Source organism: Fundulus heteroclitus, unplaced genomic scaffold, assembly GCF_011125445.2.
Source record: "Fundulus heteroclitus isolate FHET01 unplaced genomic scaffold, MU-UCD_Fhet_4.1 scaffold_39, whole genome shotgun sequence".
NCBI lineage: Eukaryota > Metazoa > Chordata > Actinopteri > Cyprinodontiformes > Fundulidae > Fundulus > Fundulus heteroclitus.
The window spans coordinates 964,665-1,036,753 of NW_023396803.1; the positions used below are offsets into that span (position 1 = coordinate 964,665).

The following is a 72,089-nucleotide window of genomic DNA, read 5'->3' on the forward strand; positions in this document are numbered from 1 at the left end:
TCAGTTATTGTAAGCTTTAAAAGAGTCACATCAAGTAAAATCCATGTTTTTAGCCCTTAAATACATTTTGTTGTATACTTGGAGTCTTTACGACACTGAATTCTCCATTTTCCGTTTGGCTCCTGTTTTTCAAGCCGTTCAGTTTTTTTTTTCTATTCTCTAATTAGTGAAGTGCCCCGTTTATATTGAAAGAGACCGGCATTAAAACGAGTTGCTCTCTTCGCACCTCAGATCAGGGGTAAAATAGGAGGTGTGGCGCAACAATAATGAGGAACTCAGACCAAATACCAGACCACAACTGAATGATTTAAATATGAAAAGGTTTTGAAAGCATCACATGTTCAATTGAATTTGGAACGAGAAAGCAAGCAAAACCACAAACGGAACAGGTCTTAGCTCTGTTCCCCTTTGACTGACCAGCTTTTCTATCCCTGCTAAAGAATATATATATATATATATATATATATATATATATATATATATATATATATATATATATATATATATATAGACTCCTGATCAAAATCTTAAGACCAGTCAAAAAATTGCAAGAATTTGCATTTTGCACTATTGGATCTTAAGAAGGTTCTAAGTAGAGCTTCACAATGTTAAAAGGACAAATCAGTGCAAGAGACAAGAACATTTGAGCAGGGAATTGTCTGAAAACTGCATTTATACTCAAACATGATTTTTTCAGCTGATCAAAAGTTTAAGACCATAGCTCAAAAAAAACCGAAAACCCCCAAAACAGAAATGAAAATGTCAAAAAAAAAGGACTCAGTAATGAGTAGCTCCACCATTCTTGTTGATGAGTTCAAAGAATCGTTTAGGCATGCTCGATGCCAGTATTTCCAGGAGGCTAGTGGGAACGTTGCTCCAAGTGTTGAAGATGGCTTCACGAAGGGCATCCATTGTCTGGAACTGATGTCCATTTTTGTAAACTTCCCTTGCCATCCATCCCCAAATGTTCTCAATTGGGTTTAGATCCGGGGAACATGCAGGATGGTCCAAAAGAGTGATGTTATTCTCTTGGAAGAACTCCTTTGTCAGGCGGGCATTGTGAACTGCAGCATTGTCCTGTTGAAAAACCCAATCATTACCACACAGACGAGGGCCCTCAGTCATGAGGGATGCCCGCTGCAACATCTCCACATAGCCAGCTGCTGTTTGACGCCCCTGCACAACCTGAAGCTCCATTGTTCCATTGAAGGAAAACGCTTACCTGACTCCGCCAGATAGATTTGCTCCGCATATCCATCTGGAAACCTTCCGTTGAAGTAATTTTGGGAAGGGGCGAAAATACTGGTTAGCTGATTGGCCTATGTTGGTGATAGACGGGCCAAATAAACCAATCAGATTCGTCGTCGCTCGTAACAGCGACGACGAAAACACAACCACAAGCCAAGCTACTCTTGCTGCTGCAGGTAAAGGCTCGTTAGCTCAGCAGAGAAATACTCTGTAATTCCGATAAAACTTGCTCGATAGCCGCGCTAACGCTAGTTTCATCGGCTGAAGCCGCCATGCTGTTAAGACTGAACTGTCGCTCCTCGTTGCGTCACACCTCAACCCGCCTCAAAGCCAACGCTGATTGGACGTTCGTTTGGTGAACGGCTCCAAATTTTCTTTAACGGAGGGTAGCCAGACTGATCTGCGAGTGAAACCTTGAAAGCTCGCGAGATCAGGATGGTCTCACGAGGCTAGGAAAACGCACCCCAAATCATGATGGCGCCCCCACCACTGTGCCGTGTAGAAAACATCTCAGGTGGGATCTCCCTGTCATGCCAGTAACGTTGGAAGCCATCAGGACCATCAAGGTTAAATTTTTTCTCATCAGAGAAGACAACTTTCTTCCACCTTTCAATGTCCCATGTTTGGTGCATCCTTGCAAAGTCCAAACGGGCAATTCTGTGGCGTTGAAGAAGACGTGGCCTTTGAAGACGTTTTTTGTTTCTGAAGCCCTTCTCTCGCAGATGCCGTCTGATGGTTATTGGGCTGCAGTCAGCACCAGTAATGGCCTTTATTTGGGTAGAGGATGGTCCCGTGTCTTGACGGACAGCCAATCGGATCCTGCGGCTCAGAGCTGGTGAAATTGTTTGGGGTCTACCACTTGACTTTTTTGTTCCATAACCCTCAGGATCATTTAAAAAATGCAAAATGACTGTCTTACTGCGTCCAACCTCAGCAGCGATGGCACGTTGTGAGAGGCCTTGCTTATGCAGCTCAACAATCCTACCACGTTCAAAGTCAGTGAGCTTTTTTGCTTTTGCCATCAGGAGGTCTTGACAGTGTAAAGACTTCACAGAAAATGACATGGAATCCAGATGTTTGCACAGCTTTTGGCTTTTAAAGACTATGGTCTTAAACTTTTGATCAGCTGAAAAAAATCATGTTTGAGTGTAAATGCAGTTTTCAGACAATTCCCTGTTCAAATGTTCTTGTCTCTTGCACTGATTTGTCCTTTTAACATTGTGAAGCTCTACTTAGAACCTTCTTAAGATTCAGTGTTGCAAAATGCTAATTCTTGCAAATTTTTGACTGGTCTTAAGATTTTGATCAGGAGTGTATATATATATATATATATATATATAGTAATGACTTAACCAGCTGTTTTGCTCTCTTCACCCTGATCAATCACTCCATGTGATTGATGAGTGCAATGTGCTATGTCAAACCTTGCATGTTACTTATTTTTGGGTTTTGTAAAGTGTGACATGCTCCTTATCTTCTGAGAACTTGGTTCAAGTCCCTTTCTCTGTCATCATTTGTAGAATTTACTACAAAAAAGTGGTATTTGAAAATGCCGCCCCCATTTCTGCCTCGCTGTGTTTACATTGCTCTGCAGCCAGTCAGTCAGCAAGCACTGACGAACACCCGCATGTAAGGTACATGGGGGCATATCCCGACATACGACATACATACTGAAAGAACATGATGAGTGACGCATTAATCGCGAGACACAACAAATCTATAATGAAATTTGTTGCCAACGCTATTAATTATCAATTTTTATCGATTTGTTGTTGCAGCCCTAATTTTAACATAGAGCCAGGGAGTTTAACTAATGCTATATCTTAAAACCATTTCAACACACTTAAACACAATCACATCTCAAACAAACAAATGTCACAGTTTAAGTTTTATCACATTAACATTAAAATTGTTGTTGTGAACATTGCTATCGTGCTCAAGCACGTTGCTGAACAGAAACTGAACTAACATGTTAAGGTTTTAACAAATGACAGAACCTTATGTTCAAAGGAAACAAAATAAAAAAAAAGCAGAAAAGTGACTGCTGACTGTTACTTACTTTGCAATCACTGGGATTGAAACTGCCTGTGCGACAGCCTGAATGTAATCGCAGTGGACAGGATGTCTGGGACGCTCGTCTTTAAACCTGAGCAACAGAATCAGAATGACATGATCACCTGTAACTAACACTGCAGCTTTACATTCACTTAACCAGGTCATCTCTTCTAAAGGTCAGACAATTTGTTAATGTACAAAACATATTTCTTTAGTTTAAAAGCATTTAGTACTTTTTATCTTGACAAACAAATTACTATATTTAAGAAATGTGGAAGTTTGCAGCACAACCTCACCAGCTTTCAAGTTTCAGGAAGAGGGACAAAAATCTGATAAGTGGGGTCTCCAGGAATACTAGATGGTAAGAACAACTTAACAGACTAATGTGCTAAAGTGTAAAACTGAAAGAAGCAAAAACACTTCAATACTTTTATTTGAAGATTAAATGATAATGCATAATTACAACTATATGAAGGAGGCCTTTGGCTAATTGATCTTTGCAATAATTAATCCTGATTTTTTTCTGAACTAAGACAGCAAGACATAAGTTAGTCTGCTAGTGAGTTAAATATATGCTAGACACGTTTCTAACTAACATTTTCATTTTAGTTCTGCAGGCAGAATTAAATGATGCATGGTTTTAAACTTGAACAAATGCGGTAGGTTTAGGTACATAATTATGTGGTAACACTACATTCTTTCAAGCAACATTAAAAGAGACAACAGAAACAAAACGGACTCCCAGCTATTGCTAAACTATGCTATTTGCTGTTACATTAACGTTTCTCATGTAGCTAGAGTGATAATGGAGAAAGAAAGGTGCAGCATACCTGCCGTGAACAGCAATAGCAGTGATGCCAGACTTTTCGATCCGCTGGACCAGACTGACCGTCTCCTTCAGCTGTTAACCACAAACAGAAAATATCTGAATGTTGGTCATTCTCCCATTTACACTCTGCAATTTCATTTTTTACCAACTCACAAAATAACTTCAATATCTAATTACTGCATTGTTTCCTTTGTCCTGTCAGCATTTGTCATCAAATGCATGTTTAGACAATTTCAATTAAATGAATACTTCAATAACTTAATAATCCAATACAATGTATATTTTTTGCGTTTGAGACTTTTTGTGTGTGTGTCCTGTCTGGCAATGTGGAATAACAATTGCTGTCTTAATACCAAAAAGAGCTGGGACTATTTAATGTTCAATAGCCACTGAAATGGGAAGGTAAAAGAGGAAGGGAAAAGGAGATAAGCAAATGATATAAAAAAATACTAAAAGGGATGAAAGAAAGAGGAAAGAAAAGGGAGAGAGCAATATAACATCCTCTGAGTCTGCTTCTACACCTGCAAAGAGAGATATAAAAAGAACAGCAAAACCAACTGATAAAGTATTACAGGTACAAACAACCAACACCTTGATACCATCACTGAAGAATATAGAGTATGATTTAATAAGAAATGTATAAAGTGACAGCTAAAGATAATAATAGGGGTTTTCTGTATAGAAGTCAATCTGTAAGTACCTGGATCCAAGCAGGTTTATCCATAAGAAAAATACTCAACAGTGGTTGTGAGGAGCCAAAGCAGGATGGGGGGGGGGGATGGGCTCCACAAAATTTTTCCAACAGTAATTTTTCCAATTTCTAGAGCTAGTAGTGGTTACCTGAGATACTGTACCTCATGTCATTACTTATGTGCTTTTCTAGTTCCTTCACCTATTTGTCGCTGATATACAGTGTTGAGCTTTTCCTATAAACTACCAATCCTTTATACAATGTTGATAACACTTTACTACTTTTGTTTTCATATCCATCACTTAGTATTTTTGTAATTGCATTAATTTTACCTCGGAGGTTTGGCCTCATTTCTTTTAAATAGTAGTCCCGTACCTGAAGATACATGTAAAATCTTGTTATTTTAAATCAAACTCCCTCTGCAGTTTGGAAACTTGCAATTTGGCCTTTCTTAATACAATTATTTAGAATGTTTAATCCTTTATTTGCCCATTCCTTAAATTTAGAATTCATACTACCTGAATTTAGAATTTGTTTCATAGGCCAACCAGCTAAATAATTTAATTTCTTTCTCTAGCTTACATTTTCTTACAATCTTGTTAAGAGGTTTACCTCCAAGGTGAATCTAGTAATAGAGTCCAGTTTATTTTCACTTCCCTTAAATATCTAATTTGCAATCATAGATTGTACATGATCTACATTACCCATTTCTATTTGTTTCCACTTTGTCGTGGGACTTTGTCGTAAGCTTGAGCTGTGCTGTATAGCAATGCCAATCCGCCCTTATCTTTAGGAATTTGAAGTGTTGAGGATTTAATTCTAGGTTTAGGCCTACTCCAAATAAATCTAGAGATTACTTGTTACTGGGACTGACAAAGACTGAAATAAGTATATGATTCTAGGCCGTACATTCATCTTGATAGCTTCAATTCTAGATTGTAAATCCAGCAAAAGAACATTCCGTTTCTCCAAGTCTTGGTATCTTTGTATACTTAAAGATCTATACTTATATACAACTTAATGAGGTTATTTGTAATTTGGATTATTTGTAATTTGGATTATTCCCATTTATCCAGTTTGTATTCCACTTGAAGTTATATTAACGTATCATGAATGGAAAGGGGCTATAATTAAAGGGGAGCACCTGAGTTTTCTCAATATTCATAAATATATGCCTGGAATCTATTTGATATGATTGATGTGTATATTTTGTAGTCACAGTTTAATATTGATATTGGTCTAGAACTCTCACAATGCTCCCTGTCTTTGCCCTCCTTATAAATTACAGTAACCACAGCCTCTCTCCATGAAGGACGCAGGATACCTTTCTTGAGTGTTTGCTTAAAGGATGCTAACAACATGGGATAAAGCCATTTCTTAAACATTCTATACCATTTTATAGAATACCCATAAGCTCCTGCCGTTTTGTTCAAGTTCATTAGGGTTCCAAGCCCGCAGTGCAGAAAGTTCGTCTGCTCTGTGAGCAGAGAATCCTATTGTTTTTCGTCTGTTTTCCCATTACTCATTATTATTATTAGGGTTCCAAGCCCGCAGTGCAGGCGAACAGCTATGCCGTTCGTCTGCACTGTGTGCAGGCGAACAGCTATGCCGTTCGTCTGCACTGTGTGCAGGCGAACAGCTATGCCGTTCGTCTGCACTGTGTGCAGGCGAACAGCTATGCCGTTCGTCTGCACTGTGTGCAGGCGAACAGCTATGCCATTCGTCTGCACTGTGTGCAGGCGAACAGCTATGCCGTTCGTCTGCACTGTGTGCAGGCGAACAGCTATGCCGTTCGTCTGCACTGTGTGCAGAGAACAATATTGTTTTTCGTCTGTTTTTAAATTATTTATTAGGGTTCCAAGTCCGCGGTGCAGAAAGAACGGGCTATGCAACGCATAGCCGTTCGTCTGCACTGCAGTGCAGAAAACCTTATTGTTTTTCGTGTGTTTCAAAATTATTTATTATTAGGGTTCCAAGCCAGCAGCGCAGGCGAACAGCTATGCCGTTCGTATGCTCTGTGAGCATAGAACACTATTGTTTTTCGTGTGTATTTAAATCATTTATTCATTATTATTACGGAACTAAAACGCGTTGTGCGGTCCATGCGGACTTGTAACGAACCTATTGAATCAAGTATCCAAGTACAGAATGTGCACTGCTACTCAAACCCAGAAATTCAGAGCTCTCAACAACTAGGGGGCGCTATAACAAAGGACAATGCGTTTCGGCCTATAACCACCAAACTACTGGTCCCACACTCAAAAACTTTGTTTATTGGATGATTCTGCATCAAAAAGGTAATTGGCACACCTTTCGTTTCCCAGCTACTTTTCGCGCTACATGGCTACAAAGGTTAAACCTTTGTTAAACTCCTCCTACATTTTTTGTGTGATCCGTGCAAAACTCCATATATAACTATGTAATGGATAAATAAAAAAAGTTAATATGGCGGATTTTTTAAAAGAATGTTGGGGACGGATTTTTTAATTTTGACTTTTTTTAAAAGTAATGCTAAAATAAAGGATTGTTAGCTAGCTCTAAATGTAATTGCTGATTATTCTAAAACCATAACAGATTTTGACATGTCCTTCATAACCCATAGTCCAAATAAGATTTTGCACATGTGACCCCCGTTTGAGGATCGTCCATCACTAGGGGGCGCTGTGATGTCAAGAAATCTACTATGCAAGAATGGCTGATCGGATTTTTACAAAACCTTCATCCCCTTCCAGTCATAACCCTGAACTAAAGTAATAAATATGGTAATGATTGAAACAAGTGGGCGGGGCCTATTTCCAAAAGTGTGAAAAAAAACTTGAAAACTTCAAAAAATTACCAAAAATCCATTTTGTGGTGTAACAATCTTGGATTTTCAGGATGTATTCCTTGAATAAGGTGTAACAATTCTCTCACTGCATGTATTGAGGTTTTTGAAAGTTGCACACTCAATTGAGAAACCAATGTATTTTCGAAAAATATTGTTGTATGCTAATAGAAATGGCCTCTACTTGTAAAGCACACGCAGACTAAACATGGATTTCAGTTTGGTAAAAATCCAGGCGAATTTGACCAATTTACAAGAAATTTCAATTTACATGTATAGGACTATAAAGTTTAATGTTTTTTTTCTCTGAAACCGTTTCATTAATGACCATATTAAAAATCAAGTAGTTAGATAAAGCACTCTTGGACATACGTAAATATTTTCTGAATTTTAGAGCAAATTGTTGATTTTTAACAAATTTATGAATTTTGTGATCAGTTCATAACTCTCATCATCCAGAGCTCTGCCATCCAGAACTGTAAACACGGCCGCCATTATGCCCATATTTGGGAACATCACCGGAAGTGACGTCACATCTCGTGTTTTTTCTAAGCGGAGCAGAGAAGAGGGAGGATAGCTTTTAGAGTTTTGAAAAGAACACATAATTTTAAAAATGTAATTGAATATAAAAAAACAGGCAGAAGCAAGGAAAGTTATTTAGAAGGCAAAGAAGACAAAATGGAGAGATTTGTGTGATTCAATAGGCAGAACAACTCCTATAGCTAAGGTATGGGGAATGATTAAGAAAATGAAGGGAAATAGACCAGAGAGACCATAACCAGTTCTAAAACATGAAGAAGGAACAGCAGTAACAAATGAAGAAAAAGTAGAAGTAATGGCAAGAACATTTGCAAAGATCCATAGTTCAGATATGGATCAGACTTATTCAAAAAGTAACGCTATAATATAATATGGATAGATAGATAGACTTAGAGAGAATTAGAAAACTTTATTTGTCATTTTGTATGCACAGAGTGCGTACAGAACGAAATTCCGTTGCATCAGCTTGTAAATTGCAGTAAAATAAATTACAGTATAAGGTGCAGCAGTGATTTGAAGTAAACAATTGAAATGTAAACAAATCAGGAGAAGTCACAGTGTACAGGTGTGTATTTTTAAAAAAAACATTTGTATGTGCAGAATTGATTGTGCAGAGGGCAATTTGTGCAAGAATACAGCTTGTAAATTACTGTCAATTTAAATTACAGTATAAGGTGCAGCAGTGATTTAAAAGTAAACAATTGAAGTGCAAACAATGCATGAGAAAGTCACAGTGTACAGGTAAGTATTTTTAAAACCATTTGTATGTACTGAATTGATTGTGCAAAGGGCATTTGTGCGAGAATGCATTTAGAAACTGAGAGTTCGACAGCATTTGTAATGCTAGTTGGAGATGCAATGATGCAAAATGAGAAAATATGCGAATGTTGTGCAGAGTTTATGGGTTATAGTTATAGATAGCAGTGACATGCAGTCAGGAGAGGCAATCATGGAAAGAAAGAAAATATAGAATAATGATAACATAATATATATTGTGATTCACTCAGTCATTTGTAATAATTATTTTTTAAATCTAATTTCCTTATTTTTTATCATATTCTCTTTAAAATTGAAGACTTTTTGCTATTTTTAACGTAAATCCTTGATGGCGCTTGGTAGTGAAGCGCCACCAAGCCAGCGATCTTGGCCTCCCCTGGGATTGCGCAATCCCATGTTAACTGCGCTGACTTCCATTCCGTGAATGCATCTTCCTGTCTCTAGATCATAAATTCAATTGTTCAAACATTTATGAACTGATTTTCTACAATTTAATATATGCGGATTACGAATTGTGTTTTGGTCTTTAAACTGTGTGTTTTTGTGTGCTGCTGGGCGATCATAAAAGCCAAAGAGCTGGTTGTAGGTGAGGCCGGCAGTTCCTTGGCCTCTAGGCAGGGGGCGCTCAAGGGGCACGGCTCCTGATCCCCAAATAGTAGAGTCAAAGCAAGTTATGGATGTATTATTAGCGAGTTTGGCTAAACAAGTAAAGCACTAAAAAGACTTTAAACATACAGCCGGAACAGGACTGATCAAGGAAGGCTTTCCTCCCTGGCAGTGAGCTCCACTGAGACTGAGAGACTTTTAAAACTGAAGAAGATAAAAAGAACTTTTACCAGAAAGTGACCGATATTTTTGTTCAGAAAGAGCGGCGAATGGACTTCATTTATAAGTAGAGGTAAGACAGTGATAATTATTCATGTTTTGTTTTTGTAATGAAATGTGCATAATGTAGGTTATAGTTTTTGAATGTGTTACAAATGCAGAAATCCATCATAACTCATAAACTGTTACCAATCAAATGACAAATAATTTAGTTTTATTTTATTTTTTAACAAAGAATCAATATTTCTTCCATGTCTCTTGGTTAATTTATTTGGCTTAACCAGTCTCCTTCAGCACTTTGCAATGAGTCTACTCTGTAGAGTGTACATATTTGTAAATCTGACTGATGACGTCAGTGCTTCACCAGCTATGAACCCTACCGCATGTCACTGATAGATACATCTATCAACATCTGCATACCTTGATTCAAATGAAATTATTTTAGTCTTATTTAACACTACAAGCTACAAGGATAAGAAGAGAATATCTTGGTTGAACTTAGAATAAAAAGGAATAAGTTACGGGAAACATGTAATTCATATATTATGAGTTGTCTTGAAAGGGAGTAATAGCATTAATGGTTTAAAGGTCACTGTAAATGAAGAACATTCATTATATATTATATATATATATATATATATATATGGGAAACAGTTCATGGTGGGGGTTTGAGGGGCCTCTGATAAAATGGGCTCGGGACATGCAGCGCTGGGATGAAATGTCCTTAATGGAGGGAAGAGGAGCCCCGATGATCCCTTCTGCTGTCCCCACCACTCTCCTCATTTTCCACCAGTCGGAGGTGCTGCCGCCTCCACACCCCACAGAGAGACAGCTGGTCAGAATGCTCTCTATGGTACTTGTGTAGAGGGTTGTGAGGATGGGCGGTGGCAGGTGGGCTCTCCTCATCCTCCGTAGGAAGTACAAGCGCTTCTGTGCCCTCCTCACCAGATGTGGTGTTCACAGACCAGGTGAGGTTGTCCGTGATGTGCACCCCGAGGAATTTGGTGCTGCTAACCACCTCCACAGCTGAGCTGTTGATGAGTTTGTCATCTGCAAACTTCATGATGTGATTGGGGGTGAACCTGGGGGTGTAGTCGTGTGTCATCAGAGTGAACAGCAGGGGGCTGCGGACGCAGCCCTGAGGGGAGCCTGTGCTGAGGGTGATGACATCAGAGGTGGTCTGTCAGACCCGGACAGACAGTGGTCAGGAGGTGAGGAAGTGATGAGGGGTGTGCTGAAGCCCAGATGTTCCAGTTTTTCCACCAGATGCTGTAGGATGAGGGTGTTGAACGCTGAAGTCCAGGAACATGCTCAAGGGGGCGGGGCGTGGGTGGGCTTGGAACCCGTTAATAACTGCTTGCAGTTCTAGTTATTAATATTATTAATAATTATTCTTCTCCGCTAAAACGTGTTGTGCGGCCGATGTGGACTTGTAATGAAACTATTGAATTAGGTATCCAAGTACAGAATGTGCACCGCTACTCAAACCCAGAAATTCAGACCCCTCAGCAACTAAGGGGCGCTATAACAAAGGACAATGCGTTTCGGTCCCACACTCAAAAACTTCATATCACTTTGTTTATTGGATGATTCTGCATCATCAAGGGAATTAGCACACCCTCGTTCACTAGCTAGTTTTCGTGCTACATGTCTACAAAGGTTAAACCGTTCTTGTTAAACTCCTCCTACAATTTTTGTGCAATCCGCGCAAAACTCCATATATAACCGTGTAATGGACAAATAAAAAGTTAACACAGGGGATTTTTTAATTTTGATTTTTTTCGAAAAGTAACACTAAAATAAGTGTTAGCTAGCTAGCTCGAAATGTAATTGCTGATTATTCTAAAACCATAACAGATTTTAACATGTCCTTCATAACCCATAGTCCAAATAAGATTTTGCACGTTACCCACGTTTACGGATCTTCAACCAGATGAGCTGAGCTGTTGATGAGCAGTGGAGCATGGCGAGGCCGGTTCTTCCTGAAGTCGAACATGATCTCCTTCGTCTTCTTCACGTTCAAGATCAGGCTGTTATCTCTGCACCGGCCCACTAGCTGCTCCACCTCCTCTTTGTAGTCCCGGTTGTTGTTGTATCTGATCAGGCCCACCACCATCGTGTCAACTGCAAACCTCACGATGTGATTGGTGGTGAACCTGGGGACGCAGTCGTGTGTCATCAGGGTCATCAGACTAAGGTCTCTTGGTGAGAAAGTCTAGCAGCCAGTTGCGAAGGGGTGTGCTGAAGCCTATATGTTCCAGTTTTTCCACCAGATGCTGTGGGATGATGGTTTTGAATGCTGAGCTGAAGTCCAGGAGCACACTCAAAGGGACGGGGCGTGGGTGGGCTTGGAACCCGTTAATAACTGCTTGCAGTTCTAGTTCTTATTATTGTTGTTTCTAATTCCTTTTCTGTAATCTGTGCACAATTTTGTGATTTTCCTATACTTGGAAGATCCAGTGTGTTTAAGAATGCTGTAATAGTTTCATTATCTGCTGATTCTGGTTGAGAGTACAGGTTTGAGTAATAGTCTTCAAAGGCTAACACTAACGATCTGAAGGTAGGATCTCTGATTTGACTGATATATTGAGTATTGAGCTGTTTGTTTCTCAATCATCTGGCTAGGAATTTACTTAATTTAGATCCTCCTTCATAGTAAGATTGCTCATCTTCTTTTCTACTTCTTCCGCTAATATTTTGTCTATTTTTCTCCTCGCTTCTTTAACCTTATTTGTGGACTCCAGAATGTTATATTTCTTATGTAGTTGTTCTCATAGTTCTAGTTCCTCTGTAGCCATTTTGATATATGTCATTATTGTCTTCATAGCATTCCACGCCAATGTGGGACCTGTCTCTCCATTGTCATTTTCTTTTTGTTAAGTGTTTATTTGATTTATCTTCTAGTTTGTTATCCTAGGTTTTTCTGCTGAGGTTCAATGTTAATTTCAAGGTGCAATAATCTGAAAAATTTGATGTCCCTATCTGACACCTTACAATCCTAAATCGTTGTTCTATGTTCATGAAAAACTTATATATCCTTGTTTGAATATGGAGCTAAGTAGAATGTATAATACCTCTCGAGCGGGTGACATTTTCTCCAAACACCCATTACTCCTAATTATGCCATTGTATTCCTTTTGTTTCTGGAGCAATTTTATCAAACACTGGTTTATAGAAAGATGTATCCGATTCTGGTGGTGAATAGATTTAAACAATGTGACCATTTGGTCTTTCCTTTAAAGGAACTATATAATGTATTTCTAAAGCCCCAATTTTTTTATTTTTTGTGGTCAATTTCAGATAAATGGGTTTCCTGCAGAGCGATTATGTCAGCTTTTTCTTTCTTGAACTTTGTAAGAACCTTACACCTTAAACAATCTGACCATGAGCACACAGTGAACAGTAGAACTTTAAGAAACAAATTGAAAAAAAGAAAAGTCTCTCCAGCATCCAGAGGAACCCCATGCTGGTGCCAGTGTCCGGTTGGTAGGACAGGGGAAAAGCCACCTAATAGAGAAGGACCCTCCGTAGATGTAGGTGTTGACTATAAGAATCCTCCTTCCAATCTACGCAAGTCCAACATTATTTTTGTTTTACTTTTTGCCAGATAATCTCTTTCCAAAGGGCCAATTTTAGGGAGGCAAACTGCTAAGTCTTGTCACCATCTTCAGATAAATAGAATAAATTGAAAAGGTGGAATAGACAATTATAAATTATAGCTGAACTTCAATATACAGTCATGGCCAAAAGTATTGAGAATGATTCAAATGTTAATATTTACAAAGTCTACTGCTTCAGTTTTTATAACGGCAATTTGCATATACTCCAGAATGTTATAAAGAGTGATCAGCGTAACAGCAATTAATTGCAAAGTCAATATTTGCCTAGAAAATGAACTTTATCCCCCAAAACACATTTCAACATCATTGCAGCCCTGCCTTAAAAGGACCAGCTAACATCGTTTCAGTGATTGCTCCATTAACACAGGTGTAGGTGGTGATGAGGACAGGGCTGGAGATCAATCTGTCATGATTAAGTAAGAATGACACCACTGGACACTTTTAAAAGAGGCAGGTGCTTGGCATCATTGTTTCTCTTCTGTGAACCATGGTTATCTCTAAAGAAACACATGTAGTCATCATTGCACTGCACAAAAATGGCCTAACAGGATAGAGAATCACAGCTAGAAAGATTACTCTCAGTCAACAATCTATCGCATCATCAAGAACTTCAAGGATAGAGATTCCATTGTTGCCAAAAAGGCTCCAGGGCGCCCAAGAAAGACCAGCAAACGCCAGGATCGTCTCTTAAAAGTGTTTCAGCTGCAGGATCGGGCTACCAGCAGTGCAGAGCTTGCTCAGGAATGGCAGCAGGCAGGTGTGAGTGCATCTGCACGCACTGTGAGGCGGAGACTCTTGGAGCAAGGCCTGGTCTCAAGGAGGGCAGCAAAGAAGCCACTTCTCTCCAGGAAAAACATCAGGGACAGACTGATATTCTCCAAACGGTACAGGGAGTGGACTGCTGAGGACTGGGGTAAAGTAATTTTCTCTATCCCCTTTCCGATTGTTTGGGACATCTGGAAAACAGCTTGTTCGGGTGGAAAAACGAAAACCTAGGAATTCTGACAAAATGCAAGCATTGATTGTGCAAGAATGGACTGCTATCAGTCAGGATTTGGTCCAGAAGTTGATTGAGAGCATGCCCGGTAGAATTGCAGAGGTCCTGAAGAAGAGGGGTCAACAATGCAAATATTGACTTGCTGCATTAACTCATTCTAACTGTCATTAAAAACTTTTGTTACTCATAATATGATTGCAATTGTATTTCTGTACGTATGTGATGACATCTGACATACACACATGAAAACCAGAGGGCAGCAGATCATTTGAAAATATAATATTTGTGTCATTCTCAATACTTTTGGCCATGACTGTAGAGAGGTATCAAAATGCCATCCCACCGCTCAATTTATGAAGTGAAGTTTCTTAGTTGTTTTGAGGAGTTTAATTACTTGTCTACTGGCAAGAGCACAGAGTTTTGGTGCCATCTCCCTCGCTGTTCGGCCGTAAGTCTGGAAAGTAAGCTTTAAGTTTAAACACAACGAATTGGACACGCTTCTTCTCGGATGTGTCTCGACCCATCCTCAATGATATTGTTGCCACGCACATCCACAACTTGCGCTGCTCATAAAATTTTACCACAGACATATGAACGTCAGATGTGAGACCTAGCAGCATGCTAAGCTTAACAGGTCTGTGGTTGGATCAATATTTGAACATGCAAAAGCAATGTTGCATGCACAGAAGTGCTCCGGGTCAGACACAGCGACGATAATAGGTCAACATTTTGGCAGTGGACTTTAAAAAAAAACAAGTGCATGTTGTGTTGAGAGATAATAGATAAAACATGATCAAGATCATGGAGAACTGTAGTCTTTCAAGCTTGGACTTTATGGCACACACATTACAGCTGTAAATGAGGCTGTGCTGAGCCAACAAAGCATTTTAGACAGTGTTTCCAACTGAAGATAGCTGGGCACTTCAGACACTGGCTATCAGCTATCGATGATGAAATATACTGAAATATATCTATCCATCCATTTTCTGACCCGCTTAATCCCTCATGGGGTCGCGGGGGTTGCTGGTGCCTATCTCCAGCATTCACCGGGCGAGAGGTGGGGTACACCCTGGACAGGTCGCCAGTCTGTTGCAGGGCAACACAGACACAAACAACCATTCACGCACACACTTACACCTAAGGGCAATTTAGAGAGACCAATTAACCTAACAGTCATGTTTTTGGACTGTGGGAGGAAGCCGGAGTGCCCGGAGAGAACCCACGCATGCACAGGGAGAACAGCAGAAAGACCCAGGGTTGGATTTGAACCGTGAACCTTCTTGCTGCAAGGCAACAGCACTACCCACTGCGCCACTGTGCAGCCGTATACTGAAATATAGTAATGTTAAATATATAATTTTGCTTTTTTATTTATTTCGTTCAACTACTTTAGATTCAAGTCTATCTCTCATAGGCCACCATTGGACGATCTGAGAGCCCCATGGAGTACTGGAGAAACAACAAAACCTGGTTGCCAGAACTTCCCTCACTTACATGAAAATACCTGTCATCTCCTTTGCACCAGGAACGACTGTGAACGTTTGCTTGGTGGTGCTGCAAATGTTATTGACAAAAAAAAGAAACCTTGGATGTGAGAAGGCAGAGATGGAAATTAATAAAATTTTATTTTATTATTTTTATTTTGACCTATAAGATTGAGATAAAAATGTCCACAATGCCTGATGCCTAGTAGGTCGAGGCAGATGGCTTCTCACACTGAGACTGGTTATGCTGGAGGTCTTTTATTCCTGTTATAGGGGAGTTTTCTTATCCAATGTCACTTCATTCATGCCCAGTATGAAGGATTGCTACAAAGCAATCAACAATGCAGACGACTGTGGGTCTACACTGTTTCTGGAGGAGTGAATGCTGTTTGTCAAGACTCAAAGCAATCTGCTGGGTTTCCTTAGGAAACTTTTAAACCAATTCGTCTGGAGGATTTGATTGAGTTTTACTTTTAAAGTGCTTTGAGAATACGTGTTGTGATATAAAAAACTGATTTGAATTAAAATAAATAGAATGGCATTAAATATATTGCAGTTTTTAAAAAGAAAATGTGATAACAGACATGTTACATCTTACCGAAGGCAGAATCCGGATTTTACACGTTACTGGTATTGAGACCCCTGTCACAAGCTTTTTAAGGATCTTTAAGGAGAAGAAAAATTATATGATCAATAAAAATTGCTGTTGAGTATTCTCACACATTTGAAAGCAGTCCATTTTCAATGAATAATACTTAAGTGGAGGTACTCACAGCTTCAATTTTTTCTGGATCTGATAGAAGAGCAGCACCCATTCCACCCTACAGGAAAAGAAGGGGCAGAGGGTCAGAGGTCAAAGCAGCTGAATATTATAAATTAGAATCAAAAATCTTTATTGTCACCATGTGTTACCATGCTGAAAATGTTTGAGACAGAAATTGTCAGGAAGTACACAGATTACATAGCACGCACACAACAGACATAGGATTGCCACATTTTTTTTTCTATATTTAGTTCAGTTGAAAAATACATTATTGATCCCAAACAGAAAATAAATGCTGTTGTAACTCATGGGGGTTTCTTCAATGAGTTCTTGTAGATGGTGATGGCTGCAGGCAGAAACGGTCCTCTACCAGAGTCCTGGGATATCCTGGGAGGATTCTTTTTTAGGATCTTAGCTGTTCCTAACACTGCACCCTTCTGGACTGAGATGCCTGATGGTTCTCCAGATATCTGTAGGAGCCACTCCAGAATGGCGGTTACTGCCCTGAGTGCTCTGATGACCACGGCCACAACTGTTGTCCTCACCTTCCAAGCTCTTTCTAGTTCTTCCCTGAGCCCTTGGTGTTTCTCCAGTTTCTCGTGCTCTTTTTTCTGATGTTTCCATCACTGGGGATGGCCACATTGATCACAACAGCTGTCTTCTGCTGCTCATCAGTCATCACAATGTCCGGTTGGTTGGCCTTTCCCATTTTGTCTGTTTCTGAAAGTCAAACAGGATCTAAGCTATGTCATTCTCCACCACCTTGGGAGGTGACTCCCATTTTGACCTGGGGGTCTCCAGTAGGTATTCTGAACAGATGTTTCTGTACACTATACCAGCAAATCGGCTATGGCATTCCATGTACTCCTTCTCTGCTAGTATCTTACCACCTGCTGTAAGCTGCTGGATGTTTTGCATAGCCTGCACCAGGAATCTTGCCTGGCATGGTAGATCTGGGCTTCAATTGTTCTATTGCTCAATTCCTGCCCCTTTGCTGCCATGATCAGAGTGTCAGTGCTGTCCTTCAGTCTAGCCCTCTCTAGCCTTTGGTTGGATTTGGTTAAAATCAATAATTTCAGCTGTCAGTGGGACATCCCATGCATCATTTTTTTTCCTTTCATGATGGTTTCTTCAGTTCCTTCTCTTCCAGCTTCCATTGTCTGAGACTTTTACAGACCGCTTCATCCCTTGAGGCCACCTTCCTGATATATTATTAGCAGTTGGATGTTTCATCTAAAATGGTGGCTCTGATTGTCACTAGGCCTCTCCCCCCTTCTTTGCACTTAGTGTATATCTAGTGAATACTGGATTTGGGGTGGAATTCACCATGCATGGTGAGTAGCTTTCGTGTCTTAACATCGGTGGCCTGGAGTTCCTCCTTTGGCGAACTTATAATCCCAGCAGGGTATCTGATTACTGGCAAGCCATAGCTGTTGACTGCCCAGACCTTGTTCTCACCATTGAGTTGAATTCTCAGAACTTGCCTTACTCGTTGCAGGTATTTGGCTGCTGCTGCTTCCCTTGTGGCCTCTTTGTGGTTGCCATTTGCTTGTGGTATTCAAAAGGCACTTATAGATCTATTCAACATCTGCTATTTTCCCTTCTGGGAGTGCAATCCCTTCTGTGTGGATTACTTTACCCTTCTTGTCACCATCTGGCCACATTTCTCCAGCCCGAATGACATTCCAATGTCCCTGCTATAGATCCTGGTGGTGTGTATCAGCGAGTAAATGTCTTGCTCACTTTTAGCGTACAACTTTATGTCATTCATGTACAGGAGTTGGCTGATAGTGGCTCCATCCCTGAGCCGGTATCCATACCAAGACTTGTTGAATATTTTGCTGAGGGGCTTCAGATCTATGCAGAACAGAAGAGAGGATAAAGCATCTCCTTGGTATATTCCACATTTGATGGACATTTGTGCAAATAGCTTGAAGTTGGCATCAACGGTGGTTTTCCACAGCCTCATGGAGTTTGCAATGAAGGCTCTCAGAGTGCTGTTGACCTTGTACATCTTCAGGTATTCCAGGATCCATGTGTGTGGCATTGAATCATAGCCTTTCTTGTAATCAATCCATGCATTGCACAGGTTTGTTTGCCTGCTTTTGAAGTCTTAGGTGACTCTTCTGCCAACCAGCAGCTGGTGTTTGACCCCACTGGCACTTTTACCTATGCCTTTCTGGCCCTCTGTCATGTGTTGATCCATGTGCCCACCTAATTTTAGCAGCTATGATCCCTAACAGGAGCTTCAATGTTGTGAAGAGACAGGTTACTGGCCAATAGTTGGTATTGGCCAGTAACCAATACCAACTATACCTTTCATTATCAGCACTGTTCTTCCCTCCATCAGCGATTCAGGGTGAGTCTCATTTGTCAGCAGCTGGTTAATTTGTGCCGCTAGGTGTTCATGGAGACAAGTTAGCTTCTTCAGCAAATGGGCGTGGATCATATGCGGGTCTGGTGCTGTTGTTCTTCATACCTGACAGTCTTTGTTGGATGTTTGCCATTGTGATGTTCACTGGACTTTGTCAGGGAGAGCATTGTGGTCTGCTCTTAGATCTATTAGCAAACGTGAATCATTCTTATGTGGTACTTCTTTCTCCCATATCCATTTCCAACATTGCTCAGTCTTTTGCCTTGGTCAGTTGGCTCGTGTGTTGTTACCCTGCCACAGGGAGTACACTTTAGCTGGTTAGACGGAGAACAGCCTGTTTATTCTTCTGGCTTCTATCTCCTTTGTGTATCTCTTCAGTATGGCAGCAAAAGCTTGGAGTCTTTGATTGGCGGTTTCCAGTTTGTATCTCTGGGGGATTCCCTTTCTGGATGCACCCTTCTGGAGGTCTGACAATTGGCTCACTTCTTTCCGTGTTGTCTTGATATTGGCTTCCAACCCTCTCTTCCATGGTTGACATTGTCCATTATGGCTGCTCTTAACATTACATTTGCCAAGCATCCCAAGGATCACTAGTGCTGTACTGTATATCAGCTCATTGGTCTCTGTGATGGTCACAGTAGGGATAATTGTACTTAGTGCTGTATCACATGATCTAGGAGACCCTGTGGACGCACTTCACTTCGCTTCACAAGTCAATGTTGGGGTTGACAGGCTCTTAATTTAGCCATGATATTATCTCTTAGGTCAGACATTCTCCTATTCAGTCATTCTTGCATCAATGGGGCTTGGTACCCAAACTCAGGAAGGTTGACGTTAACTCCCCCTATCTGACTGTGTCTTAGCTCCCCCGTGCTCTAGTTGTGAAAGTAGCATCCGTTTGTGGATGTTGACATCCCTGAGAAATGTCAGTGTGCAAATGGGTAGATAGTGTGATTGTAACATCTAACAGACCACAACCTTCTCAGCAGGGGTCAATAGCCCTCACAGCTTTTGAAAAGAAGCTGTTTTTGAATCTGTTAGTTTTGGATTTAATGTTTCTGAAGTCTTTCCCTGATGGAAGTGAGTCAAACAGAGTATTGCCTGGGTGGGTGGAATCTGTGGCAACACGTCTGGTCCTTCTCTGGACTCATGAAGCATAAACCGTATCTTGATCTTGTAGACAGCAACCTATAATCCCTGTGTTGTCCCTCAATACCAATGTTCACCCTAACTTTTCATTTGTCTAAGCATTAATTGGACCTCTTTTAGCAATCCCAAGTGCACACGGAGGCAATTAATACACCTGTCCAAAACCTGAGATGATAAGTTAAAATTGCTTACAAAAACAATCAAATTACAGCAATACTTTCTTTTAGAATTCTGAGTTTAGATACAACTGATTTAACCAGATTACATGAAAAAGACAAATCTTGGGTTTGTTTATGGTATGTTTTATGTCAGAGTAGGGGTCCTGCTAAGGAAGAACTGAGAGACATGTACAACTTTCAGAGTTCAAATTGTATTGCCATTAAACTATTTACATTTTGTGTGATGGAATTTGGCACAAGCATGTGGTACTGTGTCTGCTCCAGGGCAGTTGTGGCTACGATGTATCTCACCACCGTCAGGGTATGACTGTGTGTGTGAATGGGTGAATAACTGATGGTAGTATAAAGCTCTTTGGGGTTGTCAAACTTGATAAAGCGCTATACAAGCCATTTACAAACTGAGTTGCTTTTCAAAAATGGAGGTAGAACAAGAAGGCTGGTCAGTTAACAGCAGAAGCCATGCACTTGGAAGGACTGCAGCTGATAACACCAGCGGAGAAACAGAGCTCCAGGAACAAACAGCAGGTGTTGCACCCAAAGTCCAAATAAATTGGTTGAAAAACTGCACTTACGATCTCGGATAAGCAGATCCCAGAAACACAGCTACACAAACAGCTGACATGCAGCAGGAGTAACAAAGACACACACCACCACCTGCCCGACTATAAAGGCATCTGCCCCATCTATCAATCAGTGGTGCACTCTGATAGACATCTGCCGCACACAGAGTGGGACAGTGGAACACCATCCCACCAGAATTGCAAGAAGGTATAAAATAACTTGGTTTATTATTATTTTGTTTACAGTTCAGTCTGGATTTTATTTTGCGCGTTAAATCCAGATGCAATACAGGATTGCGAATGCATGCAGCTTCGAGGGAACAGTGCTCACCAGCCGTGCTAAATCTTTCCTCTCCTGCACTGTGCAGCTCCCATACTACACAGTTACAATGAGCTACAAACTGTTTTCTAATGCAGCTCTGTAAAGTTTTGTTAACAGCTGTTCAAGTTCTGTTCTTCACCTTCTTCACCAAGTGGTAGATGTTCACAGTCCAGGAGTGTGCACCTGCTCCACCACCTCCCCCTGTATGCAGAGTGGAGCGTGTTCAGTCTTAACGGACCTCTTGTAGTCCCCTATGACCTCCTTGGTCTTGCTGGTGTTCAGAATGAGGTTGTTCCTGGAGCACCACTGTGTCAGATTGCGGACCTCCTCTCTATAATAGGTTGCATCATTGTTGGAAATGAGACCCACTACAGTGGTGTCGTCCGCAATTTTCACAATAATGTTTGTGGGGTGGATAGCAGAACAATCATGGGTAAAGAGAACAGGGCTGAGGACACATCCCTGCAACATTCAAGTGTTGAAGATCAGTGGAGCAGATTTGAGTTTCCCAATCATCATCGCATGGGGACGGTTGGTGAGGAAGTCACTGATCCAGGAGAATAGCGGTGGAGATAATCCCAGGTTGTGGAGCTTCACGGCCAGCATGTCTGTGAGCACAGTGCTGAATGCTGAGCAGAAGTCCACAAATACCATCCTAACATAGGTGTTGGGATGCTGCAGATGAGTCAGAGTTATGTGAATCGCTAGTGAGACAGCATACTCTGTATAGCAAGTCTCCAGGCTGTCTAGGCCAGCAGTGATGGCGTCCTTGATATGTGTCAGGAGGATCCTCTTGAAGCACTTCATGATGACAGTGGGTCAGAGAAACAGGACGGTAGTTGTTGCAACCCGAGTCAGGTTAATTGGCCACACGTAGAAACCATGAAAGGTATTTGGCTTTAGCTGCTGGTTTCATTCAAGTGGTACAGTCACAGAAAGAATAAAAACTGTACACATTAACTTACCTTAGTCGAGTATTCCTTTGGACAGCCCATGTTCACATCAACGGCAGCCACATCCTTCTCCCTAAAAAACATACATAGTCTGAGTACGCCATCTGGCGCCAATGACACCCAAGTTCACTAGGGTGTCATTGGTTAGGGCCTGATGCACTAGTTAACCACTTTGGGATTAACCAAAGTATTTGTAAGAACGTTTTTCACATACAGAGTTCTGGAATATGTGTGACCTTGAAATAACAAAAAACGAAATATACCTAATTACTATCCCGTGTTTGAGCGGATATATTAAAGATTCTACAATCACAAGTAGACATATGTGGGTGAAAGAAGTGTCAGTTTGTTTTAGTTTTGAAGATACCAAATTCGGTGACGGGTTCAGGTTAGCAAGGTAGACATAACATCAATTTCCCTGTTCGGTCTCGAACAAATCAAGCACATCCTTTTGGATTTTCCAGCTTTGATTTTGAATTATCCTGCATTAGTTGCATTGCATCCAGCATTAATTATTAACCTTTAAAAAGTCATTTCTGCTGCGCAAATATCTGGGAATGGTAACAGACCAGTTCATTGTTATTGTTTTGATCCGGGTTTTTCGCGCATGCGCGCCGGACTTCTAGGCAAAAGGCGAACACAATGGCGGACGCAAATAAAGGAAACGACGAGTTCTCGACGTATTTTTCTTCTTTAGATAACATATCACAAGATCATTTTAAGTGTAAGTTGATGGTTGATGGTATCAGATTGCCAGATCCACACAGCAAAAGCCTGAAGGGATGGAGCGAGTCTGTGAAATGCTGGCCAAGTGTTCCGTATGGCAACATATACAGCTACCTTATAAACACGGCAGGCCAGTACAGACGAGAGAGCATGAAAGCCATGAAACCACTGGACGGCTACAATTATTTTATATCGGGGCATAGGCACCAGCAACCCCCGCGACCCCATGAGGGATTAAGCGGGTTAGAAAATGGATGGATGGATGGATGGATGGATGGATGGATGGATGGATGTTCAGACATGTTTGTGTAACAATGTTATCATTCTGAAGTCACTATGGCCTCACACCACTCGGACAGAGGAGGCCTGGAGATATGATGGCTGTGTATAAGATCCACGGTTTGCTGAGTGCAAGGCTGAATGCTGTGTAGAATGATTATTGTCTATGATAGACTGTCTTTGTTATGTCTCAAACCAAGGCCACGGTGCAGTATTAGGGGAAGCCCGAAAAGCGAGACAGACAGAGACAGGGCAGATGCAGACCGCAGCGGAACCGTGGGGTGCGATTACTTTCCATCTATGTGACCTCTGCTCTGTTTCTCAATAAAAGTGCTGGAACTATATCACTCCACCGGTCTCCTTCTTCAGTAACTTAGGGAAGTCAGTTATCTGCTCAAAACTCCCATAACAAACATACGAAAGCGGAGTCGGACACAGACAGCGCCTCAGCAGAGAGGAAGACCCGCCACCGGTAGGTTAAAAAAAACATTGTTCACTAAGGATTATTTTGGTGTTTTTGTCTTATTAATCCTTTCCACAGACTCATGCCAGAGGGTTTGCATACATTGTACATGTACGTATATTATTACGAAACGAACATTTACGTCTTGACTTAAGTAGTTATATTTATACTTTGGCGCCCCCCTCCCCTGGGGGGCGCCAAAGAGTCACATGGGAGGCGCGAGAAGACAGAAGAAGACAGCGCTGCCGCTCAGCTCAGTGAAATACTATGTAGCGATATTTTTGCCTTCTGTCTGAGTGCGCAGGAACCAATCAAGCGCGCAGTGAGACAACTCTCAACGCTCAAAACTGGTCTGGTGCGCACTCAACTCTGAAAAACTCTTCTCATCCTTCTTTCCTCGCGCTCAGTTCCATCTCTGCTCGCGAGCACCTGCTCATTCCACGTTCAACAACAGCTGTGCACTCGCTCGGTTGTTTCTGCGCTGCGACTTCAAAAACTGTCCACTCCACCAGACAATCACACATGTTTTTTTTCCCATCCAATCAGAGTATGGCTTGCCAATACTACATTCAGATGGATTTAATCAAAATGCTGCAATATTAGAGTTACTAAGTGAGATGTGAAAAATATTTGTGTCTCTTTTCTTTCCAGCTTCTGGGAGGTGATGCAAAAGTTTATTCTGATCATAATCATAGTTATCATTATTTAAAGAGCACTTTAACACGAGGTAAAGCAAAGTGCCAAACATCAGAAATACTTCAGATAAGAGATAATAATGAAATGCTTGGTTGTTAAAATAGCAATAGGTTTAAATTGTGTATAATTAGCCTAAAAAGTAAATCGGAATATGGATGTGTTGACGTCTGTTAAATTCAGGTTTTCTTTTTTATTATTATTTCAGCTAACGTCTCCTGTTGACGTGAGTTCAGTTTGACATTGGCTTCTGTTTAGTTCAGTTTGTCAGTTTTGTTATGCAATAACACCATGATAAATAGTTGATCTCAGATTGGATCCTGAACAGTAAGGAAGAGGTGACAAAAAGAATTCTGTCCTGCGGCAGACATGGCCAAAAGGACACGAGAGAGAGAGATGGCCTCTATCCATCTCTGTCTCCTCCTGAGAGCCTTTTTTCCCAGCAGGAGGTCAGCTGTGACCCCTCCTTAGAGATTAAAGTCACAGCACAGACACAGACTCTTTCTTCTCCTCAGCTTTCTTCTGCAGACTTCTTTAGCTCTACAGCTCTCGCTCAGAGCAGACAAAGAAGGCCAGACCATGAGGGCCTGGTCAGCCCTCACCGACACACAAGCCAGCAGCTGAGGGAGATTGCCTGGACTAGCCACGCTTGATCCAGGGTCTGCTAGATTCGACTGCCTGCTTCAGCAGAGGAACTGACTGAATCCGGATGAACAACACACAAAATACAGAGCTAAGTTGCTGTCTTAACCCCACGATCAGATGCAGGGGCAAAGATCCTGCATGCGAAACAGCTCTGTGTATTTTTCCTCAGTCTGTACAGGGAAACGAACCCCAATGGAGGTGAAGGCTGTATGCTGAGGAAAACCCCTGCTCAAATCGGACTGCATCCAAGCCAGAGACTGCCTGCAGGGCACCAGGCCTCCGACCTGACCATGTGGTGCAGCAGAGCCGGGCGCTAGCCCGCTAACGCTAGCCTGCCAAGAGGCAAACCAACGACTTCCCTGCTTCCAACGCTTCTTCCTGGAACGGCCAAAGGTTTTGGACATTTCAAAAGGAGTTTGTTTTAAAGCATAAAGCGTAACTGTTCAGCCCCGCCATCCTCCGATGGTGTTATGAGCTATATTCCCGCATCACTATGGTATATTAATGCCGGTTTTCAAGGCAATTTTGGCAACTTTATGTTGTAACCTCTTAGCCACCGAGTTGCCACAGCGACCCCAGACACCCGGAGGGAGAATCGCATTAACAAACTCGGTTGTAAGGGTTTAAATGATTTTACAGGACAAACCGGTCCTTAGAATATTATTTCAACAAATAATGTTTTGTTTAACTTGGGCCTTGCATTGTGAATGGATTGAAATACATGGCAAATGTTTTTAGCTCCATCCCATGCTTTTGAAATCAGATCTGTAGTGAACAAGGATTCACTGAATTAATCTGATTATGATCAACCACTTTTGTTTGTTTTGCATGTAAATAGTTCCTTAGCTTAAGTTTCTTTTTATCTTAATTTTTCTTAGTAGTTTAGTTAAGTTTCACTAGCCTAGTAGAGAGGATTTATTAATCGAAATATTGTGTTAATTCAGGTAAACAGCATTACACAGTGATGTTCTCTGGATGTTCATTTTATTTCTGTTATTAAATTCTTGGACTTGAAAAGAAGTTGTCACTCCATTATTCTGTGTGTGTGCAGGTTTTGCTGTTAAAAAGAACGCTAGTGCTCGAATTCATCCCTTTCAACCATTGTCTTGATATCAGCTTAAGAGCTGATCATCACCAGACAATACTTAACAGACAGATGGTTATTTATGAAACATTAAATACCTTTAAACAGTATATAATTGCACAACAGTTTATGAATTTGCTCTAATGACAGTTCAACTTTAAAAATAGGCCCTCTGTCCGTGATGTAAAAGTAGCATGTAAAATGGAAATATTTGGATGGATGGATTTTATGAATAGGCCTTTTTTTATGGATGTACTTTGTTAAAATAAATACAATAAAAAACATGTATTGGGCTATCAGATGTTTGTGAAACACAGGATTCAAGGAACACAAAAGAAAGATGCATTTGCTGCAGGGACCTGTGTGCAGTAGGTTTGTGTTTTTTTTTTTTTTGGGGGGGGTGGGGGGGGGTCGTGGTTATCTTTACCTATTCCAAGGGGAGGCTCACATTCAATGAATTTGAAAACCCCTGTACTAAAGTATTAAAGTACTTTAGTATAAATAATATAATATGTAAAGTATTAAAGTATATAAATATTTTATTTATATAATTATTTAAGTAGAACAATGACCAGTGCAAAATTAAGTTGTATTTACTGGAGATGAAGTGTAGACTGCAAATTCTGGCGTGGTGTGATGGCTCCCACAGTCGATTGGGATTGTCCGCCTGCGTCCTTTTCTATGAAATTATCTATTTCTTTCGTCTTTCTTCGTCCTTCGGTAAACGAAAGAAACGTACATCCGACGATTTGGAATGCCTCTGTGTGCAACCGGGAGCACAAGTCGTAGGCATTGTTTAGATTCCAAAAATAAACTAACTAAAAGCATGTTCTAATTCACCTGTTTGTCATGGTAGTAGACAAGAACAGTACTGTTTTTGCCTACCCACGGGACCCGGATGTAGCTTGTGACGTCACGCGTGAACTGGTCTATAAGACCATTCCAGACTATTTGAAGTCAATCATTCTGGGAAAAAGATTAGTAAGAAGAGCAAAACAGCCGCATAGCTGGCAGTCTTTTGAGGAGTGAATGTCCACATTTCGTCCAAATACAGACTAGAGGGCAAGGACAAACGAGAAAAAACCCTACATTCTAATAAATTTTAAAGCTCATGAGAGCACAATTGAAAATAAATTCCTGCCAAGCCATGCAAGGAACTAATAGTCCACCTTAATCCTGTTTATCTCCAGTACATCAACATTTTAAAATGAAAAACTTGACTGAGTTAACTAACTGAAACATAAGTGCCCTTATTTACAAAGAATCCTATGACTAAAAGTAGCTCTTAGTGACAATTTAAAAGGGAAAAAATGGGTATGGGTATTTAAAATTTTAAGATTGTTCTTGTAATTTTACCTCGACAAAATAAAAGCTATTAACAAAAGCATCTTAGGCCTTAAGCTCCCAATGTGAAAGAACTGTTAGGAGTAGTGAGAAGGACTTTTAGTGAGCCAAAGGGGGGAAACATAAAAACAAAGTGAAACTCTGGTATTTTACAAAGTTTTGGCTAAACAGAGTTCTGTTTGGCTGCGGAGATGCAGCCAGGACTGGTGGGGGAGGGATCTTAAATTCACAGACACGAAGTTCACTTTAAGAAGTCGAGGACAACCTTTAATTATATTTGCACCTCTCATCTCTACTCCAAAAGCAGAACACTCATCACAATAATTTTTAATCGCTGTGGCAGTCGGCTGCCACGGTACCTTTATTGTTAATGCTAACTGCTAGCACTTCCAGCTGCTGCTGGTGCAAAGTTGTGACACGTGTCTATAGAAACTGATGTCAAAGACGCATTAAATCCACCTTTGTCGTTCTCACTGGAGTCACATTCAAAAAGATAAGATACAATTCAGACTCCAGACCACATATAGAAGTGGATCAAATATAACTTGAAAAGATCTGATTTGGGCCAGATTTGAATGCTCCCACTGGTTCTCTGACATGGACCCTTCACCTGCAAAAAAATAAAAATAAAATAAGATTTTGGCCACATTTACCAGAGGTGGGAACGAGACCTGCGTATCACTCTGACGCGTGAGTATAACTCACCCTTTAATGAGCACGTAAACTTCTTTAACGATTGTACAATTATTAATATGTAGATAAGAAACTTTATCATCATCAGAGAGGGAAACTAATTAGTTTCAGCAGCCCGGCGCGTTAAAGGTGCGGCTTTTACGTATTTTTACTGAGGATAAACAAATAGGACAAATATTTAATATTCATGAATAAAGTGTGCAGAAATGTATAAAGAATAGGATAGCTGCTCTATATACCCCGTTTACACTACCACTTTTTAACCGTGCCGAGACCAGTCCGAGTTTGGTAACTGACATAACTATCGAGTGTAAATGGAACGCAAACTGAACTGAACGGAGCCAGACACAACCGGACCGCGCTAAATGCAGACCAGTTCCATATGTGGGCTCGGCCTGGTTTTCCCTGGCTCGGTTCTCTAATAACAAAGAGCGCATGAGCAGACCGCGTGATCTCCTTACAGCCAGCTGACACTTCAGACATTCATAAAAATACTAGCTTCCCTACTGTGACACACGATTTCCAGTGATGATTCTGCTTAGCAGTGTGATGAACCTCAGTATCTGTCGTTGTTTCTTGTGTCTGTAAATCCTTATTAGACGTTTGTTTGCCTTATCCACGTCCCAAAAGCCGACCCTATCAAGTAAATTCACCAAAAGTTGATGTCTTCGCCTGACTCTCCGGGCGCCGGAGAGTCAGGCGCCGCCATTTTGATTTGCTTGATTCTCTCCTTCAATCCTATAGAGCAATAGTACTGCAGGTCGTCACTAGGAGGCGAGGAACCAAGGATCCGAGATAGCGTGTTGTGTAAAGGGTCGTCAGAACCGAGCTCGGCTTGGTTAAATGATCCAAGCTCGGACCGAGCTCGGCATGGATCGGTTTAACAAGGGTAGTGAAAATGGGGCTATAGTAAGCTATACTAGTAAGCATAATTGGGATATTTATTTTCAGCCAGCGTATGTAGCATCTCTAGAGTAGGATAACCATGTGTCATTTCTGCTGTGGCCTTTCAGATTTATCGGATTAACTATTGCGCTCACTGGCTAAATTTGATAACAAGGAGCAGCCTTTGGTCAAATGGGATCTAGGTCAGCAGGTTCGACAATACTCACACAAGCTGGGCCACCATTAACGCTCTGTCAGGGTCAGCAGTTCCCTAAAAATAGTCAAATAAAGTCTTAATCCTGAGTGTTGAGCTACAAGAAACCAGCCATTGGAGAATTCAAGCTCGATTGAGAGCTGCTGCTGCCACAACATGTTTGATCTCACCATCTGGAAGACAACTCTGTCCTTTTCCCTCTCACAAGTCCGGAACATTACACGCTCATCTGGAGCCACAAAGTCCACAGTTCCAAGAACATCTGGTAAAGCATACACAATAAGAACAACTGTCAAAACATGTATTAAGAGACCTGTCAATTCAATTAAATATTTCAATTTTATTTAATATATATAAATTTTATAAATATATAAATATATATATACATTTTATTTATATAGTGCCAATTCAGAACACATGCCATCTGAAGTCAAATTCAATCAAATCATACAGATTGTTCTAAAAGTTTCCTCTCAAAGGAAACCCAGTAGATTTCATCGTCTTTAAACTTGATCACACGTCAAGACAAGCAGCATTCACTCCTTGAGAAAAAGAGGAGAGCCACAGTGGACAGTCGTCTGCATTGTAGATGGCTTTGCAGAAATCCCTCGTACTGAGCATGCATGACGCAAAAGTGAAGAGGAAAACTCCCCTTTAACAGGGAGGAAAACCTGAGCAGAGCGAGGCTCAGTGTGAACGGTCATCTACCTGGACCGACTGGGGGTTAGAGAGGACAGAGCAGAAACACAAAAGCACACATTGATACAGGAATACTTTCTATATTATATGGCAATAGCGGATGATCTGTCTTCCCTGGATGATGTCTCAACTAACAGAACGCCAGACCAGGTGTACCTACTATAGAGAAAAAAATTACAGAGAACAAAAGTTAAAAGTTGAACTAACAACAAACAATCAAATTGGAGAAAATAAGGAGAACTTAGAGTGAGAGAAATAGACCCTGATGTCCTCCAGCAGCCTAAGCCTATAGCATTATAAATACAGATAGCTCAGGGTAACCTAAGCCACTCCAACTATAAGCTTTGTAAAAAATAATGTTTTAAGATTATTCTTAAAAGTAGACAGCATGTCTGCCTCACCGACCAAAACTGGGAGTTGGTTCCACGGGAGAGGAGACTGATAACTAAAGGATCTGCCTCCCATTCTACTTTTATAGACTTTAGGAACTACCAGTAGACCTGCAGACTGAGAGCAAAGTTCTCTGTTAGCAACATATGTGGTAATCAGATCTCTGATATATGATGGAGCTTGATTATCCAGGGCTTTATACGTGAGAAGGAGGATTTGATTTAACAGGAAGCCAATGAAGGAAAGCTGTAACAGAAATATGATCTCTCTTGTTGATTTTAATCATAACTCTTGCTGCAGCACTTTGAATCAGCTGAAGACTTAAAACAACATTTTGTGGACTTCCTGATGGCAAAGAATTACAATAGCCCAACATTGAAGTAACAAATGCATGGGCTAGTTTTTCTGCGTCACTCCTGGACAGAATATTTCTAATTTTGGCAATACTCAGGAGGTGAAAAAAGGAAACCCTGGAAAACTATTTAATATGGGATTTAAATGACATGTCTTGGTCAAAAATAACACCAAGGTACCAGAGGCCAATTAATACCACCCAGACTAAGTGGTTGATTAAGAAATTTATTTTTGAGGACTCTGATCTAAATATTACAATTTCTGTCTTGCCAGAATTTAAAAGCTGGAAATTTAAATTCATCCAGGTTTTGAGTTCATCAAGACATGCCTGTAGTGGAAGTAATTGATTGGATCTATCTTGATTTATGGACAAATATAGTGTCATCAACAGTGGAAATTAATCCCATGATGTGTAGAGGGCATTTTCTCTCCAATTTCCTAACGTTGTGCTTCAAAGAACACAGCTCTAAATTAAACCAGGGTCCAAGCTTCCTGTGAAAAATTACCTTCTTTTTTAAGGGGGGTACGTTGTTTAATGCAAGACGCCATGAGGAAGTGACACCATCAAACAAGGCATAAATTTATGAATGGTAGAAACAAAATTGCAGCCATCTGCTGGGCTTTTCTGTGATACTAATGAAATTAAAAGGGGGACAGACTCTTTAAAGTTTGATACAGCATTATCTGATAAAGATCTACTATAATTAAACTTTCTTATTGGGGTGGAGAACTCAGTTAAATTGAACTCATAGGTTATTAAAAAAATGGTCAGATAGGAGAGGGTTGTGTACCAGGCTGCACAGTGGCACAGTGGGTAGCGCTGTTGCCTTGCAGCAATAAGGGTTCAAGTCCAAACCTGGGTCTTTCTGCATGGAGTCTGCATGTTCTACCTGTGCATGGGTGGGTTCTCTCTGGGTACCCGGCTTCCTCCCACAGTCCAAAAACATGACTGTTAGGTTAAGTGCCCTCTCTAAATTCTCCTTAGGTGTGAGTGTGTGCGAGAATGGTTGTCCTGTTTGTCTCTGTGTTGCCCTGCGATAGACTGGTAACCTGTCCAGGGTGTACCCTGCCTCTCGCCCATTGACAGCTAGAGATAGGCACCAGCACCCCTAGCGACCCCAACAGGGATAAGCGTGTAGAAAAATGAATGGATGGAGGACAGGGTTGTGAGGAAATACCGTTAATTATTTGCAATCAATGTCATATGTCAGTACAAGGTCCAAAGTGTGAAGTTAAGAATGTGTTAGTTAATGTACATTTAGTATTAATGGGTACCTTAAGAATCAGAATCAGAAACAAGTTTATTGCCAAGTACAGTGGGGAGAACAAGTATTTGATACACTGTTGATTTTCCAGGTTTTCCCACTTGCAAAGACTGTAATTTTTATCATAGGTACTCTTCAACTGAGTGATGGAATCTAACACAAAAATCCAGAAAAATACAATGTATGATTTTTAAATAATTAATTTCCATTTTATTGTGTGAAATAAGTATTTGATCATCTATCAACCAGTAAGAATTTTGGCTCTCACAGACATGTTAGTTCTTCTTTAAGAAGCCCTCCTGTTCTCCACTCATTACCTGTATTAACTGCACCTGTTTGAACTTGTTACCTGTATAAAAGACACCTGTCCACACACTCAATCAATCAGACTCCAGCATCTCCACAATGCCCAAGACCAGAGAGCTGTGTAAGGACATCAGGGATAAAATTGTAGACCTGCACAAGGCTGGGATGGGCTACAGGCAAGCAGCTTGGTGAGAAGGCAACAACAGTTGGTGCAATTATTCGAAAATGGAAGAAATACAAAATAACGGAAAATCTCCCTCGGTCTCGGGCGCCATGCAAGATCTCACCTCGTGGAGCATCATTGATCTTGAGGAAGGTGAGGAATGAGCCCAGAAATACACGGCAGGACCTGGTCAATGACCTGAAAAGAGCTGGGACCACAGTCTCAAAGAAAACCATCAGTGACACTCTACGCCGTCAAGGATTAAAATCCTGCAGTGCACGCAAGGTGCCTGCCCTTCCTCAAGCCAACGCATGTCAAAGCCCGTCTGATGTTTGCAAATGACCATCTGAATGATCCAGAGGAGGAATTGGAGAAGGTCATGTGGTCTGATGAGACAAAAATAGAACTTTTTGGTTTAAACTCCACTCGTCATGTTTGGAGGAAGAAGAATGGTGAGGACAACCCCAAGAACACCATCCCAACCGTGAAGCATGGCGGTGGAAACATCATTCTTTGGGGATGCTTTTCTGCAAAGGGGACAGGACGACTGCACCATATTGTGGGAAGGATGGATGGGGCTATGCATCGTGAAATTTTGGCCAACAACCTCCTTCCCTCAGTAAGAGCACTGAAGATGGGTCGTGGCTGGGTCTTCCAGCGTGATAACGACCCAAAACACACAGCCAGGGCAACTAAAGAGTGGCTCCGTAGGAAACATCTTAAGGTCCTGGAGTGGCCTAGCCAGTCTCCAGACCTGAATCCAATAGAAAATCTTTGGAGGGAGCTTAAAGTCTGTGTGGCCCAGCGACAGCCCCGAAACCTGAAGGCTCTGGAGGAGATCTGAATGAGGAGTGGGCCAAAATCCCTGCTGCAGTGTGTGCAAACCTGGTCAAGAACTACAGGAAACGTCTGATCTCTGTAATTGCAAACAAAGGTTTCTGTACCAAATATTAAGTTTAATTTTTCTGGTGTATCAAATACTTATTTCACACAATAAAATGGAAATTAATTATTTAAAAATCATACATTGTATTTTTCTGGATTTTTGTATTAGATTCCATCACTCACAGTTGAAGAGTACCTATGATAAAAATTACAGTCTTCTTCAAGCTTTGCAAGTGGGAAAACTTGGAAAATCAACAGTGTATCAAATACTTGTTCTCCCCACTGTAGGTTTGCACTTACAAGGAATTTGACTTTGTGTTGATGGTGCAGACAAAACTGATATAAATACAGAATCTAGAGCTATACACACAGCAGACTATGCAGTAATGTAACGCAGATGGTCTGGGGTGCTACGTTGGTGTAGTTTGTAGGTCCTGAATGGGGGACGGAGAGAGGCAGTGTCAAGTGTCACGGGAGGCTCTGGGTCTGGTAGCGGATCGGAAAAAAACTGGTCTTGTGGCATGAGGTTTTGGTCCTGATGGACCGCAGCCTCCTGCCAGAGGATAGTTTGTGACTGGGGTGTGAGGAATCAGCCACAATCTCCCCTGCACACCTCAGAGTCCTGGAGGCATACAGGTCCTGCAGAGATGGAAGATTGCAGCCAATCACCTTCTCTGCAGACCGGATGACACGCTGCAGTCTGCTCTTGTCCATACCAGATGGTGATGGAGGAGGTGTGGATGGACTCAACAATGGAGGAGTAGTAGTGCACCATCATTGTCCTTGGCAGGTTTACTTTCTTCAGCTGCTGCAGGAGTACATCCTCTGCTGGGCTTTCTTGGTAAGGGAGTTGATCTTCAGCTCCCACTTTAGGTCCTGGGAGATGATAGTTCCCAGGAAGTGGAAAGATTCCACAGTGTCAATTGTGGAGTTACAGAGGGTGATGGGGGTTGCTGGGGCTGAATTGTTCCTGAAGTCCACAACCATTTCCACTGTTTTTAGAGCGTTGAGCAACAAGGTTGTTCTCCTTGCACCATGTTAAGGTTATCACATTCATTGTCAACAGGGTTTGGAGGTGCAGTGTTGCATTGGATCCAAATGTTTTTGGAAGACCGTCTGATTTCCCGACGTTAGTGGCGGTAGAGCTTGCTCCAGCTGCTGCTGTGCTGTTTGCGGTAGCTAATGCGAACGTGGTGTAGTGGTCCCTGGAGAAGTGGGTATACTCTCAATATTTGCCCTTTTAGACCCAGCTCAGAAAAATGCTGTTTTAGAAACAATGACATGTAACACTGCTCTATTTAGTTTACCCAAAAATCCTTTACTAGGGTTTACTCATTTTAGCCTAAAATATTTAGCCTAAAACATTTAGATTAAAATATTTCCTTGAGCTACTACCGGTACGTGAGGTGTGAAAATACTGTTGTCTATTTTTTAAAGATTTTATCCAGCTTCTGGCAGATAATGTAAAATTTTCTTTGGTTTATATTGAAGGAATTCCTACATTACATCCAGAATCAACATTTCATTACTGTAGGTTTTTCGATATAGACATATATGATAAGGCATATGGAAAGTCCTAAATTGAATGAGAAAGAGAATCTATAGAAAGAGATAAAGTTAATGATAAGGAGAACATCAAAACTCAAATCTCTTGATTTTAAAATGGACGGTGATGTTAAACTTGACAGTCAAAAATGGACCTCAGTTAAGTAATTTTTATCAAGTAAGGAACAAAGCAAAGGTAAAACCCAGAGTATTCTTTGAAGGCAAAAATATGGAAACACTACTCTAAGCCTTTATTTCATCATGGCTTGATTAGTGTAATTCTCTTTATCTCTGAATCGGTCAGTCTGCAGCTGGTTCAAATGCTGCTGCACACCTTTTAATGGAAAAACATAAAACAAAGCACATTACCCCATCCTGGCCTCCCTTCACTGGTTGCCTGTTTATCATAGAGTTCAGTTTAAAGAACTTATGTTTGTTTTTAATGATTTAAACAGCTTATTATTATTATTGTTGTGTTGTTTTTTAAACTGTAGAGTTTTTACTTAAGTAATTTTATTAGATGTTATTTTGTTTTACCTCGTGTTAAAGTGCTCTTTAAATAATGATGACAGTGATAATGATTATGATCACAAGAAACTTATGCATAATCACCCAGAAGCTGGAAAGAAAAGAGACAAAAAGATTTTTCACACCTCACTAAGTAACTCAAGGAATTATTTTAAACTAAATATTTTAGGCTAAAATATGAAACTGTTTATTGGTTGTTTTTTCTTAAATCCCACCGTTTACAGATACTAGCTAAATAAGACTGCAAGTAACTGCCAAATCAAAAACCCAAATACTATAACACAGGCCCAGCATCATGTTAGCCACAGCTAATCACAAAACATTAATGAGGACCACTGGTCGCACTAACATCAGCAATAAATTTAATGTATTAAATTATATTATGAACGTAACTTTGATTTATTAATCAATCGTAATTCATCATAAAGGCTAGGGTGTCAGTCCTTGAGATGTTAGGTCAAGTTTGTTGTGCTGCTCGACTTCCTTGCCACCACTTCAAAAAACTGTTTGTTCAAAGGCTTGTCAAGATATTTGGGTTTTCCTTCTTCATTTGCCTTTTATGCAAAATATTTAGTACTGATACCATGCCAAATTAGTATTGTATCTGGATACAGCATTTTAGAATTGATACTTTAGTAAGTATATATAAAATATTTTCAACAACCCTATGTTCTACACAGACCTATTCCTCACAAATTCAGTCATAAATCAATGGCTTAACACATGGTATCCATGTTGACAAATTTAGGGTATATTAATACCCTTCCTTTGGTTCATTTGGGAAGGTGTGAATGCACAATTGATCTCTGATGCAGACCAAAAGAGCTAACTCAGGTCCACCTCAAACCTAGTGGCCAGCTCACTTGAACTGAAAACTGGAGAGGATGGAATATATGTGGGAATACCAAGTGGACCAAAGGCCACTGAAAAGCAGGAAGCCCTCAACAGCACAGGGCAATCTGGGTAAATACAATTGTAATTGAGCAATAATACTAATGAAGTAAATCATATACTGTAAATACCTTGCTCGACAAAAGTGTAAACATGACATCACTTGAATGAAGCTTTATGCACCCCTGCTCGCACAACACTGCCACTTCATACGGAGCTATCTCACCCGCCTTGTGTAAAATATAACAATCTCCATGGTACTCTGCCTCGTCCTCCGCTCATGTTGATCCCACTGTTGAATTCTGCTTGTCTGGCACATTTGCCAAAAGACAGCATGGCAATAACACAGCAAAGATCTGTAGTCACTCCATTTTGTTAAAATTTTCCCGGCAAAGGAAATTGCGCTGTGTTGCTGACCAATCTCTTTACTTCTGTATTTCTTGATGCAGTGCCACCACAACACCACCACAGGCATGGGTGTCGCACCTGTGGGGCATGGAACACCCACACTTGTCAGATTTTCAGACTTTAAAATATTATTATTAATAATAATAATTCAAACTTATATAGCACTTTTTGGACACTCAAATCAATCAATCAATCAATCAATCAATTTTATTAGTCAACTGCAATTTGCATTACAATCGAAATTTCAGTTCCAGTACAACCGTCCATCACATACACTTAACAAACATTTTGGGGGAACGATTGACTGAGGCCTTGCGTTGCCAGGAACACACCCAGTCGGCCGCTGCTAAATAGCGCAGCCGTGAGGTGCGTTCCCCAAACTGCCCCAGACCCCGCTTTACACGGGGTCCCTACACGGGATCAAAGAAGCATTACAAAAAAAATTTAAAAACACAAAAATGTACGAACAATCATACTACGGAAAAGCAAGTTTAAACTAGAACTGCAAGCAGTTATTAACTGGTTCCAAGCCCACCCACGCCCCGCCCCCTTGAGCATGTTCCTGGACTTCAGTTCAGCGTTCAACACCATCATCCCACAGCATTTGGTGGAAAAACTTTATCATCTGGGTTTCAGCACACCCCTTCGCAACTGGCTGCTAGACTCCCTCATCTCCTGACCTCTGTCGGTCCGGGTCGGACCGAACACCTGTGATGTCATCACCCTCAGCATGGGCTCCCCTCAGGGCTGCGTCCTGAGCCCTCTGCTGTGCACTCTGATGACACACGACTGCGTCCCCAGGTTCACCACCAATCACATTGTGAAGTTTGCAGATGACACAACAGTGGTGGGCCTGATCAGATATGACAGAAACCAGGACTACAGAGAGGAGGTGGAGCAGCTGTTAGGCTGGTGAGAGACAACAGCCTGATGTTTAACTTTGTGAGAAAATAAAGGAAATCCCCATGTCTGCATCAACTGCTACAGAGAAATGTGAAGTTTTAACTCAGGTTGTGCCATCCCAGCTTGACTAAGCAATGAAAAAGGCCCCAAGGCTTAGCCGTGGATGAGTCCACTGACATGTGTGACAATGCTCAGCTGTTAGTTTATGTTAGAAAATGAGAAACAGCAAGACAATGTGGCCTTTTTGGCTGACATTACTTTACATCTAAATGAACTGAACTTGAGGCTACAGGGCAGAGACAATTCAATTTGTGAACTAATGACAGCTGTCCGTGCCTTTCAAAGGAAACTTGAGATTTTCAAGGAAGATCTGCAGGAAGACTGTGTCCACTTCCCGGCAGTGCAAGAACAGGTTGAGGGACAGCGAGATGTATCTTTTTTTGTTGACTTTATTGAGAAGCTCATTGTAAACTTCATCAATCGTTTTGACAGCTTCAGTGTTGGTCAGCAGCTTACCGTGTTATTAAAAACCCATATCTCATCACAGATGTCAGGACCTTCTCAAAGGAAGTTACACAGCACTTCAAGTGGGTAAATGCTGGGCATTTACAGATGCAGTTAGTTGACCTCCAAGCAGGGTCCGAAATTAACACTCGCCAGTCGCCAAATGCGTGTAAATTTCCCGTTTGGCGAGTGAATTTCAGAGGGCTAGCTGCCACATGGCGAGTAAATGTTTGTACCAAATAAATTACAAAACCCATCTGGGCTGCGGATGATCCGTTCACAGCTCTGTCCATCCAGAGGTCTGTCTAAACTCTGCCTTCTGCGGAGCAGGAGGCATGGGGGGAGAGCGGCTTCCAGATGAACCCTTTATTCAGAACCAGTCATGGGTGCACGCTGGATCAGAAAACAGATCTGCTAACCAGATGCATTCTAAAATGCCAATTAGTCTGTTTTTAAGTTTCGTTCTTATTTATTCTGCATTTTTTAACTACGTGCGCTGTCTCTGTGCTTCACCGCTCTTACTGCGCCCCCACGCACGCTCTCGGAGCCAGGTGCTTTTATCAGCGGCCAGCCTTCAAAATGTGAATCACTACGTTTAAAGTCCTTCCACTCGTAACAAAATGTCCCAATTGAAATCAATAGTAGAGTCAGTAGCTGTATTTCATGCTCTTTTGTTTTTAACGACACAGAACCAGTGGTGCTTCGGTGGGCATGGTTCATTGCACTTGAATTCAGGTGTGCAAAATTACGTTACATATAGTTTAGGTGCGCACTTTTAAGGGTCATTTTAAGGAACTTGTAACATCAGGGGCTTTAGCTCAGACCCATTTTCCTTCTCTCCCCTCTAAAGGAGCCCTTTACAGTCTTCATTTATGCATTTTCCCCACTGTTTATCCAGCAGCTGGATCAGTCTAAAGACGCAGCATGAACGCCTGTATGCTTTAAGTGTGGCAGCTGAGGGAAAAATGTTGGATAATACAGGCTTGATGAAACTCATTCACTAATGAGACCAACATGGATAGAATAATGATAATCTCTAGTGTTTTCTTATTGCCTGGATGTGAATCTGATAATTCATATTGTGCCTTTTATAGTAAATTTAATATTTTCCTATCAAAAGGTAGGAAACAAAGATTTCTCTTCCAGGGTCCAGTCAGCCACGCCCCCAAACACGCCCCCCCCTCCACCAAATTAACATAATCTCACTCTTAATTTTTGGTAAAAATTGAGAGGTCTGGTGAGAATTAATATTTTGGCCGGTAAAAAATATGCCTGGCCGGTTGATTTTTACATCTGCCGGCCAACTTGGCCGGTGATTTAGGAAGTTAATTTCGGACACTGCCTCCAAGCAGATTTGACCCTGAAGGAAGAGTCTGTTAAGGAGTGATCCTTCCACTTTTTGGGTCCAAATAGTTCCTGATTTAGCTTTCCCAGCTCTGAAAAAAGTAGCCGTGCAAATCTTGACTATATTTGGCTCCACGCAGAACATGGAGGATTTTATGCAGTTGTGGGTGTTACGCCACTTCAGGACATGACAGCTTGCATTAGTTCCGACGCGACAACCTGCATTAGTTCGGGACGTGACAAACTGCATTTCCCATGATGCAAGGTGGTCAAAATGGCCACCAGCTCCCATCATGCAACACGGCGCAAAATGGCCGCGACCCTAACAACGAAGTGAAGAGATAATGTTGCTAGGGAAAAGTATGAAACCCAGCCGCACCGGCAATCTTCCTTCTTCTTGGCGTTATGCGCACACAGCTGTTACACTCCGTGGAAATACGCCCCCACGCCACGTGCTCGATAACTCTTTGCTGGACCGAAGATTACCGAAGCAAACTCCATTCCCTGCTCTGCCGATGCAGGAGGTCGACTTAAAAAGAAGTGCTTTTCAATTCCCTCTGATCAAAGACAGAGCGTTATCTCCCGGTGATCGAAAGAGGTCCACACTTTTTTGTTTGGCCGAACAACGCGTCTGGAAGCCTGGAAAAGAGAAGGAACTTTCTCATCCCATCCCTGCTGCTGCAAACACCTGCGCTCGTCAAGACGCCTTCAGGAGCGCTCTGGGGCAGCCCTTTTGGCAACACAAATTTAACACAAGGTGTTAGGTGTACCTGGGCAGGTGTTAGGGTTTAGTTTAATTTCTGTTTACTCCAGGACGGAGTGTTTTTAACTGTTGAATATTTTTCTGTTTGTATGTGCATGCATTTTGAAGGTGATTTTTTGGCTGTGTTGATTTGTGGTTCATAAGGACTCCACTGTGGGTCGCTTCTCCAACTCTTTTTCCTTTTTTTTCTTCCTCTCTCCTCGTTTCTATCTTCACCCCTGTCCTTATTAGTTCAATCTCTTTGTTAGGACTTAGTTTGTGCTCTTCCCTTGAATGTCTCATTCAAGCCGCCCCCTCTCGGAGCGAGGTACCACCCCACATTAGCATACGTGCTGACTGCATCATTAGGACCTCCCCTCACGCATCATTTTGGCCATCTTGGCAGGGTATCGGGTAACTATACTGTAGTTAGCTCAGCTGAACTAGCTTGTGGAAAACATTAAAGCGTCCAGTGGGACTCTCAAAGCTGTTCTGTCTATCAATGCTGCTCAATAAAACAACAACTGTGGAATAGTAATTGCTTGTGTTCATTCCAATTCACAGTTGCATGGTTATTCAGAATTCAGAGCTAGCCTCTTTTGGGAGTTAACATCTGATATTAACACAGAGACATTTTCATTGGATTGGTGATAAAAGGGTAACGGTTTAAACTCTAATTGCAGTTATAAGTTGAGTTATCACTGTTGCTGGATAAATCTTATCGGTCAGAGTGCGATCAGATCATTGGTTCCAGCATAACTGAGTTCATAGCAGCTAAATAATAAATGCATTAGTAGTATAAATCATTACAATCATTTAGCCCTAGCATTACCACCATTTGAATCATATGTGTTATAGCTAATTTTTGAGTTTGAATGACTTATTTAAATTATAATACCAAATTATAATTAATAATAATAATCATATTCAATCATCTTCTGGCATAACATTAATTGGATTTTGCCCAGGGTAGGCATTGTTTACTTTATTGGCGTTCCTTTAGACTAGATTGAATAACCAGCATCTTTTTGAATTGAAAACAATCTATATTCCAGCACATTTTGACTGTAGCACCTTGCCAAAAGGGCTGTTCAGTCATAATTGATTAAGGAAACATTCCTACTAAATATATACGTGTTTGTGGTGGTTTGAGGTTGTTAATCTGAGGTTTGAGTATTGATTCCTAAACCTGGAGTTAGTTATACTGAACTGATTTGAGCGCACAGCATATGTGCAGTTTCTGTGTCGTGTTCTGCTTTGAAAAAAGAGACCTTGCCTCCATCTGGTGGACGTTGTGTGTAATTGCAGCATAATTGTTTTGATGAGGCACACGATTCCACATCTGCTGGACATTGTGTGCAATTACAGCTCAGTCTTCCCAAAGTAAAGGGCACCCTGCCTCCATCTGGTGGCCAGGATAGGTAGTTGCAGTGACAGTTAAAAGACAGGCGAGATCATGCCGTTCCCTGGACGGCCATCTGAAAGTCAGTTTCTTAAAAACTTGCTTTAATTTTTATTTTATTTATTTTTCTCTTCAACTAGTTATCATGTTTTATTTTTATTCCTTTTGAAAATATTTTTTTATTTTAGTATTTTTTTATATTATTTTTTTTCCTCTTTTCTTTTTCTTTCCTCTTCCCCTTCTGCTTATCACAAGTGGTCAAAATTGAGCTGTGATTTTGAAACTAAGGTTGCAATTTAGCGGTTTTAACTGTCATTGTTTGTCACCTCTGAAGTTCCAAAACACTTTGCTATTTTCCACACATGTGTAGAGTACCTGTTCTTAAATAACTTGCATCACAAACAAAGCCACAGCTTTATCACTTAATTACTGGCCAAAAGGTTAGTGGTCCATGTCACTAACAGTTAATATTCTGAAAGTTAAACAAGCATATTAAACATTGTCACAGGGTTGATTTTCCCCTGCGCAGCCAGATTAAACGCATGTATTTGAACACACTTCCTGAAGTGTCAGTCATAGTGCGTGTTGCTGTTAACAGTTAAAGTGAAACTACTTAACGGGTTAGCAGTTTGTTGTTTAGCGCTGAGCTAAACTACAGTGTTGTGTTTGCTGTTGTTTAGTGCTAAGCTAAAATACAGCGTTGTTATTTGTTATTTGTTGTAGTGTCAAACTAGGCTACAGTGTTGTTGTCGTGTAGTGCCAAGCTACAGTTGTTGTGTTGCTATCCATAGCTGTGACAAAGAATGGATAGTAAAAGTTCTTCAGTCAAAGGGGCTAAAGGCCCAGAACCCTCTGTTGGAGCGGAGGCCCAAGCCTCTGAGTAGCTCATTACTTAAAATGACGCAGGAGGAACAAAACCGCCTGAATCAGTTTGGCATAGAGGACTGTGAGAGGAGGATTCGGGAATTGGTGGATTGGTGGTAGCTCTCCAGGTAAAGAGCCCGGTACAAACTTTGTTTCTGAATGTTTACAGGCCTCCTAAGTCCACATCAATTTTTTTAACGCTAGAAGTCCCAGAGATACGAGAATTTTCGTCAGCCTCCAGTCCCCCCGACAGTACTTCACAACTCATGAATCCCTGTTCAGATGTAAATGCCCCATTAGCCCTGTCGTTGGAGAACCATTCCACCCCCTTCAGTTTCGGTTTCAGCTCAAGCCTCTCTCTGGGCGAGTATTTTACCTGTGAGCAGGGGGAAAAATCCTATTTGTAATTAAATATAACTAGGTCTTCGTTATCAGTGTCGCCAACACCGGAATGATTTAAGACAGCGGAGCGGAGCCACCCGCGCAGCGATCAGCTGATAACTAATCACTTAAAATGCTGCATGTGCTGGAACGCTTTTATATTTTAATATTTATACTATAATGACCACCTGCCCTATAACGCCGTGCTGCGGCGGAGCGGGCACACACAAACACAGACGCATACACACACACGTATATATATATATATATATATATATATATATATATATATATATATATATATATATATATATATGGGAGGACCCGACTGAGTTCGCACTGGAAATAGGTTTCCAGCTCAAAACCGGTTTGGCTGGCGGGTTGGGGGTGCTGGTACGGTACCAAACGGAAACTGAGCGCTTTGGAAGCTTTGGCTATGTTACAAGACATGCCACACTGTGATTTGGAATTAAGTTTTGGATTGCAGTGGATCTGGACACAAAATACATGTGTAATGCCATCCTCTATTTGGGAAAAGATCCCTCTCGCCCCACAGGAGAAAGGCTGTCTGAGAACGTTGTTGTGAAACTGATGGAGCCATTTATGGACCAGGGCAGGACTGTTACTATGGACAATTTGATGAACTTCGTTACAGGTTTATGCAGGAAAAGGCAATACAAGAAAAGATGAGACAGCATCATGAGATGAAGAGACGTTCTCATGGTAAAACAACACAGTGCCAGGTGCGCAATCCCTGCAACAGGAACCACAGCACAGCTTTATATGTAGTGCTTTTCCTTGGGTGAAATCAATGTTACTCCAATACTGAAGTCATACTGTTTGTTATTTTCTAAGCTGAAATGTTGAATGACATAAAAGGGCGAGACAGACAAAATACAATTATTCTCTAAGTTGTTCTTTCTTTCACATAGTGAGCTTTACAATATAAATGAGTCTGTTGGTGAATGGACAATATAAATAGGCTCTGCCTTGCCTTGTTGGAAAAGCATGGCTATGATCTGTTCTCAGCTCAGGAACTAGGACCCGTCACAGCTTATTTGCATTACAATAGGGATATTTAATTTAGCAAGGTAGAGTGAAAACACAAACTTGAAGAGGGGAGGGGGGCTTGCAAGAAAACTGAAATTCTCTGGGACTTCTAGTGTTAAGGATTTTAGTGATATGTGTTGATTGTGACTGTTTAATTATTGTGGGAGACTTCAACTTTCACGTTGACAACCCTGAAGACAGAAGTGTAAAAGAACTGTGTGACACACTTAGAAACTTTGGTTTAACTCAACATGTTAAACAGCCAACACACAAACGGGGACCTATTTTACACCTGATCATCACTAAAGGTCTAAAGATTTCTAAGGTCAACGTAACTGATGTTGCCCTATCTGATCATTTTACCTTTGAAAGCATAATTTCCAGTGACTCTTTTAGCCAAAGGGAAATTGTAAAAAAACGCACCTTTAAGGACAATGCCACGTAAACTTTTATTCAAGCTTACTTTGATACTTCAACCTTGGGCTGCAACTCAGTAGATGACTTTCATTCTAAAGTCTCAGATATCAGATAAAACTTAAAATTGAAAAATGCAAGAGAATCTCTCTTCTCTGAGATCATCAAGAAAAACATTAATACTGCTTGTGTCTTATTTGCCACAGTCGACAGGTTAACAAATCCACTTGTGTCCGTGTCTTCCGAACTCCACTCCACCAGGGCCTGCAATGAATTTGCTAACTTCTTTACTGAGAAAATCCTAAAAATTAGAGGATCAGTTTGTACATCCATATCAACACCAGTACCAACACTGTATTCAGCTGGAATTTACCCTGACAAAATGTCCCAATTAAGCCAAATAAACCATAAAAGCTTAGAGGAGATCATTCAGCAGCTAAGTTCCTCCTCCTGTTGCCTTGATGTTCTCCCCACAGCTTTCTTTAACAAAGTTTTGCCTGTCATAGTGTTTGAGTTGACTCAGATAATAAACACGTCCCTTCTGTCAGGTATTTTCCCCCAGTCCCTAAAAAACAGCAATTATCAAACCACTGCTGAAAAAGAACAATTTAGACAAACTTCTACTCCAGAGCTACAGGCCCATCTCAAACCTCCCCTTTATCAGTAATATTGAAAAAGCTGTGTTTCAACAAATAAACACCTTCTTAACAACGACCAGCCGCGATACTGTCCATCACTCGACAGTATCGCGTGAAGCCTAAGAACTTCACGCAGCGATCAGTAAACAACAGACCATTCACCTAGAAGCTGCGTTTATTGTCGCAGGTGATTTTAATCATTCAAATTTAAAGTCAGTGCTACAGAAATTTCACCAGCATGTTTCCTGCCACATCAGAGGAAACAAAACTTTAGACCACGTGTACACAAACGTAGCTGGAGCTGACGTCGCGACACCCCTCCCCCACTTGGGTCAGTCAGATCACCTTTCTTTGTTCCTCACCCCAAATATGCACCTCTCATCAATGCGGTACCGCGCGCGAGCTATTTTTAGAAACACAACGTCACAATGACGTCACATCACGTGGTACGCAGTGGGGCAAACTCCTGAAACTCGCCGCTGCTTTGCTTTAAAAGAGACATGCGTTAGCCTAGGTTTTACTCGGTAAACGACTGCTTTTTCCAAATCTAAGACCATGGTTTTTAAACATTGTTGCTATGGAACGGGCAACAGCGACTCGAGGTACGCTGATCGGCCGCATATGAAGGATGTTTTCTTCAAGACTGCCAAGGAGAAATGTGTGCTTGGAACACCGGGGCGGTCGGCCTACACAACAGTTCAACCCGGAAAAAGTTACCAAATTCAAGTACATATGTAGCAAGCATTTTGTCGGAGGAAAGGGCCCAACCGAAGAACATCCTGACCCAATTCCAGCGACATCAAGTCAAGGTAAGAGTATTTTGGTGGCCGACATGTTAATAAAGTAGCGCCTGCTACCATGACAGCATATAGGCTATCATGGTAGCAGGCGCTAACATGATAGCCTGCTACCAGGATAGCTTACTCAAAAACATTTCAAATGAGACAAACATTAAACATATACCCATTCCTGGACGGTGATTGCAAACAACAAAAAAAAAAAAAAAACGGCCGACGCTGCCATGACCGCCGCGCAGGAAAAAAAAACAAAGCTTACCGTTCATCATCTCGGCCAGTTTTCCAGTCTTTTTAAGCCCTCGAACCTCAAGCCATCGTTTGAGCTGAAGGTTGGTGTGTTCTTCGACAGTTCGGCCAGTAATCCGTGCGCCTGGGACATCGTCTTGGGAAAGTTTAACGGCTGTAAAGTCGGTCAGATCGCTGGTTCTGTTGCGCTTGTAATAGCTGGGTTATCCGTGCTTTCTCTCCTGTATGCCCTACCTAAGCGGCAAAAGGGGCGTTGCTCTTGAGACGGTGACGTCACGTGCGCGGTACCGCATTGTGTGAAGCCATCAGTGAAGACCATCAAGGTGTGGCCTGCAGGAGCAGATTCATTACTTCAGGAAAGGTTTCTACACACAGACTGGAGGATGTTTGCTTCTCAAGCTACCAGTGGCTCTCACACAGACATTGACTGTTACGCCTCCTTTGTACTGGATTATATTAATATTACCACTGACAATGTTACAACCCAGAAGCAGATCACCACATACCCAAATCAGAAGCCATGGATGAACAGGAAGGTGCGACTCCTATTGAAGACACGCAACACTGCCTTCAGAGGAGATGCACAAGCCTATAGCACAGCCAGAGCAAATCTGAAAAGGGGGATCAAAGAGGCCAGGTACTGCTACAAGCTTAAGATAGTGGGACACTTTTCCAACGCTGACCCCCGACGCATGTGGCAGGGAATTAAGGCCATCAGTGACTATAAACCCACTCACTCCACCTCTGCAGCCACTTATGTCAACTTCCTGAACGAGCTGAATAACTTTTATGCTCGCTTTGAAAGAGACAACAGTGAAACTGCCACCCAGCTCAAATCCTCAGCCGATCACCCGCCAACCACACTCTCCTCCACAGATGGCTGCAATGCACTGAGCAGGATCAGCACGCACAAGGCAGCTGGACCAAATAACATCCCTGGATGCGTGCTAAGGGCATGTGCGGAGCAGCTCACTGAGGTTTTTACAGACATTTTCAACCTGTCTCTTGCCTAAGCAGCTGTACCAACATGCTTCAAATGCACTTCCATTGTGCCAGTGCCAAAACACTCCAGCCCAAAGTGCCTTAACAACGACCGCCCTGTAGCACTTACACCAATTGTAATAAAGTGCTTTGAGCAGCTGGTCCTGGCACACCTAAAAGACTTGCTACCATCCACATTGGACTCACACCAATTTGCAAACAGCAGCAATAGGAGCACAGAGGATGCAGTTTCCATGGCACTGCACTCTGTGCTCACACATCTGGACAATAAGAACACTTATGCACGCATGCTGTTTGTTGACTTTAGCTCAGCATTCAACACTGTCATCCCGGCTAAGTTAATAGCCAAACTTTAAGACCTGGGCATCAACACTTCCATGTGCAACTGGATTTTGGACTTTCTGATCAACAGACCCCAGAATGTCCGATCAGGCTCCAACTGCTCTACGTCCATCACACTCAACACTGGTGTACCACAGGGCTGTGTGCTAAGCCCGTTTCTCCACTCCCTCTTCACCCACGACTGCAAGCCTGTGTACGCATCTAACTCCATCATCAAGTTTGCGGACGACACTACGGTGATTGGTCTCATCAGCAACAACGATGAGACTGCCGATAGGGAGGAGATCAAGCACCTGGCCACATGGTGCACTGAAAATAACCAGCTCCTTAACACCACCAAAACGAAGGAGCTTATCGTGGACTTCAGAAAAGATTCAAGAGGCACGCATGACACCATCCACATCAATGGAATGGCTGTTGAGTGTGTCTCCAGTTTCAAGTTTCTGGGGATCCACATCTCGGCAGACATTTCCTGGTCAACCAACACCTCCTGCCTGGTCAAAAAGGCTCACCAGCTCCTCTTCTTCCTGAGGACACTGAGGAAAAATCAGCTATCCTCGACAATCCTGGTGAACTTTTATCGCTGTGCAATAGAAAGCATCCTGACCAACTGTGCAACAGTGTGGTATGGGAGCTGTTCTGTTGCAAAACGCAAGGCACTGCAGCGGGTGGTGAAAACCACCCAGCACATCACCGTGACTCCACTACCCACCATTGAGCACATGCAGAAGAAACGCTGCCTACATCGAGCCCGCAGCATCCTTAAGGACTCATCTCACCCAGCCCACAGACTGTTTTCTCTCCTGCCCTCTGGCAGGTGTTTCAGGTGCCTCCAGACCAGGACCAGCAGACTAAAGAACAACTTCTTCCCAAGAGCTCTCTCTTTATTGAACTCTAATCCTCGCTGATCCCACTCCCCTCATATACTGATAGACTCTCCTCTCCCTCCTCACACCTACCTCCATTTTCTTATTTACAACACTGTAATGTTCACTTGCACTCCTGACTGTTACTATAGTAACAACTGTTTACATGCATCTTGCACTACTCACCTTGACTGAATATTGGTTTGCACTGCCGACTGTTTATTCAATTGTACCAATTGTTTACATATACATTTGCAATACCGTACTTTAACTGTAATATGCAATTACCTTCCACTGCACTTTAGTTTAGATAGCTTCTGTCCGAACTTTATTAATTTTATAGTAATAGCTACCTGTATATCATGCTCACAATTCTGCCTATAGTAATAGCCATCTGTACATATATTCATAGTACATATTCACTTGTAAATTCTGTTATAATAACAACCATGTGTATATTATGCTATTGTACATATCTGTAAAAACTCTATTCATAGTAATATCCACCTGTATATTATATTCAGTACATATCCAGCTGTAAATTTAGTTCTGTAGTAAAATTCTGTTTATAATAGTATCCATCTCTATATTTATTCAGTAAAAACCCATGTCCTGTACTTATGAAACCATTGTTTATCCTGCACTTGTACTTCCTACTACTATTGTACTTCTGGTTAGACCTAAACTGCATTTCGTTGCCTTGTACATGTACCTGTATAATGACAATAAAGTTGAATCTAATCTGAATCTAATCTAATATGGAGAGATGGAGGGTAGTTGTAATCTGTAATCTGTGAAATCTAAAATAAATGAGGGACATGGTTTAGGGGGGTGGTAAATGGCAGCAGCAGTGAGTGACTGGTTAATCTGAAAGCAAGATGTTCAAAAGAAGACGCAACTGGGATGGAGATGGGGCGGAGGTCGCTGCGATGTATACAGCGTCGCCTCCATCTTGACGTTTCAAACAGGGGTTATCAAAATAAGGCTATCCAGGTGGTGTGGTCTGATTTAGTGCAAGGTGGTTCATGGGTTTCCTCGACGTTTCGGAGAAACAGAGTTAGTCCAGTTTGTTGAAACTCAAACTCATTGAGTAGCAAGCGTTTGTAATTTAGTGACCTTGCAATGAAGAGTGCCGTCTTGAGGGGCTTTTGTTGTGAAGTCCGTGTGGCGGAAGTGATGGCAGAGAGGAGGTTAGATTGAGTCATGTGATGAGTATGCAGATAAAGCATGCGGATGTTGTTGTGCCGGTGTCCAAGGGAGAGAGAGCTGTGTTCAGTCCAGAATGATGAAATGGAGTTTACAGTAGAGAAGTTGAGGAGAAGTTTACGTCCAGAGCCACAGTGGATGTAGGGGCGTTGACGGAGTAGAGAGTTGTTTCAGATGTCTAGTGAGGGAAGTACGCGGTGGTTGAAGTACATGGCTGCAGAGAGGTGATCAAAGAAGTAACAAATAGCAGCCACATTACTGCCAGGCTGTCCCAGGGCGCACGCCAGCCAGTGACCGGACAGAATTCCACTACTTGAACTGAAAGCAACACAGCTTGATGGTGGACACAGCAGGATGATGAAACACCATGACAAGCAATACGGAGGCGACCAAAGCAGAGCACAGTCCACAGTCCAGCAGGCGACCAAAGCAGAGCACAGTCCAGAAATAGTGAGTAGTTGGATTGTGTCTGAGATTTTGCATGGAGAGAGAAGCGGCAGCCAAAGCACCGCAGCGTCCTCTTGCTGTCAGAAGATTTAAGATTTTTGTCTAACTTGACAAACACAAAAAATAGTCGAGTCGACTGACATAATAGGTATAAATAACATCAAATGTTTTCATAGCATGTGTGTAAGGACATGGCCAGGTGCAGCAATGAAGAGGAAACAGACAGATGTATGGAGGGAGGACAAGATGAGACAACATGAGGAAAGACACATAACGTGAAAGATTTAAATTTTTGGGAGGATGACAATTATTTTATTTTAGACAAAATAATTGGCATCCTCCCAAACATGATTACCTCGTACTCAGTAAGTGAGGCAGCGTTGGAGGAATCTTTAGAACCTGCCCGGTGCCTGAACTGTTTAGAAGCAGTAGAGCTTTCTGAGCTATCTAAAATATTAGCTTCATCTAAACCTTCTACCTGTATGTTAGACCCAATCCCAACCAAATTGTTTAAGAAGGTATTCCCTTTGATCAGTGGTTCTATTTTAGACATGATTAATCTATCCTTAGTAAATGGATATGTACCCCAGGCTTTTAAAGTAGCTGTTATTAAACCTTTACTTAAGAAACCTCTTGATCAAGATGAGTTAGTAAATTACAGACCTATATCTAATCTTCTTTTCTTATCTAAGATTCTTGAGTTGCTAATCAATTATGTGAACATTTACAAAGTAACGACCTACTTGAGGAGTTTCAGTCAGGCTTCAGAGCTAATTATAGCACTGAAACAGCTCTGGTGAAGGTCACCAATTATATTCTCATGGCCTCAGATGAAGGACTTGTGTCTATACTTGTCCTGCTAGATCTCAGTGCTGCATTTGACACAGTTGATCACAATATTCTCCTACAAAGACTTGAGCATACTGTAGGGATTAAGGGGAAAGGATTAGGCTGGTTTAAATCTTATCTGTCGGACAGATTCCAGTTTGTTCATGGTAATAATAAATCTTCTTCAAACTCTAGGGTCACTTGTGGAGTACCACAGGGTTCAGTCCTTGGACCAATTCTCTTTACGATATATATGCTTCCGATTGGCAAAATTATCAGACAGCATGGGATTAATTTCCACTGTTATGCTGATTTATCCATAAATCCTAATGAATCCAATGAATTACTTCGACCGACTGCAGTCATGTCTTGATGACATCAAAAGCTGGATGACTTTAAATTTTCTGCCCTTAAATTCTGTCAAGAAAGAAGTTATAATCTTTGGACCAGAGTCCTCAAAAATAAACTTCTTAATCAATCACTTAATCTGGATGGCATTAACTTGGCCTCTGGTAATGAAGTAAAAAATCTTGGTGTTTTTTTTCGACCAAGACATGTCATTTAAATCCCATATTAAACAGGTTTCCAGAGTTTCCTTTTTTCACCTCAGGAATATCACCAAAATTAGAAATATTCTGTCCAGGGGTGACACTGAAAAACTAGTCCATGCATTTGTTACTTCAAGGCTGGACTATTGTAATTCTTTACTATCAGGAAGTCCACAAAATGCAGTTCAAAGTCTTCAGCAGATCCAAAATGCTGCAGCAAGAGTTCTGATGAAAATCAACAAGAGGGATCATATTTCTCCAATTTTAGCTTCCCTTCACTGGCTTCCTGTTAAATCAAGAATAGAATTTAAAATTCTTCTTCTAACGTATAAAGCCCTTAATAATCAAGCTCCATCATATATCAGAGCTCTGATTACCCCATATATTCCTAACAGAGCACTTCGCTCTCAGACTGCAGGTCTGCTGGTGGTTCCTAGAGTCTATAAAAGTAGAATGGGAGGCAGATCCTTTAGCTATCAGGCTCCTCTCCTGTGGAACCAACAGTTTGGGTCTGTGAGGCAGACACCCTGTCTACTTTTAAGACTAATCTTAAAACTTTCCTTTTTGACAAAGCTTATAGTTAGAGTGGCTCATGTTACCCTGAGCTACCTCTATAGTTATGCTGCTATAGGCTTAGGCAACTGGAGGACATCAGGGCCTATTTTTCTCACTCTACTGATTTCTACTGTTCTCCAGTCTACTGTTCTCCCGCTTTTGCATTGTATTACATTGAAATGACTATTGTCATTTCAGCTTTTAATTTTTTGTTCTCTCTCTTTTTTCTTCTTAGTAGGTACACCTTGTCTGACATTCTGTTAACTGTGATATCACCAGAGAAGACAGATCATCCGCTATTACCATCTAATGTAGAACAAATTACTGGATCAATGTGTGCTTCTTTGCTTTTTTGTCTGTCTTGTTGTGTCTCTGTCAGCCCGAGGAAAAACCTCCAGCAGAACCGGGGGTGGGGGTGGAACTAATGGGTGGTTTTTCTTTCCACTGTCGCTTCATGCTTGCTCAGTATGAGGGATTGCTGCAAAGCCATGGACAATGCAGACGACTCTCCCTGTAACTCTACGCTTCTCCAGGAGTGAATGCAGCTTGTCGGGACTTTGAAGCAATCAACTGGTTACCTTATATAGGAAATGTTTGACCAATCTGTATAATATGATTGATTTCACTTTGTAAAGTGCCTCGAGATGACATGTTTCATGAATTGGCGCTATATAAATAAAATTGAATTGAAAAGAACAAGAAGAGGGTAGACAACAGGAACAGACTGAGGAAGATGAGGTTGAAATGGTAGAAGGGGGAGCCATCACCTTTTAAATCCAAATCAACCTGATGCAAAATCTATTGTAAAACAGACCTGTCCTACATATACTCTTAGCTTTCAAAACCAAATGCTATCAAAAGTTCCCATGGCTTCATGTGAGAAGTGCGGTTGAGGGCATGTTGTGCTAGCCTCGTGAGACCATCCTGATCTCGCGAGCTTTCAAGGTTTCACTCGCAGATCAGTCTGGCTACTTTCCGTTAAAGAAAATTTGGAGCCGTTCACCAAACAAATGTCCAATCAGCGTTGGCTTTGAGGCGGGTTAAGGTGTGATGCAACGGGAAGCGCGACAGTTCAGTCTAAAGAACATGGCGGCTTCAGCCGATAAAACTAGCGTTAGCGTGCCTATCGAGTAAGTTTTATCGGAATTACAGAGTATTTCTTTGCTGAGCTAACGAGCCTTTATCTGCAGCAGCAAGAGTAGCTTGGCTTGTGGTTGTGTTTTCGTCGTCGCTCTGTTACGAGCGACGACGAATCTGATTGGTTTATTTGGCCCGTCTATCACCAACATTGGCCAATCAGCTAACCAGTATTTTCGCCCCTTCCCAAAATTACTTCAACGGAAGGTTTCCAGATGGATATGCGGAGCAAATCTATCTGGCGGAGTCAGGTAAATGTTGTGCTTGTATTGCACAAAAGGCATTTCACTCTGCAACATCACCTGGTGCCAAAAATGCTGACCCAGCATTTATTTCATCTGGCTTTATAAACTGTAAAAGCCCTTTGAGCGGTTTTCTGTGCATTAGAGGTAAGAAGCTCACAAAAAAGCTGTAATTGCACATCATTATGAGGACTGGACAGTACAGGTTCAGCTAACTAGGGTGGGTGGAAAACAGCAGGGGGAAGCAAGGGCCTGCCTTCTAAAAACCATTGGTGGAGTACAGATGTTGGTTAAGCAGGGCTTAGCTCCTAGGAGGCATGAAAATGGTGAGGGGAAACCTTGACCAAGTGCTTAAATGCAAAGCAGATGATTATCCCTAATCAGGTGGTAGAAGATATTTTTTTACCTCTGCCACCATTCAGAATGAATTACTCTCTCTGTTTAGCAGCACGATTATTCTGGATATTATTGATAATATCCGTTCCCTTCCACACCAGCGGTACTCCATCATAATGGATGGGACACAAGACGTGTCAGGAAAAGATGAAGAGGCAGCGTGCATAAGGTACGTTGACAAAGATTCGGTCCCTCATAAGGAGTTTGTTGATTTGTATGAAGTTTTGTTGACAACATCACAGAACTTGGCAAAAGGACACTTGGATCTTTTGCTAAACCTAAATTCCCCACATACTGGTTTACATGGGCAAGCACATGATGGGGCAGCTAATATGGCAAGCAAATACAATGGGGCACAGGCCATAATAAGAAAACCAAACCAATGGCTCCCTTCGTTCACTGTACCACCCATTGTGTTAATTTAGTCATACAGAAGGCCTGTACTGTCTCCAAATCTGTCCAGAATTCTCTGCATTGGGTCCAGGAACTGGGAGTGTTTTTGGGCAGACAGAAAAGCTTAAGGATATATTTAGGGATATTGCAAGGTCTGAAGGTCCATGAAGTCAATAAGACTTCTGTGTCCAACAAGATGGACAGTGCGCTCTAGTGCCATCAGCGCTGTGCTAAACCAGTATAAACGAATATTGCAAGCTTTAGCTGAGATGGCCGATGTGACTCAGAATCAGCCAGTAAGGTCTGTATAACACATTTCTACAGGTAAATGTTGTTCTTGGTCTTCTGTGTTCTTTGGAAGTAACAGGGGAATTGGAGGTTCTCAATATGTCTCTCCAGAGCAGAACACAGACCCTGGACACAGACACTCAGCTGTAGCCAGTGTCAAAGAGAGACTTATAAAAAAAAAAAGAGACAGAGTTTTCAAGCTACTTACTTGAAAGCAACAAACGTGTGAGACACAGCTCCTCACTCCTGTTGCCCCTCTCCGGGCCCATGAACCACCTCAGCGCTTCACAGGCAATGCTCCTGCCTACATACATCAGTCCCCCACAGACTTCTACAGGCCTGCATTTTACAAAGTACTTGATGTTGTTTATATGCAGTTTAGACAGATTTGAACAGGAAGGAATGCAGATGTTGAGACTCCTGGAACAAGTCTTCCTAACAGGACAGATACAAACAATATCCTGAAACAAACTCAGATATTCTGCAAGTTCAGTTTGTAATGTTCAGAATCAAGTACAGTTGTCAGTCCAGTACTGAGATTGTTACAGTTCTGCAAGGGATGACCCCAGAGGTCCGTGGTCTCTTGACCAAGTTGAAATAGTTGCCCACCTCTTTCTTGTTGTTCCAGTGTCACCAACAGTGTGAAAGAAGTTTTAGTAGCCTAAGAAGACTAAAAACATGGCTTTGTAGCATATTGACCTAAGCTCGCCTAAATAGTGTTGCTGTGTGCCATGTGCACAAGGACAAGCTGTACAAGTTGAACAGAAACCAGATTGCACAGCAGTTTGTCTCTTTTAAGGACAGTAGAAAGAGCACTTTTGGTTCTTTTAAATGAATTTAAAGATTATTGTGTTTACTGTGCTGAAATGTTGTGATTAATTATTTATTATCTTATTTTTAAAACAATTGTGTTACATTTTGGTGAAGTTAAATGAATTGTAATTGTTCAGTGTAGCTGGCATAAACAAACCGTGGTGTTAGTAATGGCACTGGACGTAAACTAAATATCTAATTAATGTTCATGTTTAAACGCTAATCAATGAATGTGGAATTATGATAAATGTATGAAATGCAGTTTGTTATATTTAACCCGGTCTGCTTCAACCTCTGACAGACCACATCCCCCACACTTTTGAAAAGCTTGAGAAACCCCTGACCACAGGGGAGGGGTTGAACAGGTTGGTCATACAGTAAGGTCCAGAAATATTTGGGACAGTGAAACAATCTTTATGATTTGGGATCTGCATGTCACCACATTTGATTTGAAATTAAACATCTACAATGCAACTGAAGGGCAGACTTTAAGGTTTAATTCAAGAATATATGATTAAACATGTAAGAATTGTAGCTATTTTTATACAAATGCTCCTCATGTCAGGGGTTCAAAAGTAATTGGACAAATAAACATAACCCTAAGTAAAATGTTACTTTTCAATATTTTGTTTATATCCTTTGCAGGCAATGACTTACCTGACTCCGCCAGATAGATTTGCTCCGCATATCCATCTGGAAACCTTCCGTTGAAGTAATTTTGGGAAGGGGCGAAAATACTGGTTAGCTGATTGGCCTATGTTGGTGATAGACGGGCCAAATGAACCAATCAGATTCGTCGTCGCTCGTAACAGAGCGACGACGAAAACACAACCACAAGCCAAGCTACTCTTGCTGCTGCAGGTAAAGGCTCGTTAGCTCAGCAAAGAAATACTCTGTAATTCCGATAAAACTTGCTCAATAGCCACGCTAACGCTAGTTTCATCGGCTGAAGCCGCCATGCTGTTAAGACTGAACTGACGCGCTTCCCGTTGCGTCACACCTCAACCCGCCTCAAAGCCAACGCTGATTGGACGTTCGTTTGGTGAACGGCTCCAAATTTTCTTCAACGGAGAGTATCCAGACTGATCTGCGAGTGAAACCTTGAAAGCTCGCGAGATCAGGATGGTCTCACGAGGCTAGGCAATGACTGCCTGAAGCCTGGAACCCATGAACATCAAACGCTGGGTTTCCTTCTTTGCAATGCTTTGCCAGGCATTTATTGCAGCTGTCTTCAGTTGGTGCTTGTTAAGTGCTTAAGTTTTGTCTTGAGCAAATTAAATGCATGCTCGATTGGGTTGAGATCTGATAAATGACTTGGCCATTGCAGAATATTACACTTCTTTGCTTTAAAAAACTCTTGGGTTGCTTTTGCAGTACACAAGTTACCCATGTGCCATTGGAAGCCATGCATGCCCCCATGCCATCATACTGCCTCTACCATGTTTTACAGAAGATGTGGTGTGGTTGGGATCAAGAAATGTTCCAATTCTTCTCCACACTTTCTTCATCCCATCATTCTGGCACAGGTTGATATTAGTCTCATCTGTCCAAAGAATGCTGTTCCAGAACTGGGCTGGTTTCTTCAGATGTTTTTTGCCAAAGTCAGTTCCGGCTTTCTATTATTGAGACTGATTAATGGTTTGCACCTTGTGGTGAATCCTTTGTATTTACTCTCATGAAGTCTTCTTTTTATGGTAGGCTTAGATGCTGATACACCTACTTCGTGGAGAGTGTTCTTCACTTGAGTGGATGTTGTAAAGGTTTATCTTCACCATGGAAAGGATTCTGCGACCATCCCCCACTGTATTGTCTCTGTGGATGTCCAGGCCTCTTTGAGTTTCCAAGTTCACCAATGCACTAATTTTTTCTCAGACTGTACCAAACTGTTGATTTGGCAACTCCTAACATTTCTGCTATCTCTCTGGTAGTCTGTTTCACCTCCATTGAGAGCTCCTTTGACTCCTTTGTGTCACAACAACAGTTTCCAAATGAAATCACCACACCTGGAATCAACTCCAGGCCTTTTAACTGCTTAATTGATGTCAGGTTAATGGGAAAAGAGCCCATGCAGCCTGGTTATTTATTTTGTAGTCTTCTGAATCAATTTTCCAATTACTTTTGGTCCCTTGAAAGAGAGGCACCTACGTATTAAAGAGCTGTAATTTATTATATAATTGTATCCTCAATATGTTATCATAAACAGCTAAAATAACAAAACGTGTGTCATTCTCCAAATATTTCTGGGCCTAACTGTACGGCTTGGTTCATATGACAAAATGCTGTGGGGAAGCAAACCACACCAGCAGATCATTTGCAATTTGGTCCCCCATCGAACTGAGCCTACGGAATAGCAGGTGTGATAACGACCTTACAATCCAATCAGATCATTACATTGATAGGCCACAGTACCATTTAACAGCTAAACATTCAAGCTTCGGAAAGAAGACCACTATACAACTTAAATATAGTTCAATGTAATTGATCTGATTTTTTACAAGTCAGATAAAGGAAACATTTAGAGATAATTTCTAATATCATTTTGAAAATCTAATGTTAAGTATTGCAAATCAATTGCTCAAAACTGTAATTTGTCTTTTTTTCACCCAAAATTAATTTTATGGGGAACCATAACAGGTCAGTGTTAGGATTGCTTCAGTTGGAGCCGTAGAAAGAGTCTTACCATTCACAATCCTCTGACACTGGGCCATTTTGATGTCTATCAGCTCCTGAGAGACCAGAAAACACATGAATTACAATAGCATGCACTAGTGTTGCGTCCAGCCACGTTCCCCCGTCACATACAGTTCCCTGTGTCTCCGTGTCCCCCAACAAATACTGCACGTGCTTGTTGCTGGCTCATAACCGCTACATTTTGCTCTCAGTACAGGGGAACTACGGCAACTGTGAAAGCTCAAACAAGTCAATCTACTTTTTTTGAGCTAGTGTGCACTTGGATAAAAGAATATCAGTTTACAGAACAGATAGATAGAAGAAACAAGAATGTTTTATTTGTCACCACAGCAAAACTTTTCTTTGGCCACTCAGGTTCACGTAACAGTTCACATTACACATGAAGGCAAAAAAAAAAACTGAAACAAACATGCAATGAACAAGGGTTATTTTTTTTTTTTAGTAATTAGGAAAATTACAGATAAAGACAATGAGGTAGTATGGTGCTTATTGAACAATGATGATTGTAGAGGCATGGATGTGTTTAGCACTGGTCACAAGAGGGAGCCAGTGTGTTTGGATATATGTTTGTGTGTGTGTGTATGTGGGTGTGGCTGGGTGTGGATGATGGCCTGATAATTAGCACCTGTGTCTGCCCATGGAGCTTTGCTTTTCTTTTTGTCTTTGTTTGTGACAGAGAGGGTTGAGATAGGGGCCGATATTTTCTGTTGACCGCAAAGTAACCAATCAATAACCAAAGTATTTTCCAGTCAATATACAAACTTGTCAAAGTGTATTGTGCAAGAAGAAGAAAATAAACACCCTTCAACCGGTATTGGAGCCAAGTTTCCTCCTTCAGTCAGCGAGTCAGACAGACACCTACGTCCTTCCCTCAGTGACTAACCTAGCTTGCGATAGTCACATTACAATGATTGAGGGCTCGTTTACAGAAATCTGCATTTAGATATTCAGAGATGATAGTGTGCAGTAGACAGCAACATTAAGGTGATTGTAACGTATCATGGGCTTGTAACAGTGGGGGTGAGTTAAAAGCTGCAATCTCCTATCAGGGACGATTGCCCTCACAGCTCTTAGGAAGAAGCTGTTTCTAAGTTTATTTGTTTTGGCTTTGAGGCTTCTGAAGCATTTACCAGATGGGAGAGGGGCAACCAGTGCATTACCTGGGTGGTTGGGATCAGTGGAGATGCGTCATAATAATGATCATAAGCCAACTTCACAGAGTTGATTGTGTATTTAAAACATTATGTCTATTCACAAATGGGAAAGTCATCTCTTTAAAAAGCTTTATGCCTATAAAATTGATGTATTTTATTTGAATGTTGTTATACACCCCTGACATTTTTGAGTTATGGTATACTCAAGCTGTATTATGATGATATCCCTATTTTTCTATATTTTATTTTTATTGTTTTGGTGGGGCTTTATGTTTTATGTTTCAGCTTGAAGTGTGCTATGTTATGTCATACTTAATCTCAATAAGGGTTTGAAAACAGAAAAAAACAAATACCGTATTTGATGGGGGAAGGCGGCTTGAAGCAACACCTGTTTATTTCTCTGTACTGCAAGCACCCTACCTCACAGTAAACCACATCAGCTCCGTAGTCCAGAGCCAACAGCCTCATCGGTAGGGTCCCCACACGGACCATGGGGGCAAGAGCTGTCATGTTGCTGAAATTGAGCCTGTCTGCTGCCATGAGAACTGTTCAGACCTGCAACCCCAACATCAGTAGCTCACATTAAAAAAAAAATCACCATTTTGATCAATAATCAAGCTATCAAAACCAGGCCAAGCTATTAAAACCAGGCCGAAATGGCCAGAGGAACATGTCGAATTTGAAAAAAAGAACTGGACCAACACTTTGTTGGGTCTCTGGACGATATGTGCATTGACAATTTTTTTTGAAAGACATTTGGCCGAACGAACAGATCAGAACAACGCTTGGCAAACTTCATACATTCCTCCTCGGTTATAAACCAACAAGACATATTTTAGCACGGACTGTACCAGAAAGGTTGAACAATATCCCCTAAAACACAGCGAGAAATGAACTTACCGGCATCTAAGATTGCAACTGGCCCGTGTGCTCACATGGGAAGCTTCTTCTTCTTGTGTTGTTTTTTGTCGGTTGGCAAACAACTTAATGGTGTATTACCGCCACTTACTGGTAAGGAGTGATGATGCTCTATTCTAAAGAGTGAGCTGTTCAATCCAGTGTGACCAAATCTGAGTCTTGATATTATTGTGTCTTCTTTTCTGCTTTCCCCCCCACCTCTCATACCCGCAACTTCCATCTGTATCTTAGAAAACCATTGGCCATTTGGTTCTTCTTCCCATTGTTTCTGCCTTGAACTCCTTTCAATTTCTATTTGAAGATCATTTTAAAATTACTAAAATGTATTTCTATATAATTTTCTATTTCTATATAATTTTTGCTATGCTTTGTAGCTTCCTTTGATGTTTTGTCTGCCATCTCATTTCCATGTATACCAATATGTGCTAGAATCCATAAAAAGACCACTACCAGCCCCATAATTTGTACTCTATATAATGTTTACTGTGGGGGGGGGGGGGGGGGGGGGGGGGGGGGCTTTCCATTAATATCAAAGAATACAGCTTTATATACAAGCAGACATCTCTCTTAAATATCCATCTTTCTGTCTCTATTTTAATCTTTCTGTCTCTATTGTATAAATGTATACATGGTTATATTTGTATACATTGTTATATTTTACCTGCCATTATTCCTTCCTACTTCTTGATTGAATGAAAAACTCTTTAACCTATAGCAGCATAGAAGTATAGAGGTAGCTCAGGGTAACATGAGCCACTCTAACTATAGGCTTTGTCAAAAAGGAAAGTTTTTTAAGATTAGTCTTAAAAGTAGACAGGATGTCTGCCTCTAGACCAAAACTGGGAGTTGGTTCCACAGAAGAGGAGCCTGATAACTAAAGGATCTGCCTCCCATTCTACTTTTAGAGACTCTAGGAACCACCAGCAGACCTGCAGTCAGAGAGCGAAGTGCTCTGTTAGGAACATATGGAGTAATCAGAGCTCTGATATATGATGGAGCTTGATTATTAAGGGCTTTTAAGTTAGAAGAAGAATTTTAAATTCTATTCTTGATTTAACAGGACGCCAATGAAGGGAAGCTAAAATTGGAGAAATAATATCCCTCTTGTTGATTTTATCAGAACTCTTGCTGCAGCATTTTGGATCAGCTGAAGACTTTGGACTGCATTTTGTGGACTTCCTGATAGTAAAGAATTACAATAGTCCAGCCTTGAAGTAACAAATGCATGGACTAGTTTTTTAGCATCACCCCTGGACAGAATGTTTCTAATTTTGGCAATATTGCAGAGGTGAAAAAAGGAAACTCTGGAAACCTGTTTAATATGAGATTGAAATGACATGTCTTGGTCGAAAATAACACAGAGATTTTTTACTTTATTACCAGAGGCCAAGTTAATGCCATCCAGATTAAGTGATTGATTAAGAAGTTTATTTTTTGAGGACCCAAAGGTTACAACTTCTGTCTTTTCAGAATTTAATTGCAGGAAATTTAAAGTCATCCAGCTTTTGATGTCATCAAGACATGACTGCAGTCGAAGTAATTGATTGGATTCATCAGGATTTATGGATAAATATAGCTGAGTGTCATCAGCATAACAGTGGAAATTAACCCCATGCTGTTTGATAATTTTGCCAATCGGAAGCATATATATATATATATATATATATATATATATATATATATATATATATATATATATATATATATATATATATATATATATATATATATATAGTAAAGAGAATCGGTCCAAGGACTGAACCCTGTGGTACTCCACAAGTGACCCAAGAGTTTGAAGAAGATTTATTATTAACATTAACAAACTGGAATCTGTCCTATAGATAAGATTTAAACCAGCCTAATCCTTTCCCCTTAATCCCTACAGTATGCTCAAGTCTTTGTAGGATAATACTGTGATCAACTGTATCAAATGCAGCACTGAGATCTAGCAGGACAAGTACAGACACAAGTCCATTATCTGAGGCCAAAAGAATATCATTAGTGAGAAAGTTGATTAGGAACTACTTTCTCAAGAGTTTTAGATAAGAAAAGAAGATTAGATATAGGTCTGTAATTTACTAACTCATTTTGATCAAGAGAAATTTCCTGGACCACTCTGGGTGCAACACCAAAAGAGCAAGGAAACCCCCACTTAGACAAAGGAAACTGGCCGATAGGGGAGACCGGGTATGGTTGTGACACTTTTTGCTCCAGCACCTTTAACTCACAGAATATTTGAGTTTTCAAACTTTTATACAAAATGCCCACATTTGTTTACTACAAATGGCACCAATTCAAACCTCTGCAAGAATATCACAGACTTCATCATGAGTTCATGTCAAATACATGGTGTTCCTTTGTAACAACCTACCTCGCTACCGGGGTAGGTTGTAACACCTGCTGGGGTAAGTTGTAACAATTAGACAAAAGAAACAAAAACACAGGCCACACCATGTGATATGCTTCTAAAAGAGGTTTACTGAATTAAAAGAACAATACAAGAACAATGTCTCATTCTCTCTCTGACTGACCATAAATGAAATATACTGTTTGTGTGTGTGTGCATGTGTGTAAATTATTCTACTAGAACAAACTTCCTTAACATGTATAATGTATGCTTAATGAACACTGAACAAACATGTAAGTCTAACAAAAACCAATGACAATGTGTGTGTGTGTGTGTGTGTGTGTGTGTGTGTGTGTGTGTGTGTGTGTGTGTGTATCCTTAATCAGAGTCACAGTGGTGACAAATGAATGATGGTAGCCCAGGAGTGCAGACTTGGTGGGCCCAGAGACGGCATAGGGCACATTTTACCCACACTTCCTGTGGCTTTGTGTTGCAAAATGGCTCCATACAGACAACACAAAAATATTCATTGTCTGAGGTCTCAGACCAGGGACCGCGGAACGCATTTCAAATTGGTCAGGCCCATCAGGCAATACTCACTCACTACCCATCACATACGCACGCGCGCACCCGCATACACATAAATATGGCAAGCGAAAAGGGCCAATTATCGCCCGTATAATAAGAACGCGCAGTTCCAACACGTATTTTACGCGAGCGCGCGTTTTTTACGTCACCGCGCATTTCCAGCCAGAACGCGCGGTGACGTAAAAAACGTGCGCTCGCGTAAAATACGTGCGGTTATGGCAAGCCCTAAAGGTCGATTATCGCCCGTACAATAACGCGCGGTTCCAACCCGTCTTTTACGTGAGCGCGGTGGTGTAAAAAGCTGTGTGAAGCTGACACCCCACCCACGTCAAAAAATTCAGCAAATAGTCTGAATGGTTAGTGCTCCGTTTGTGCAGGTTTGTGCCGTTGAAATTTTTGTTTGTGCAGTTTTGGTTTCTGAGATATTAAAAATTATTTTTTAGGTCATCTAGAGTTCACTATCCCCCCATATCGCTCCAAAACAAACCAAAGTGGGCTAGTTCGTTAGTGCTCCGTTTGTGCAGGTTTGTGCCGTTGAAATTTTCGTTTGTGCAACTTTCGTTTTTGAGAAATTAAAAGTTATAATTTTGGCCGATGACGTCACCATCCCCCCATATCGCTCCAAAACAAACCAAAGTGGGCTAGTTCGTTAGTGCTCCGTTTGTGCAGGTTTGTGCCGTTGAAATTTTCGTTTGTGCAGTTTTGGTTTCGGAGATATTAAAAATTATTTTTTAGGTCATCTAGAGTTCACCATCCCCCCATATCGCTCCAAAACAAACCAAAGTGGGCTAGTTCGTTAGTGCTCCGTTTGTGCAGGTTTGTGCCGTTGAAATTTTCGTTTGTGCTACTTTGGTTTCGGAGATATTATGAAATTTACTTTCAGCCGATGACGTCATCCCAGCCCGCCACTTCAAAACAAAGCGCTAAGTTTTTCTTTCTTTGCTGGTGCTGAGCTGGATCTAAAACCAAAGTAGGCTACTTCTTTAGTGCTTCGTTTGTGCAGGTTTGTGCCGTTAAAATTGTCATTTGTGCTGCTTTGGTTTCGGAGATATTATGAATTTTAATTTCAGACGATGACGTCATCCCAGCCCGCCGCTTCAAAACAAAGCGCTAAGTTTTTCTTTCTTTGCTGGTGCTGAGCTGGATCCAAAACCAAAGTAGGCTACTTTTTTAGTGCTTCGTTTGTGCAGGTTTGTGCCGATAAAATGAGCCTTTGTGCTGCTTTGGTTTCCGATTCAAACTGTATGCTTTATACTTTCAGGTGATCACCTGACCAACTGAATTGATTACACGTGCATAAATTTCACCTGCTGCTGCTGTTTCACGCTGTTTTTGAGCCTGTAAATTCTTGTAAGCAATTTAGTCTGGGACAAAGGTAAATCATATGTTATTGCCAACATTGGAAAAAACGTATGTCTTTTTGATATATTTCTACTGATAAATTAGTAACATTACTATGAAGTTGTGTCATTTACCGAGCCTGTTTTCCCCCCTACAGCGTTCTTATTAAATTATTTATATATTCCTGCTTATTGACAAAGATCTCTTGGGAAACGTGTTTATATTGTTTTGTTTTTTTTAGTTTCCGCTGTTAGAAGTATGCTTATTTTATATAGTGGCTTGGTTGGTACACGGAAAGAAAAGTGATTATTCAACAACAGCAAGCCATGAAGTCGACACATGAAGGCAGTTTCACCACGAGTCCCATCTCATGGATCTCAGCCTCCTGACTGAGGGGAGAGGCTGGAACAGTCCATGTGCAGGATGGCTGGCGTCCTTAATGATGTTCTTCATTGGTGTAAAAAGATGTGGTCAGATCTACCGTTTGGTCTCACTTTTCTCAAGAAAAGCAGTTATTAATTTTGTATTTTTCTTTTGTCATGCATGTTATTTAAGCTGCTATTGTAAAATGTCTTATTGTTTTGTACTTTATTCCTTTAATAAATATTAAGATTTATTCTGTCTCATTTAAAGAACCTTACTTTAGGCAGCAATGTCAAGTAACCCACCAATACATTTACCTTTCTCCAAAGTAATTTAATATTATCCTCTCAGAAATGAAGGGGGGAAGCACCTGCCTATACACACGCCTTGCTCAAAACCTCACGATCTGCAACCGTTATGATATGCTTATAACTTCTGAAACTATTTTACCTGTTACTTATATTGTATTTTAAAATAACTGGGCTTTTTTTAAGGTGGTTTTGATAATCCTATTCACATCGTGGACAGTTATTTTCCGCATATTCGGCAGCAAACGGGTAAAAAAAAGCCAATGAAAAAAAACGGAAGTGCACAGCACGTAGGCAATTGAACCAAGTAATTTACTTTTGTTTAACATTTGAAATGCTTCAAATCTTAATTTGCAATTTCTCACCTTAAATGTAAGAATTTTTAGAACGGCATTAAGCGTTTGGCAAATTTGATATATAAAGTCGTGAAGATTCTTTTTTTTTTTTTTTTTTTTTTTTTTAAGATTCTGCAAGTTTATATATGAAGTTCTCACGCAATGCCATAGGGAGTGACGCCACCCAGTGAGCCAGTGATCTTGTCTAGGCGGCAAGAGCATTAGCCTTTAAAACTTTGAATAGTCTTATTTATTTATTTTTTGGCTTAAAATTGACATTCTTGGAATTTTTTGGACATCTGTCAAATGAGATTTTTGGAACAAGGTAAGAGAATAAATAGTGGGATATTCTTGGTTAAATGCCATACATACAGGGCTAGCTGCCACATGGGAGTAAATCCTAGCACCAAATAAGTTATTTTTAGTCACACTTGCACATGACAACTATGTCATATTTAGCTAACTTGGCCAGGGGATCAGGAAGTTAATTTCATACACTGCAATGCATATTTCTGGAAATCCACAATTCAATTACATTTTAAGTCCAGACTTGAATTTCTTGAAACATTCTGCAAGGCTTCACAATGATTAGGTGATTAGGCACATCTGTAGACTCCAGAGCTAAGACACATTTTTAAAGTTGAACTGATACTTTAATTGAACATTAACAAGTAGTAAAAATGCATAAATGCCATCTAGAATTACGTAAGACGACTAAGGTTTCGAGTTGTAACAATTCTATAATATTAATTTTTCATGGCATGACAGATATTATAGGCCAGCATGTTTGATTTAATGCTAATCAGTCTTTTTATTCTTTAACTAGATGCCTCGACAGCCATCCGTAGACAGGGATTCCCTTTTTGCAGTTCTCTGCACTTCAAAAGAGGCCATCTTTCTAAATGGCAAAATAGCCACTCCAGCTGCCACTATTTGGAGAGAACTAAGTCAGCAGCTGGAAAATAAGATGTCTCCAAAAGCCCTGTACACTTTTGTAAAGTTAAACAGACACAACATCTGGTCATGTTTGGAGATCAATGAGCAGGAAACTGATCCTGAGAGCAGTGTGGACACAGAGTTTGATTCTGGCTCCATTTCTCCTGGACTGGACAGCTGCTCAGTTTTTCAGCTTGAAGTCCCTTTTGAGGAATAGATGAAATTTGTACCTGAAAAAGTACAATACAATGACAAGTTTTCATCATCCGGCAAAAGGGAATATCTGATTTTGAAGCCAGGCACTTGGAGTCATGTACTCAACCACCTGATCTGGAAAAAAGTTAAAAGTACATGCACATTTGTGTTCCAGAGAGCAAAAGTTTATTCATCTAGAACCAGCAACTACATAGACATTAAGGGCTTCTGTAAAGAGTGTCAAGGCCATGTTAAAATGACATGTGCCAGAGAACCAACAGTCAACAGCCCAATGGTTCTCGAGTGTTCCATCGAAGACACTGATATCTCCCTGCACACTGGCCGTTCCAAGAGGTTCATGTCTGGAGACCTTCGTGCACAGATTTCAAAAGAGCTGTGTGAGGGCAGGATGGAGCCGGCTGTATGGAGGTCAGCGAAGGCATCAGATTTGATGGATATTGGAGATCCTGAGCCAAGTCACCTACCAAATTTGGCGACCCTACGAAAAGCAAAGCAAGAGAGAAGAGATTTGGAATTAGGTGACAAAGATCCAATTTTGTCTTTGCAATTGCTAAAATATAGCACACCTCACAGTGGTTGTATAAGAGACATTGGTCTAGACAAGTTCTTCTGCCACTATTGGAGTCCAACTCAGCTCCATGTGTATAGAGCATTGTCCAAAAAATGCCCCTCTGTAGTTTGCTTTGATGCAACAGGCTCGGTTGTGAAAAGACTTGTGAGACCAAATGGTACATCTGGCCACATCTTCCTTTATCAGGGCGTTCTGACAGGGGACAATTCCTCAGTCCCAGTTGTGCAAATGCTGTCAGAGAGACACGACATTAATGCTATTGCAACATGGCTGACAGAATGGCTTCGTACGGGTGCTGCTGTACCAAAGGAAGCCGTGAGTGACTTTTCTCTGGCTATTCTTGGTGCATTGGTGAAGGCCTTCACTCCTTACCCTGATCTGAAGACGTACATCAACGAATGCTTCCGTGTGCTACTTGGGAACCAGTCTGGGAAACTTCCGCCTTGTTTTATCAGGGTGGATGTCTGCACCAAACAATAAGGCAATTAAAGTATACAGGCTTATATAACGCAGAAAACATACCCAAACTAAAAACAATAGCAAAAAACCTGCCAAAAACAAATAATCACACGGTTAGCCTCTAAAATCGAACAACACTGTAAGGAACAATCTCCTAAAACGTTCCTTTGTCCACCTAAACTAAACCTTTAATTAGGCTGAAGGACCACTCCAATTTTTACTAGCTTTATGCATGAAGTGGGAAATATTGTTCAACTATGAACATATTGACTGTGTTATCAGCTGAAAGTATAAAGCATATAGATTGAATTAGAAAAGCCTAAAAAAATAGACCAATTTGGTTTGTTTTGTATTAAGCTCAGCACAAAATCGTAGCGCTCCGCAAAAACTATTGGGCTGCAAATCTTAATTAAACATTTGAGTTTACTCCAAGGTTGTCGTTGATAATTGAAAAAAAAATATGGTTGCTATTGCCCTGGTTATATAAAACTTGTGAATTATGAATCAAGCTTTAAAAAAAATGAAGAGCTCCAGTTCATTTTGCAGTGTCGGGCTCTGATGACTTCCACTGTCGAAATAAAATTCATAATATCTCCGAAACCAAAGCAGCACAAACGCCAATTTTAACGGCACAAACCTGCACAAACAAAGCACAAAAAAAGTAGACCAATTTGGTCGGATTCGAAGCAAAATGGGGGGGATGGTGAACTCTGGATGACCTTAACAAATATTCTTTAATATCTTCAAAACCAAAGCAGCACAAACGCTAATTTCAACGGCACAAACCAGCACAAACGAGGCACTGAAAAAGTAGCCTACCGTGGTTTGTTTTGGATCCAGCTCAGCACCAGCAAAGAAAGAAAAACTTAGCGCTTTGTTTTGAAGCGGCGGGCTGGGATGACGTCATCGTCTGAAATTAAAATTCATAATATCTCCGAAACCAAAGCAGCACAAATGACAATTTCAACGGCACAAACCTGCACAAACGGAGCACTAACGAACTAGCCCACTTTGGTTTGTTTTGGAGCGATATGGGGGGATGGTGACGTCATCGGCCAAAATTATAACTTTTAATTTCTCAAAAACGAAAGTTGCACAAACGAAAATTTCAACGGCACAAACCTGCACTAACGAACTAGCCCACTTTGGTTTGTTTTGGAGCGATATGGGGGGATAGTGAACTCTATGACCTAAAAAATAATTTTTAATATCTCAGAAACCAAAACTGCACAAACGAAAATTTCAACGGCACAAACCTGCACAAACGGAGCACTAACGAACTAGCCCACTTTGGTTTGTTTTGGAGCGATATGGGGGGATGGTGACGTCATCGGCCAAAATTATAACTTTTAATTTCTCAAAAACGAAAGTTGCACAAACGAAAATTTCAACGGCACAAACCTGCACTAACGAACTAGCCCACTTTGGTTTGTTTTGGAGCGATATGGGGGGATAGTGAACTCTATGACCTAAAAAATAATTTTTAATATCTCAGAAACCAAAACTGCACAAACGAAAATTTCAACGGCACAAACCTGCACAAACGGAGCACTAACCATTCAGACTATTTGCTGAATTTTTTGACGTGGGTGGGGTGTCAGCTTCACACAGCTGGTGTAAAAAACGTGCGCTCGCGTAAAATACGTGCGGTGGCGTTTTTTGCATATTATATCATCAGGAGGTTGTCTTTTATGTGCTCAGCCACTAGATTTAAAGGTGTTTTACCCAATAAGAGCACTGCAGCACCAGACACAACCAGGAGATCCCTGATCATTGGGGAAAGGCAAAAAGAAGATGCACATTTCTTTCTAATCCTGTCTAAATCCTGCTTAGTTCAATAATAAAGTCTGATATTACAAAAACCTCACTCTGCTTGTTCTCCCTACTTCTGCCCTTGGTGCAGAAGATAGATGAAATCTTTAACAGAAATGTTATTAATTCTGAAAATATTATGTGAATAAAAATACAAAGCATACAGAAAATGCAGCTTTAATAAGTGAAGTGGTTTATTTTATTTAGCTTTTAATTTCTTTTCAACATTTAGTTCTAACACTTGGCTTGTGCTTTGGTAGTTTCATGTTTAAAATCACAAAAGAAATATGAAAGAGCTTATGGTCGTCAAGTTGTAGTTACTCTCATATGACAGCAGATGGCAGTGAAAGCCCAAATTCATGAGATTAAATGTTTGAAGTCAATTTTTAAACATCTGTCTACCACTTTTTTTGTGATTAGAATCATCAGTGGCCGTTCTAAACATATTAAATTTCCAGGAATGCAAAGTGAGCATGAAACTAAACCATTTTCCAGGGAATAAACAGTATTATGTGACGCTATGCTTAATTTTTTTTTGTCTGTATCTACTGTTTTATCTTCGTGTCTTTCTTTAAATGCCTCAGTACTACTGTTTGTATTATAACCTAATTTTACAGACTGTAAGTTAGTCTAACAAAGCTCCGGAAACTAAAATCCTGAATTAAATTGTCACAAATACTGTACGGCTTGCTGATATTCAAAAAATACAATTTCCAACTAATTTAAGTTTTACAAATTGACAAGGAGTAAGCACTAGCTCAAATATTTGGTTCCCTAATCCTTCACACACCCCAGGTCATCAAGATCTTCCCTCCTGTGTTCCTCCAACCAGCTCTGCTGCTTCTCACCTATCGAACACTTCCTTGAGGCCATTTTTGTCAAGATTACACCTTAATTACACTTGTTTGCTTAATTTACACACTTTATTTGGATGATGAAATTATAGTTTCAATTTGTCCAAATAACTTTTGTTTCCAGTGGTTTCAATGAGAATTTCAGTTCTGCCTCCTTTATATCCATTTTAAATCATAAACATAGCATTCATTAACTTGTTTATGAACTGATTTATTGTATTGGAGATCAAGGCTTTGGCTTAAAACCGGTCGGACTTCAAATGTGCAAAGCAAGTTGCTGAGTGAACAAAGATAAATCTTGAGTGGACTAATTACTGTTTTCCTAACACTCCAGGTCCTTCACATCATGTGTTCTACCAACCAGCTTTAAGGCCATTTTTGTTCAGGTTGAAATCAAAGCTTCATTTATTTTTTTCACCAATATGATTGTTACAATTTGTCAAAAAAAAAATGTATTAGATTTAGTCCATTTAACGTAATGTATTACTATGCAAGAAGGAACTGTCTATCATCACACTGTTGCTCCAAAATCAGACTGATGGAAACTTGCAAAGCATGTTGCTGTGTGAGCAAAAATAAATCTGCACTGCTCTATACTTGATGTTTTTTCTTGATTTGGTGCTCATAACCTGTGGATCAGCCTCAATTATATTGTAGAGTATGCTTAATTTGCACACATGCTTAAATTTTACTCGTTAGCAGGATATGTTGCATCTCAAACAATGGGCCATCTTTAAGTGCATAATATGGTTCAATGACTCCATAATATAAAGCCTTAAACTGGTTTACAGTATACATCTAAGAGAACCACAAGAAAGGTCAGAAAACGGATAACCTTTGAAACTTTTATTACCAGGGTTTTTTTTTTTTAAAAAAAATCAGACTTTTCCAAAGCCATGTGAGCCCTTGATGGACATTTCCATCATGGCTTTAAATTGCTCCTCACACTCCACCCGTCTTGGAAGGAACAGGGCGATGCTGCAGGTAGAGGAGTATGGCAGGCGTTGCTCTCCTGGTTCCTGGTCAAAAATTCAACCGATGGGTTTGGTGAAAACCCAAGCGGGGGAATGGTATCCGCCCCTGACACAAACACAAGTACTTGCTCAAAGAAGATGTCTACTTCTCCATCTGTAGAAGGGTAGGGAGAGGTCACTCATTATTGATTCAAATGCAGATTAAAGGACAGTTGTGTAAAATTACCTTGAATAGCAACCAGCCACCAATCCCACCAGAAAATGGTCTGCTCTTCAGCCTCCCTGCGGTTGCTTCCAGGTGGACTCCATTTTATGGTGAAGAGAGACTGCATGCAGCTTCTCCCAAGTTTCTCACCTACGTTTGTAAACACAGGGAGAAACTGCATGCAGTGTCTTTCCACCACCTGCCAGAAACCACCACATGAGTTGAACCCACTTATATATTGGTTCACCATGCTGGCCAATCTGAAAGTTGGCCAGCATGGTCAAAAAAAAAAAAAAAAAAAAAAAGTGTAAAAACACACTCGTCTTTTCATTTTCTAATTATAACAAACAAAAATCTCCTTCAATACTTTTATTGCATTTGTAGTTGTTGTTACCTGTGGAAAACATAGTGCTCAACAACTGCTGAACGCAGGGATGGCAAGTCCTCCATTGTAGCCCCATAGATGCCAGGCATGCCACCCAGTCCCCCAGGTCTTCCTTCAGCTGCTCAGATGAACAATTCCAAACCTTAAAAAAAAAAAAAAAAACATTCATACTGTTGAGTACAATTTATTATTTGGGATTGCCTAGCAATATTTGATCAAGCCTAAGGCTATGTTGTGTCATAAATAAAAGCAGAGGCTCCGTTTCTCTCCTGAAAAGTGTTGAATTCAATATGTTGTATGCTGAGCAAACTGGAGTAGTGCAGCTACAGATTAAACAGACTATAATGTCTGTGTCAAAACCTACAGCCTAACTGAGTGCACTCAGTTAACTGACTGTTAGGACCAATAACCAGTACTTTTCGCTTGCAGGTGGTCACGTGACTTTGGCACAGGAAGACATCCCAGATTAGACTTTCTGTCCAAACTCCCACAACAATTACCATTTACTTTTAATTTATAATATACCAAATATTACTAAAAAGTTTTTTTGAAAACTAAATTAACTTTGTAAGTTATGTCACACTCTTGTCATGAGTCAGAAACAGAGGACCCTGAATTCAGCCATACAAGCAAA

The 72,089-nt window shown here is 40.9% G+C and overlaps 1 protein-coding gene and 2 long non-coding RNA genes across 5 annotated transcripts in view; all 3 read right to left on the reverse strand.

The window, feature by feature from the left end:
• Positions 1–3,303: 3,303 nt before the first annotated feature.
• dus2 (dihydrouridine synthase 2) lies at positions 3,304–59,854 on the reverse strand. Its single transcript, XM_012858285.3, has 10 exons — positions 59,744–59,854; positions 59,264–59,398; positions 57,679–57,724; positions 29,387–29,478; positions 29,230–29,273; positions 22,203–22,263; positions 16,664–16,711; positions 16,489–16,554; positions 4,134–4,204; positions 3,304–3,394 (listed from the first exon to the last, which is right to left on the reverse strand). Exons 2-10 carry the CDS (start codon positions 59,381–59,383, stop codon positions 3,304–3,306), a joined length of 639 nt encoding a protein of 212 aa, XP_012713739.2. The 5' UTR covers positions 59,384–59,398; positions 59,744–59,854.
• Positions 59,855–65,143: 5,289 nt separating this feature from the next.
• On the reverse strand, positions 65,144–69,077 carry LOC118560144. 2 transcript variants are annotated; one of them, XR_004929121.1, is made up of 2 exons: positions 68,761–69,077; positions 65,144–67,230 (listed from the first exon to the last, which is right to left on the reverse strand). It is a non-coding gene; the product is annotated as an uncharacterized LOC118560144 (long non-coding RNA). The 2 variants fall into 2 exon arrangements; XR_004929120.1 differs by lacking the exon at positions 68,761–69,077 and adding an exon at positions 68,045–68,097.
• A 1,689-nt stretch (positions 69,078–70,766) lies between these two features.
• LOC118560141 overlaps positions 70,767–72,089 on the reverse strand; it is an 8,345-nt gene continuing 7,022 nt past the window's right edge. For both annotated transcript variants that reach the window (XR_004929115.1, XR_004929114.1), the window contains 3 exons: positions 71,465–71,597; positions 71,092–71,330; positions 70,767–71,019 (listed from right to left, as the gene is read on the reverse strand). This is a non-coding gene — a long non-coding RNA (uncharacterized LOC118560141). The remainder of the gene's footprint in view (positions 71,020–71,091; positions 71,331–71,464; positions 71,598–72,089) is intronic.

What these genes read in the sequence shown, in the direction of transcription:
- dus2 (XM_012858285.3), bottom strand. Translation starts at nt 59,383, where the DNA reads ATGGCAGCAGACAGGCTCAATTTCAGCAACATGACAGCTCTTGCCCCC. An exon ending in CTGATGTGGTTTACTGTGAG is followed by an intron (nt 57,725 to 59,263) that starts GTAGGGTGCTTG and finishes CTGGTCTCTCAG; the next exon opens with GAGCTGATAGACATCAAAAT. An exon ending in GTGTCAGAGGATTGTGAATG is followed by an intron (nt 29,479 to 57,678) that starts GTAAGACTCTTT and finishes ATGCTTTACCAG; the next exon opens with ATGTTCTTGGAACTGTGGAC.